Source organism: Pleuronectes platessa, chromosome 20, assembly GCF_947347685.1.
Source record: "Pleuronectes platessa chromosome 20, fPlePla1.1, whole genome shotgun sequence".
Taxonomy (NCBI): Eukaryota; Metazoa; Chordata; class Actinopteri; order Pleuronectiformes; family Pleuronectidae; genus Pleuronectes; species Pleuronectes platessa.
This window is the reverse complement of record NC_070645.1, coordinates 7,857,920-7,929,074: the sequence shown is the minus strand read 5'-3', so window position 1 is coordinate 7,929,074 and position 71,155 is coordinate 7,857,920. Positions and strand designations below refer to the sequence as shown.

At 42.3% G+C, this 71,155-nt stretch overlaps 5 protein-coding genes across 5 annotated transcripts in view; 3 read left to right on the top strand and 2 right to left on the bottom strand.

Moving 5' to 3' along the window:
* Window positions 1–5,931, top strand: part of qtrt2 (queuine tRNA-ribosyltransferase accessory subunit 2) — an 11,273-nt gene extending 5,342 nt beyond the window's left edge. Inside the window, exons 6-8 of the mRNA XM_053413004.1 lie at window positions 807–958; window positions 4,866–4,983; window positions 5,106–5,931. Of these exons, the coding sequence (XP_053268979.1) occupies window positions 807–958; window positions 4,866–4,983; window positions 5,106–5,367 (532 nt within the window). The 3' untranslated portion in view covers window positions 5,368–5,931. The remainder of the gene's footprint in view (window positions 1–806; window positions 959–4,865; window positions 4,984–5,105) is intronic.
* A 19,051-nt stretch (window positions 5,932–24,982) lies between these two features.
* drd3 (dopamine receptor D3) lies at window positions 24,983–43,652 on the bottom strand. The gene is made up of 7 exons (XM_053412639.1): window positions 43,344–43,652; window positions 36,966–37,078; window positions 33,575–33,711; window positions 31,502–31,695; window positions 28,544–28,609; window positions 27,060–27,429; window positions 24,983–25,505 (listed from the first exon to the last, which is right to left on the bottom strand). The coding sequence occupies exons 1-7, from the start codon at window positions 43,632–43,634 to the stop codon at window positions 25,309–25,311; spliced, it is 1,368 nt and encodes a 455-aa protein (XP_053268614.1). The 5' UTR covers window positions 43,635–43,652; the 3' UTR covers window positions 24,983–25,308.
* A 4,548-nt stretch (window positions 43,653–48,200) lies between these two features.
* Window positions 48,201–49,611, bottom strand: si:ch211-161h7.8 (thiosulfate:glutathione sulfurtransferase). The gene is made up of 4 exons (XM_053413050.1): window positions 49,488–49,611; window positions 48,890–49,012; window positions 48,631–48,793; window positions 48,201–48,258 (listed from the first exon to the last, which is right to left on the bottom strand). Exons 1-4 carry the CDS (start codon window positions 49,609–49,611, stop codon window positions 48,201–48,203), a joined length of 468 nt encoding a protein of 155 aa, XP_053269025.1.
* Window positions 49,612–56,450: 6,839 nt separating this feature from the next.
* Window positions 56,451–58,109, top strand: LOC128425874 (cystatin-B). The gene is made up of 3 exons (XM_053412707.1): window positions 56,451–56,601; window positions 56,714–56,815; window positions 57,822–58,109. Exons 1-3 carry the CDS (start codon window positions 56,533–56,535, stop codon window positions 57,948–57,950), a joined length of 300 nt encoding a protein of 99 aa, XP_053268682.1. The 5' UTR covers window positions 56,451–56,532; the 3' UTR covers window positions 57,951–58,109.
* Window positions 58,110–62,730: 4,621 nt separating this feature from the next.
* LOC128425875 (cystatin-B-like) lies at window positions 62,731–64,364 on the top strand. Its single transcript, XM_053412708.1, has 3 exons — window positions 62,731–62,871; window positions 62,981–63,082; window positions 64,069–64,364. The coding sequence occupies exons 1-3, from the start codon at window positions 62,806–62,808 to the stop codon at window positions 64,195–64,197; spliced, it is 297 nt and encodes a 98-aa protein (XP_053268683.1). The 5' UTR covers window positions 62,731–62,805; the 3' UTR covers window positions 64,198–64,364.
* The last annotated feature ends 6,791 nt before the right edge of the window (window positions 64,365–71,155 follow it).

Below are 71,155 nucleotides of genomic sequence, written 5' to 3'. Positions count from 1 at the left end.
CTGGTAAAACTGGAGTTGCTGCTTTCTTCTATTTTATATAAATTGAATCAGAGCTGAAACAATTACTCAACATTAAAAATTAACATCTTTGGACTATTGGACGAAACAGACAAATAAAATAATTCATCTTGGGCTCTGGGAACTTGTGATAGACTCTAATAACTCTGTCATTTGTCTGTCATTTTAGATAAACAAAATAAATAAAAATACTACAGAGAAAGGATTGATTAATCCAATGAGGTTATTTCTAGTTGCAGGCCCATGTATTAGTTGTGATTGCTAAAGCAGAAACTTTGAGATGATTTTGAATTCTGTGAAAGCTGTTTGCCCAATTGTAGATGGCTTCTTCTGAAGATATTGCAAACAGTCTGAGAAAATAAAGTCTCAAGGACAAACTCACCATAGGAGTCTCTGCTTCCCCCAAGTAAATCCCCTTTTCTGAGCCTCGGCCTTGGAGACGGCTCCACATGAGCAGTCCTGTCGCTGGCGGACGTCTGGTCATGGCTCAGACTAGTTTGAGGGAGAAGGGATGTGAGGAGCGACAGTTTGTTTGAAGGAGCTGGATGCACTTTGTGAAAAAGCTCCTCAAATACCATGGGGCACCATCCCCGCTGGTCGCTCTAGAAACGCTGCTTCCATTTGGAAAGTGACGTGGGGTCATTCTAAAGTGCTGTTATAAAGAACAGAAATAGAGAAACGATGACTTGTGTAACAATACTATGTTGTGGACATTTGTGTGTGTGTGTGTGTGTTACATTTATGTTTATGATTTATTTGGCTTAGTGTTGTTTGTGTCCTTGACTCAGACTGCTGCAGGGTGTCGGACGACCTGACGAGGTGCTGGCCTGTGTGGAGGCCGGCGTGGACCTGTTCGAGAGCTTTTTCCCGTTCCAGGTGACGGAGCGTGGCTGCGCTCTTTGCTTCAGCTTCGACATCTCCCCGGACCCGGAGAGCGCAGGTAGAGCACCCCCTGCAGGTGTGGTGAATAGCTGTGCTGAGGAGTAGTCCTAGTTATCTTTTTTAATTTCAAGCTATTTACGAGGTAAATCGATATGTCAGACAAAAGTGAATAATACTTTTAATTAGCAGTTTTGTTTTAGTTACAGCTATGGTTCTGTTAATGTATATGTGGTCACTCAGCAGGAAACCTGATTAATAATAAAAACACATCGTTTAGATGCTCAAACATGCTCAGACATATTAGAAACATGAGGCGATGTTGCTCTGTCTGGTTAACTGCTGCTAATGTTCCTGTTTGAGTTGCATTAACCTCGCTCCCCCATTATAGATTAAAATACAATTCATGCATGTCGAGATTTATTCTGGAAGAACAGCTTCCCTTTTCCTCTCAGGCACTAACCTATGTAAATGTCATTGTATTTTTTCACATGCTTTTTTAATTCCAGATTTTAAATGGGGCAAAGGGGCTCAAATGAGACATTTGGAAATTTGGCCGCACTTCAGTGCTTATTTTCAGGTTTGCTCCTGTCAAACCAAGCGACCTTTCAGTTACTGCAACCTTGCCCAAAGCCACAGACTGACTTTGTTAAGAGTGCGATGAAGGAAAAAGGTGGAAATCTGGCATTCCTCTTACGACCTTGAATATGAGCATCACTGTGTCCTTTGGGCGGCTGGGTAAGGGGTCTCTCTCATTTTGGGACTGATATCCCTTCATAACTTGACATATGTCTTGAATTTAATTCATTATGTTCTAAAAAGGTCTTAAAATCTACTTGTTGAAACCTGCAGAAACCCTGCCTACCATAATAATTTCCTTTTTATTGTTTCTGATTGAAATTAGTTATGGACAAAGCGATGAGAGAATGTTTTTTTTTTTATGTATATATACTGAAATGTCATGAGCACATGCGAATGAATACTACAAAGCTGGGAAGAGGCACCACTTTGATATTTTAATGGTGCAGAGCATTGGCGCTCTTTTAAATACTCAGTAATTACTCTGGTGGATTAATTTCTATATGAGGAGCGATTGATGTTGAGTTGAAAACACTTATAAAGTCAATTTTCCTGCTTACTATATAAATGTAAAGAGGCATTCATCTCTCAGAACAGCGTCTTCTCTCCTTTTAATCAGACTCAAATGGTTCAGTTTGAAGACTGTGTGTAAAGCTGGGTGTGCAAAAAGGCTAAGTGACTGCAGTGTGAGTTTCTGAATAATTAATAGGAAACATGCGTGTGTGTCTGTATGGTGGTCGTGTTGCTCGGCCCATGAGGGTATTTATTTTGCGGTTAAAAAAATCAGGCCTAGAACCAGCAACCCGTGAAAATCTGTGCCTTTGTTTGTTTGTGTGTAGTGGGTCGTGTTTACTATGTAGCCCGGGTCAGATGAATAATTGGCTGGGGAGATATTCAGCTGATGAAATGAAATCAATGGTGTATCACATTGCAGCTGCTTTTTAAGGCAACAATTAGGTCCAGGCCCTTCACCGGGATCGCTGTCCCAAGTGGACGTCTACAGAAGTGTTATGACAAGAGCTGTGGGAACCGCAGCGCCTCGGCTCGCTGCCGCAGACTTCTGTGCTTCATTAAAAAGTTGTGTTAAACTGCTCTGACAGACGGAGTGAAGTTTGGTATCCGGCAGCATCAAGTGTCAGACAGCACTAATCGATTCTGCACAGGTAGCGTAATGGAGTTCAGTGGAGGTGAGAGCAGCAATGGTGTCAAACCTGCAGAGAAACTCTAATTCCCCTCTCAGCCAATTATGAGGCACCGGTTGGGGTGCAAAGGAGGATGGGTGTTGGGAGGGGGTTGACACCTTCACTTCCCAGTTAACGTCCTTCATGCTAATCTCTTCCTTTCCTTCCTTCCTTTCCTCCCTCCTTCCCCAATTATTCCTCTGTGGCACTCTTTCATTCTGCATTTTTGATGTGTACTCCTTTCTCCTTTAGTGTGTTTATCCAAACAACTCTGTAACTGGACATTTAGTCAACAGACAAAGAGTTTGTGATAGTACTTTCCCTAAACAAAAAAGAAAAACATAATGATGTAGAAATGCAGAATTTGCAGCATTTGTAAGAACTAGAAAAACGTGTAAAACCATAAATAAAAAAACTGCAGGGAGGGAGTGTGCTCGCCTCATCTAACAGATTCTGGTCGCTTTTCTGTATCGCTTTCCAACGACTTCTTTTTTAATTTTACCTTGTTGTCAATATGGTTTAATGCAATATATTATAGTTTGTGTCTTGTCTGTATCCCATAGTGCAGGGGTCTTCAACGTTTTTCTGGCCAAGGACCCCCAAACCGGTGGAGAGATGGAGCAGGGACCCCCTACTATATATATTGTATACAATTGTGTTTTATATTAAACTAGGGCCATATATAAGCATAGCTACCCTGTTATTATGCTTTCAATACTAAGCTATTCAAATATTACACAGGTTCATATATTCATGTTTTTAATTGAAACATGTGCACGGTACAGGATGGCCATGCCACTGCTATTTAGAAACATAACTCTTGCATACAAAACTGAGCTATTAAAGTAATTCACAGATTCATGTTTTAATTTTAAACATTCATGTAGAAGAGACAGTGAATCCTCAAGCCATCTATGGCTGCCACACATACTCCCACATTAGTGAGATGTCGGACCCTGATGGGTAGCACACAACTTATCTAACCTTGGACGGATGGAGGTTGTCAGGCAGAGGGACTTATCAGCCTCACAATATGTCCGATGCGTGTTAATGTGTATTTAAACACATTTAAATTTGTGGGAAAAAAATTGGTTTGAAAATAAATCAAAAATTATAAAAAATATAAAAAATTGTCTAATCAAACAAACATTTCGCGACCCCCCCTGCAGTACCTCCGCGGACCCCCTAGGGGTCGCGGACCCCCTGTTGAAGACCTCTGCCATAGTGTAAAAGGGTTGTCAGCGACATGGTGCAGTGCTTTGTTCCTGACTGCAATCAGAGCTTCTCCAAATATGGTTACTTCTAGTTTCCGCCAAAAAACTAACTCAAGGTTTCCAAACGTCAGATCACAAACCAGTTGGTTGGTTAACACCTGGTTTTATCACCTATTGGTTCAATTAGGAAAATATTTTCTTTGTGAGTTTTCCTTTAGTCCTTCATGTCCAAACATTGATAGGGATTAATAATCTTTGTAAAAGATGCTATCATTCGTTTCATAGCGTTAACTCTTCAAACTTAAAACCCTTTTCTTCTCAGCTTCAGTTTCTGTATTCGTTGCCATTGCTCTTCAGCAAAAGTAACTTTTCGCCCCTTGACATTCTCTTAACTTCGGTCAAGCCTCATTTCGTCTGTTTTGTTCTGATGATTGTCTGCCCCCTCCTCGGGCTCCACGCAGCACCCCCTTTGTTATCAATTTTTGTAATGCTTTGTTTATACTCCTTTCTGCTCCCTGCTTCACCAACTCCAGCTTCCACTAATCCAATTTGCTCTATTGTTGCCATTTAATCTCTGTGTTTAATAATTCACATCACTGCCGACCACTGTCTTCCTCTCCGGTGTCCATCCTCTGTCTCTTTCTTCATCTTCCTGGCGTCCCTCGTGTCTGCAGCTGCCCCTCGATAAAAGACGGCTCTTCATCAGCTCTGTCACTTTTCTCTCTACTCATCAGTTTAAGTGAAGTCAACTAGCAGCGAACACCCATCTGTGTAAGACAGGCATCAGTCGTCAGAACATCAGTCATTATATTATCATAGTGGAGAGAATGTAGGTCGCAGCTGCGGTTGAAAGGGGTTTAATAAACTGTACGTGTTGGCGGTCGAGTTTCGCTGACGGAGAGTAACAGTTCTGCACAGAGGGAGTTTATGAGGGTGAGGTTATGGTGTGAAGGGTTTGTGGACGGATTAATGACACGTTTGCATGTTGTTGCAGTGCTGCAGCTGGACGATGAGGAGAGGGACGCTGCAGAGAAGACGCAACTGAACGGAGATCTTAATCCTGACGATCAAACACAAATGACGTCCTTTGAGATAAATCTCAATGACAAAAGGTTTGTGGCTGTTTTTTCTACGCCTGTAAAGGGTTTTATGAGCAGTGGCGCTTTCAGAATCTTTATTTGTTCCTTTATGTGCCTGTTAAATTGATTTAGACTCACTTTGAACTTCTATCCAGGTACCAGGATGACTTCAGGCCCCTGGTGGAGGGGTGTGGCTGCTACTGCTGCAAGAACCACCAGAGGGCGTACCTGCACCACCTGCTGGTGACCAATGAGCTGCTGGCCGGAGTCCTGCTCATGATCCACAACACAGCCCACTATCACGGCTTCTTTGGTGCCCTAAGAGAGGCTATGGCCAGTGATAAAGTGGACCTTCTGAAGAGAAGGGTACTTAGGGAGAGGGATGAGCAGACGGAGCGAAAAGAGCAAGACGGATAAATCTGAAAGATAAGAGACGGATTGATCTCACTCCTCTTGAGGATCGCTGGCCTGAGCTGCCAGAGGCAATCAAAGCTCTATCTGGCTCTTTCCAGTACAGTGAGAGGATGTGGGGCTGTGATGCTGCAGAGACCTTGCCGAGCCCATTCCTTATGTTACCAAAGTTAAGAATGTTCAAAAGAGAAGGGGGGGAGGATTAAAAGAAAGCGAAGCTGATAAAGGCACGTGTTGATGTCAGTCAGTGCCTTGGGACGAGCGCTCCTGTTAAAGTCCTGTATTGATCTGAGCAGATATGGTTAGGTGCCTGAAGAGGGATAGGAGCTTGACAAGAGGTCAAGAGGAATTTGCATAAAGAAATGTGAGGATGGATGGAGACAGACTATCAACCCTGACTGATTCCCCGTGTGCTTCCTCCCTTGGCCCGATCTCAGGTCAGCAAATGACTAACATCCCCTGGACTCATTGACACTGCAGCATAAACCAGAGGGAGAGCCGACGACTGACAAAAAAGATTCTGCTTTTCTGCTGATCCACATTAAAAAGTCTCTCCTATTAAGGAAGGAATCTTTTTGTCCTCTCATATGTTATCGATCTGTTTTCTTCAAGCTTTTGTCATTCTCACTCAATTTTCACATCAGTTGGATACGTCAAATAGCTCCTCGCACGCCATGTCGTCCTAACCAGCATGATGAGACTGTGTGTGGTATTAAACCAGTCAACACCACTCTCTACACACTGATGGAGGTTTGTCTCAGGCGGGTTAAGGGGAGGTTAAGTGAAGGTTTCAGCTGACAGCTCCAACCATTCCTGCTGCTGGGAAAGGATAAAGATCAGATAAAGATACAGGCCTCTGCTGCCTCCCATGCAGTGATGGAGGGCGGCTCTTTGAAGGTGAGGGGACGTAATTGACTGCCAGACCATGCAGATGTCTGTGGGGGACAAGGGGACAGAGCGGGAGAGAGGAGAGTGTGACAGATTTATGGAGCAGCCGTGAGGATTTTTGTTGCACCTGTGGGTTACCTTAACCACTTCCAGCATTATACAAAAGTATGCTGGAGGATTTACCGCTGTCGATAGGTGGGCACTGCGCATAAATGTTTAAGAAATACAGGCATAAAATAAGCAGAGTTGAAAAGTTGGAAATTTATGAATGCCTGTGGGGGAAATGGGGGGAGGCTAAAACAAGCAGTGACCTCTAGAGTTCATTTATTTTAAGGTTTAATGGGATGACCGGGGACAGAAACTAGTGTGGAAAAGGTTGTGAAGTATATCCTCAGATTAGCTGGTAAAAATAAAGAAGCTGAAAGTGAAAGGCTGTTGCTTTCTTTCCCTGGATAATTGCTGTCGATGTTTTATTCACAACATGCTTCTGTCGAGACGCAACAGTTTCCCAAATAATGTGAATCTCAACACACGTGTATAGAAAAGCATCTGGCACAAATCAACCCATCCTGTTCTAATAGTACCCAGGTCCCTTCGAAGCTGCCAATGACAGCTGCTAGTATGTGTAGAGCTCTGGACTCCAGCCTGTTATTTATTATCAGGCGTTTGACCTTCCACTGTATGATAAAGTGGAACGTAAGGGATCGCAGTAATTATGAGATACAGAGAACTAGAACATAATGTAAGCTCTCGGAAGATGGAGAAGGTGGTGGAGTTTGAGCCCGAGAGGTTGTAGATCGTAGGAAATAATGGTGTAAAGAAATGTTAATATGTAATTAAACAGCAGAGTATCGGGGACAGACTATATAATAATAATAATGATGCAAGTAATTTATACAGCTCCTTTCAGAACATAGTTACAAGGTGGTTTAATTGTTAAAAATTAAACCCCCCCTCATGCCCGACAGTCCCCTAAAGAAACCATGTTTAAATTCACTAGATCCAGATTTTAATTAGGATTTGCACCGATCATAAATATAAGTTCCTTTAACATGTCTGATTTGTTTTTATAAAGATCCATTCATTCCTTTTCTGAGAAATCGCCGAAAAGTAAAAAAAATGTAATAATCGTGAATAAAGTTACAAAGAATGAAGTCAGCTCCTCTGGTCCATCACATCCAGTTAGTGATGGCTCTGGCAGCTGCTGGAGCGTTGCATCCTGGGAGCGTGGGTGTAACATCGATATTTAGCCAATTCAAGCTTATTTGAGTTTCCTAAACACAGCCAGCGCCTCAGAGCTTGTGTGGTTTCTCCTTTTGAGCAGAAACAGCGTTTGGCACAATCTCCTCAGAGTCACATTGTGTTTATGTTATCAGAAGAGAAAGAATTTCCTTGTTAGTAAAACTGATTCTATAATTGCAATTTCAGCCACACAAGGCATTTTCTATAGCGACGATAGTAGATAGTATATTCTACAAAGTTTGACTATAGTTATTCTTATTTCTAGACATTTCAACTTTATTCAGAAATTGCTAAATATAATTTTTTGGTAATTTTCAGAGTTAAAGATTCTAACATTTTAATTTTATAAGAAGCTGTTACTTTAGACAGACTGATATTTATATAACTTTGCTGAGTCATGATAAGAGCTGAGGCCACAGGTCTGACAGTATATTTATGTATTTTACTATATTTTAATGTACTTTTATGTACTTTAATGAATTGAATCTACTTTAATCTGTTTTGAAATAGCCTGATAGGTTTAGCTCTTGTGTGAAATAATGACGCCTGGATTTGATTGATTAGCTGGAGACTATTGGAGCCTCATAAAACTTGTCTCAAACTAGTGTGCGGTGAATATTTAACACATTGACTGAACATCAACCTTCACGCGAAGTTGTGTCCAACTGGGAAATGTAAATTAGTGTTTATTTTAACACTCTGCTGAGAACAATATCTGGCTGTGTGTTTGTCTCTGCTGCTGCTGCTGCTGCTGCTGAGAAACTAAAACACCGTCTGCTTATCATTGTCTTTTATTTATCTCTCTATTTTTTTTTACAGACAGTCGCCTGTCTGGAGGCAGCACAGCGAGGGAAGGTTTGAGTTATGAGTCATAAAAACTAAAACACCATAAATGAAAGTTTGGTTGTTGTTGCTCCTCTTCTTCTTCTCCCTCCTCCTCCTCCTCCTCCTCCACCTCTTCTACGTCATCTTCCCCCTCTCCCCCCCTCCTCCTCTTCTTGCTCTTCTCCTTCCTCCCCCTCATTTTCATCTTCAATAAATTGTAAATATTAATTCTGTGTTACTTTCCCACTGTGACTGCAATAGTGATAAGTTTAGTAATAATAAACAATATGAACGTATGGGGGCCACTGTGCAGCTTTACACTGGCAATGACACACTATCACAGAGACAAGGCTTTTGATTCCTGCATGAAAGGATTTTATTTAAAGTGCTGCTGAACATTACACAGTTATAATCTGAAAACTGTTCAGTTTACACTTTCATTTCAGGGATTAATCTGCTGATTAGTTTAAAGCGGCGCTAATTTTCGAAAATGTGTCCAAAACACAGAGACTAAATATGACTTTACGGGTCAATTTCCATGTGGGAGTTTGATATTTGTCAGAGAGACTGGTGCTGAGGGTTTTGCTCTTTCTCTGCTGCAGCCTGACTGACATTCGACTCGATTTCCATGTGAGATGAGCTCTGAATGTCAGCAGGTGGCCCTCAGAGCTCATTTCCACCAATTATCCAGATGGAATGTGTGATGCAGGTCGGAGCGCTACAACTTTCTCCTCTGTCTTTCCCTCCCAGGACAAGTTTGCTGGGTCTCGCATTTGAGTCGCATGTCACGTGGCGGCAGGGTTGTTTTTCCGCCATCGTGGCCAGCGCGACATTAAATAAGCTCAGCTGCTCCCTGGCAGAAAGTGGAGGAGGCAGCAGCAGGGCGAGGTGCAGCAGGTGGTGAGGTGAAGGAGATGATAGCCGGAGAGGGGTTCTCATCGGTGAGCGATTGTGTTATCAGCGCACAGCGTCCACAGTCTTTTACAGGAACAAGAAAGGGGTCGGTGTTTATCATTTTGAGAGGCAAGTGTCCAACGATAAGTTTGGAAGCTTAAATCATTGACTCGACAAGGTGTTGCAGACGCAGCCATTGATGGATTACTGAGCAGGGAACCATCTCTCTCTCTGCTCGGGGTGATTAACTTCTTGCAAATTCACAGAGACGCAGGATGAGACACAAATCAGCTGCTGAGAGGAACTAAACACCCACAAAAGCCATTTTCATACATCGGCTGTGTAGAATCAGAAAAGATGGAGAAGCTTCACCTGGATGTTTTTCCTGCTCTGCTCACACATCGGCACACTTCTCCTCTGTCCCCATGGTAACCCTTGACCCCCCCTCCAGGCTATAAACGATCTTAACAGGAGGCCAAACGTCTTATTAGCACCCAGATGTATTTCGGGATTCATTTATACACATAAATCATCAGCTGACAATGTTCTAAATCAGCGGGGACCTTCTGCCACCGTCAGACGCCCCGACTAAATATTTTATCAGGGCTGCGACTATATGCACACCATAATGTATAAGTGTAGGTTAAAGTACCTCGCTTAAATATAGAGAGAAGGTCATAATACATTAATGCTACAGACCTACTGGTTAACACGGAGTATCCCTCTATTTAACGGGATCTGACACGAAACCAGTAAAAGAAAAGTTTGCCACTTGGGAAAGTATTTAAGAATTTATCTTAGAGTCAAGTCTTTTTTTCTTATTCATAGGGAACAGAAATCCTGTGTACTTTCTTTGGGCACTTTTTTTTTGTCAAAGTAACATGAAGTATCTTTCTCTGGATTCGTACTAGATGCATTTTGCACCAATTTGTGTTGAAAGGAGTGTTTGATTAGTTTAACCAAAAATATGTGCAACACAACTAAACCTCTAACGCGATCTCATATTCAGGCTCAGTGCAGCAAAAGGTAATTCAGTGAAAGAAATAGGAGAAAGTCAAAAGTGTGAGAATAATAATCAAATGATTAGTTTTCTGGCTCGTTTGTCAGTGCATGTTTTTGTCACAAGGTTTGCAGACACACACACACACACACACACACACACACACACACACACACAGCAAATTCCATCAAATCGAGGAGGAGGGCAAACGACCTGCAGTTATGATTTGAGTGTGACTGTTATGTTAGGTCGACCTAAACCCACAATCCACTGGAGGAAGCGTTTCATTTTACTTGCCTCTGACTCAGCAGAAACCCTCTCCACAGTAAAAGAAAAAATTAATTTGAATTTTTAGCAGCATTGGAAAAAAAATGGCCATATATGTGTCTTCTATCGATCGGAAGCCGAACAATACGCCCACGGGCACGAGGGTGAAAAGCATTTTTCATGTTTGGCACCTTTAAATTGTGGGTGTGATGATTGGTCTGTACAGTGATTCAGTCCCTAAAAGCCTGATTACTGTGAAACGTGCTAACAGCTGCTACCACCAAGCGATGGTGAAACCCTGAGAAGACTTAATTCGTCTGCTTTCCCGGTGATTTGGACAATCTGCTCTAAATGTTCAGTTAATTAAGGGATTTACTCAGAGGCACCAAATGTTACTGAAGGTCGGACGAGCTTGTTCTCGACTGGTTCCCTGCGTTTCGCTGAAGCGGGCTCTCCATTATTTTATTCATTGCTCCGCTGCACCAGAGGTCACGGGAAGTTCAACGAAAGGTCGGCCGCGCTCCGTTTAGGAGGACAGTGCACGGATGAAAAGGCCGCGAAGGATTTGACCTTTACCGATGTGTGTTAGCACGGGGGCAAACTGAGGAGGGAACACCACTTTCGGCGCAATTTCTGGTCTGAGAAATGGAAGGAGGGAGAGATGCACGGAGGGGATAAGAGAGTGTGTTAGGTAAAGCTGCTTGTAACATTTCGATGATTGGCTGTGGTTGAAGTGTCTACAGCTAAAGGTTCCTCCAAGGATGCCTCCCTGCAGTTCTGATTGAAAGAAAGCGGTTTTAAAAGCCCATGTTAGCTCATGAATGAGGTTTCCTTAAGGATCCTGCAGGGTGATTTATAATGCACCTTCCACCCACTTGTATTCCATTGACTATCAGCACTTTACGCTATCAGCACTTTATCTATTAAAAGCCTTTGTCACACACTGGCGTTGCCGTGACTCCTCAAAGTGTAAACAGATGTTACCTTTTGTCGTCTTCGCACATTCTCGAGTGCACCGGCGAAACGGCGACGTGGCGACAATCAGGCGGAAGTCAATGGAATTTGATTGTAATGACAGCGTGGGGGGGGGTTCTGTTCTCGAGAGCGTGACTCACCATCTTCACGGTTGCAGGCAGAGCCTTGATTAAAAAGTGATGGCGCTCTCAGAAGGGTTGGTTTGATCCACGCGCTGACCGTGCAGCATTAGCGGAGGTTTGTCTGACTCCGAGGCTCGAAGGGCGAGGATTGGCCTATGTGCGGCCATTATTATTTTGAAGTGCAGTGTTTCCTGAAAGAACATGGAACACGGTGTTCTCTCTGATTTGCAGGAAGAGGAGGGGAAAGAGTTATGGGATTGCGGATTATTAACCAGCAACCATCGATGGAGCAGGAGGCTGGAGTAGAAAGTGAACTTTTTCAGAGGAGGAACGATGAGCGTGGAGAGAAATCTGATGGTCTGGTTTTCTCTGTTCGCGCCTTCTCAGCTAATGGCAGAGAATTACAAGTTCAATCTTTCAAAGGGACATCAAACGCAGATTCGCTTGTCGAGCCATAATTCACATCTGTTGTGCAGCTTGGAGCAGACTCAAAACGAATGGTGATGTGTTTTTAAGCAGCTTCTCCTTTTAAAGATCCCCCCACGGGCACAATTTAGAGAATATAAAAGTAGCCGGCATTGAGCAATATTTTGTTTGTAATGGATTTTCAAAGAATAAAAGTCCAACAAAAAACTGAGAAATTCCTGAAAGCCTCTGCTCCCTCACCAAGAACTCCATCCATGAATATGCAAATGTAAGCTGCCTCGGGGCTCATGCTCCGGCTCCACCTCTGGTCTGCTGCACTGATCTCAACCTGAGAACCAGCAGCCACACGAGCTGATTCTCATTTGTGTTGTCCTGTTTTCAAGCTCATTGAAATGACTGGATCCCAGAGAGTCGGTGTTACCGGGCGCTACAGCTCATCCACTGTAAAAGAAAACACAACTTTGTTAATGCCACAGTGTGGAATTGCACTTGTTACAGCAGCAGACAAGTTAGATTGAAAATAAAAAACAGCCATATAAAAATAAGAAGTCAAATAACAAACTATTTTTCATATTATTTTGTACTTGAATAAAATGCGGTGGCACGAGGCGATGCCAGGAGATGTTGAAATAGATGTATCAATATATGTGCATGTATATTCTGTTTATGCCAAAATAGGCAGGTATGGTATACAAAAAGAATATGAGTGTAAATGTATGTGTGATTATAAATTCAGCTTTTAAAAACTGCTGGAATTGATGAACTCTGACATGTTTTATTTTCTTCCTTCTTTAGAACACAGCACATACAACATACAGCCGAGGGTGACAAGGACACACAAAGTTTAGCTGAAAACACACATACTGGGAACCGACATTCAGGGTTTTGATTGCTTTCCTATTGCTGGAGTCATCCTTCAAGTGCGGCCGACAACAGCATCCGTCAAGAACCGAGAAACCAAGGTTCCAGCTATTGGATCCTTCTCGGCCCAACCAATCCCAACCTAAACCATCTATAGGTGGCAGAGCTGCAGTAAATGTAGTGGCCGTGCAATAGCAAGAGCAGAACAATGGTGACACAAATAGGAAATCTGCCAACAACATTCTGCCGTCAGAATGAATCTACGAGTGAATCAAATCAGATCTTTTCCTGCTCAGCGTGTTCTTCTGATAAAGAAGTGAAAGGAAAATTGTGGCTGAGGTCGTTCAGTCTCAAATGGCGATTTCACACGAGCGTTTTAGACCATGACTTACAAATGATGCTCCTACATGCACATCTCAAACCAACCCCAACCCTCAAGCTGACTGCCCCCCCCCCCAGCCCAGGAAAGAAGCACAAACATCAATCTGTATGAAGTCAAGTATTCAAGAGAAGCACCGTCCTTGTGGATTGGAGGCTTCATTAAGAATTTCCTGGGGATGCTCCTGTTTTTCTTGGCTCAGAAACCAGCAGTGGGTATCGGTGCTGCCACTGGGAAGGAAACTCTGACATTAATTGAGTTTGAGGGCAATTTCCTCTTGACCTGATTAGATTGGAGACACATGTCCTGGTGGCTCAGGTGTGGACACTATGGAATCAGCCTATAGGACGTCTGTCACCTGTCAGTCCCTTCACCCCAAACCCACTCAACCCAACTGGGAATTGATGAATTTAGAAAATGTGAGGAGGAAAAAATATGCTGTTCACCTCACTCCACTCAGATTGAATGAAAACATGATCCAGCAGTTTAGCTCTGATCCTGAATGTTCAACACAGAAGATATCACTGAACAGTATTTCCAGAGCTGTGATTGGCCTCGCTCTGAGGTGGAGAGGCAATAAAGAACCGATGTGATTGACTATCTAGTAATTCTGTTTTTTAATATTTGCAGGCTCCAACCTTCTGAAGCAGTGAGATGTGGGAGGAAGGAGGAGGACAACAGCTCACATGTTTAAACTAAACAACTGGTGAAATCAACAACACAACACACATACAGCTGCTTATATGTTTCTTATTCAGTCAGTGTTATCTAAAAGTCCTACTCCAACCTAACTTATGGCCAGGAGCCATTCAATCTTTAAATAATTATTTTATTATCAAAATGATACTGTGCATTCACTTGAATAAATGTGTGGTAGTAAAGTTTCAGTTCTAGTCTTAAACCAAACCTCTAAAATCACAAAGCTGTTGGCATAAAACGAGTGGCATCAAGTGGGAGGTTCCGACGGTGGTGTTGTTACCGTCTCCTGCATGTAGTGGATTATGTCCTTTACAGGGATTCTCACATTGTTGTCATGTCTGTGGACGTAATCAGCCATTCTCAGGAGCTCCTGCTTTTCCTGTCCTGCTGCGACGCCCCTGCGTTCTGGCCCTGAGACAAACAGTGTTGTCAACCTCTGGTATACGTTCTGCATGGGACCAGACTCCTCTTTACTCCAGGCCTGAGGGAGTGTGGGTTTCTGTGAATGATGGAGCCTACACACTCATCCGAACTCTGGCATCGCTCCAGCGTTTGGCTGACGTTGATGAAAAGTCTGTCACACGTAGATACACAAATCTCTGCTGGTGTCCACCTCTCCACGCCACAAGTCCTGAGCTCGGTTTCCCACCCGCCCACTTGGGATTTTCAGTGGAGATGAACGTGTACAAATTGAAACAGAGATTTTTACATCTTCTTTGTCAAGTACACATACAAAGTCATTTGAAATGCATAAGATGGGGCCACAGTATACCCATTTCCAATCAGCGGTACACCACCTGCTTCACGTATCATTACACCACTGAGGTGATGTCTGTGACAGTATATAATTTTCTTCATGCATGTGCACGTGGTGATTCAAGAAACATTTCTACTGCTGTGGCTTAAGTTGTTTGTGTTCATGGTTCTTTGAAGTTTTTTAATAAGAAATGTCTTGTTTGTAGTTTTTGTTTACGTGTATGTTGTTCAGAGAAGTAGAACACACACATCAGGTCTAGTTAATGATTTGGCTGTATGAATCCACTTATAATATGAGAGCTTTTTTAATTGAAGAAAAGGCTGTAGTTATTCAAGCATGACACATAAGATAAAAAATAAGATGTGTTTAAAATATGCACTAAATTTCCTCATCAACACAACGAGAAAAAACAAAGAGAAAAAGGCTCAAAGTACAGGAGCTGGAAAATAACATTATTATTTGTACCTGCTGGTCCCTGAAGCCACATGCCTCTTACATACTGGGGCACGGCCTCAGCCTGTGTGGCTGTCACCACATCTTATATCTTTACCGGGGAGCCTGAATTAGCATTACATCTCTTTACTCAGATGAGTAAATGCATTCTTATATTTTCAATCAAAAGCACCGATGGGAACACCACAGGACACCGATCCAATCTGAGTCTAATCAAAGCAGGTGCAGTTTTCAGATGTAATGCACAAAATCCTTCGCATTCAAGTCCTCTGCTTTTTCTGAGAGATTTCTTTGCATCGTTATTACCTCCTACCGAGGAGATGATGTTTTCACACCTTTACCGTTTGCTGCTTGTTCGGTTGGTTGGTGTGTTTGTTCCGACGTTCATTTATTGACCAGAAGAATCCCAGTGACTGCTGTCCCCCTTTAATGAGGTTTAGTGTGGTTCAACAACAAATAAAAACACAAGGGCAGTTTCAAATGAAATACAAAGCTGTCTTTTAAGAAGTAACTCAAACCCCCAGTTATCTCATTATCCCACAGCAAAAGAGGAAAAAAACATTTTAGATTTAAAGATAAATTGATAATTTGCAAAAAGCTTTCAAGGCCTTTCTTTCTCGAAATTTGCGATAAATGAAAATAACATAAAATAACAAACAAACACACAACTTATAAATGCTTTAGAAAAACTTGGAAACTCCAGCTTTATTGTGCAAATTTGTTCACTGGAACATAAATGAAAAGTCCAGGATGTATTTTTCAAGGATTTTATTTATAAACGGAAGCTATTTTTCTCTTTGTTGTCAGCAGTTGATATTGATTGTGACGATTGGAACACAGCTCTTGCCACTTGAGATGCTTTGTCTGTCTTACATCCTGTCAGTATTTATTTCTATGCACCGCTAACTTACATAAGACTAAATATACAACAACAAAAATAAGTTTAACCTATTTGGATTAAACAGCCACCGACGTCGGGGTATGAAAATGTAAAAACTCCCGCATTAGATCTTTGCAGGCACTTGAAATCTATTTTTCCGAGCGGCTGTTGAGTCTGCAGTGAATCACAGTCGTGTTTCCTCTGTGACTTTGCATCTCGGCGTTGTTGTGGGTGCTGTTTATGTTTGAGGCAGCTGGGTCGGGTTGTTGTTGCTGGAAATGTTGAGGTCAGACACAGAGATGGCTGCAGGGCCAAAAGAACAGCTGGGCGAGTCAGAGCACCGCCTGCAGCCGAAGAAAGGCCAGGCACCCCTGTGTCTGACTACTGAGTGCACTTAGTATGTAAGGGAGTGCACATGTGCTCGTGCCACGCTTCATGCATGAATATTTGTCTTCATTTGTACATGGCTAGGCACAGTTGTGATTTTTATTTGCATGCAACCTCTGCTCTGTGAGTCGCCTGTGATCCACAAGTGGGATCCGGCTGTGGGAATAAGACAGTCACTGGTTCAAGGAAACCTCCTGCACAAGCATTAGGTAGCCCACCAATTAAGCATCCTGTGGAAGCACAGTAATTTCCTGCTTTAGCTGACATATCAACAGCATAGGAGGAGATGAGGGTCGGGGGAAGAACAGCTCCGGGGAAGCGGAAAAAAATCTGAACATTTTAAGCGCAGAGATGAGAGAAAAATGAAAGGAAGAGAGAAACTATCTCTGTCTGTGACACAGGGGCAGGGAATCTGTTAGCATTTAGTGATTGAGTTCACTATTGCACTGTTTGGATGGCCTCTTAGTAATTGTAAAGTACACACGCACACACACTCTCAATCTGGCCGACTGGGCGGGCGTTCCGGGAGGAGTTGCGAGGAATGAAAGTCATCTATTTGGGCTCATCGATTAAACATTTTCCCCGGGGTCTTTCAATCTGCGGATTTAATTAATAAGTTTCACCGGAGTAACAGGCAGCAGGGGCCTGCACCCGGGGAGAGTGGATTATCCAAGAGAGGAAAGGTGTGCGACAGACAAGAAGGGAAATTACACAGAGACGGCGCCACAGGGAACAGAAAGTGAAGGATTCTGCGTCTGGAGAAACGTTGATGGATCAGAGCTGGAAAAGGGAACATGAGTGTTTCAAATGCACACGCTGATATGCTAAACGACATGATTGACAGCTGAAACATCTTTTTATAATCAGCTATGTTGTCTATGTGTTTCCAGTCCCAATTACGGTGTCTGTAGCTTTATATTAAAGATGTGAGAGTGATTTTATGCAGTAACAGAGGGATTAAGTGTGGATCCCTTTGAGTCAAAGCTTGATTCCATCCGCATGCAGGCAGCAGCAACATACGGCTTCAAAATAGTCAATACGGCCAGTCAGTGACGACAACCTGTGCGTCCTCACCCAACAATCAATACACAAGAGCCTGACACACGCACACATGTTGGACTGGGAGGGGGAACGAGCTTGGAAATGGAACCGGTCAAACGTGATGACACAAAAGAAGGAGACAAATGAGGGGAAAACTAAAGATTGAGGGTGAAATCGGTTTTGCGTGGCCTCTCAGACTCTGCAGCTTGGTGCCGGAGTCACATGCGCAAAGTATCACACCCGGTAGAGAGTGGAAACAAAAGCATGGGGTAAATTGAAAGTGAGGATCCATCAGGAAAAAGAGATGGAGTGTTTGTGTGTGTGTGTGTGTGTGTGTGTGCCTATGTACTGATTAAGGCAACCGGTTGCATCCCGGCTCTTGGGAGGGTGATAAAAAAACTCGTAAACAGACTCGTGGATAGCTTTCCAGGTCAGCAAGAATGAGGAATGATATTTTTTTTTATTTTATTTTTTTTTTTAGTGCTTCTGCCTACCGGTAGGGTATTTCTTGTCAAAGCATCAGCAGCCTGCTTGAAATGGACGGCGAGCACGAGGACAGAGTGTGTAATTAGAGAGCCATTACAGCAGTCTGGGTCTAAATGTCATGTAATTATACAAATGCTGCATGCACTCTGGTATCTATAGGAAGAATCATTAATTACAAAGGACGTGACCATCATCTTTTCAGTTTCTCTGCAGATGAACACGTGTGAATATGCATTTTTCTCAAAAGACACTCACACAGCATGTTGCTCCCCCTCCTTCCTGCCGGGAAGGTCTCACTTTAATGGCTCAACAGATTGACAGGTTAAGGGGAGCCCAGGTGCTGAAGGTGTGACCGTGCATAGAAAGGATTACTTATGCATACCAACTGTATGCCTCTATTTAGGGACCCCAGCTTATCTGCAGCTATTAGTGCAATTTGCAGGATCCAATATGTCTCCATTATAAAATAATCATTCATAATTGCCATCATTTTCTCCAGAATAAATCTTTTTCTCCTGGGAAATACAGACCTCGTACAGTGAGGGAAGTTCCCTGTGGTTCGCTCTCTCCCAGTGAAGAGGGGAGAATGGATTATTCTAACATGAATCCTGATAGGTGAGGTGGTTCAACCTCTATCTTTTTCTCTCTCCTCCGTCTGCTCATTAATTCCAAAAGTAGCTCCCTGGTCGAGACCCGGCTTGCCAATAATAATCACACGGCCGCATTGTGATGGTAATTCTCGGGGCAGTAGGGTTCGCCCTTTAATCTATTCCTTAGGAAATAATCTAAGGAAACATCGGAACGTGGCCGGCTATGCAAACCTTTGAGTGTGTTTGTGTGATAGCGTGTGCACAAGGGTTGTGCACTGGATCACATGTGATTGGGTGCCTGTAATCATGCAAACTGTGGGAAGGTTTGACAGGGGCTTATCAGGTGATCACTTGGTGCAGGACACTTAATTGACTGTTCACACTACACTTATAATTGCAGTTGGAGTACTCATGTCGCATCTTGACTTTTTTTTGCATTTTCTCTCTTCTTATTTATATAAAACCACATCTTCTATTAAAAAAAGAACGAGCTCAATCAATGATTTTTAAAAGTGTCTCACTGAAGTAATTTACTTTGAAAAGCTCATTAAAATGTCCCGTTTATTTACCAACACACTGCATCACCATATAAAGCTAATTGTATTTAATCACGGTAAATAATTACATCAAACCCTCAGTGCTACTTCTACATCTTAGTATTCGAGGCCTCCATCACTCACGCTAATTCCTTCTGAACGGGCTGAGATAAACAAGACGGGGGAAACATGAAGGAGTTGTGAGGAGGTGCAGGGCAGGGCCACACTTTTTAAAAGGTTCACTTGCAAAAGAGCGTTGAGGTTGGGCCTGGGCGAGGACATGTGGAAATTAGCATGTTATCAGAGCGGGCCACGTGTGCTGGTCAAGATAAAAAAAAACACTTGTTTGGTTTTAACACTGGATCCATGAGCTGGTCAATTCCTGCAGAATGATTCTGAAACCCTGGAGTCTGCAACGTGGTCTCATGAAACGGTTCGTAAGATATCGTACTAAAAGTTATGTCAAAATTTTCGTAGAGAAACATACGAATTTTTTGCTACATTTTCGGACCTCCGCAGCGCTCTGATAAAGCAAGATGGCGGAGATTACTGTATTCCTGGTGGAAAACGCTATATTTTAGCAATGTTTCTTAATAAAAATGTGTTTTGATGATATCTATGTCGAGATATGTGTGTTTCAGTTTCAATATTTTCATTCATGGTTAAAAAAAAAAAGACTGCTAATATGTTTTCTAAACCCTATTTTCACAACCCTAATCTAAACCAGGAAGAACCATACAGAGAACTACAAATGTATCTGTAAATGGATGTATCCCAATTTGTAGAATCAGTTGGTCGTTAATTATATGGCTGGAGTCTCAACCTGTCTGTCGTACAAATGGAGAAAATGAATGAAAATTTGTTTTGGACAAAAAGAGGTTAAAACACTGGTGAGGTCAAACACACAGAAAAAGAATCTTAATACAGAGATCACTATTTTCCCCTTCCCCAGAAGACAGCTGGATTTAGCTGATTAAGTCTGAATCAAACCTTTGAACCTCCCCATTACTGGAATTTATGAGCTTTACTAATATGTCAATATAAATGAGTAAGTGTTGGGTACTCACTTGATCAGTTTGTTTTGATCCTCGCTGAGTGGCTGACATGTTTACAGAGCTTAAAACATGTTTAAAGGGCTTTAAAGAGCCCCTGGGGCACATGTTATCACCGCGGGAAGCTCTATACACACACACACACACACACACACACACACACACACACACACACACACACACACACACACACACACACACACAGCCTTGGATGTGCTACGCAAACAAACCCAGAACGATAGTCTTTTTGTCACTTAGCAGGGGCATTGCGTTGACTCACATTTGTTCCTTGAGATTTATTCTCTAATAGGAAGAATTAGGCATTCTGGGAAAACACTCATTTGATTGAGAACATTAAGAAGATCGATACCACTCTTACGTCTGCAAGGTGTAGCATAGCACAGCTGTTATTATAAATTAGCTTCGGTTAAAATAGAATTTTCAAGAGGGATACGGAAGAGAGTTAAGGCCAGCCATAAAAAATACATCAGCGAGAGGCCAGCGGAGGGCCGAGAGTTTCCAAACAACAACAACAACAAACACGATGACGGTGGAGGAGGCTGTGATGATGATGCTCTTAGGAAAGTGCCTTGGTGATCTGGCCTGAACTATTGGCTACACCCCCCCCCCCATGATTTCCTGTGGTACTGCTTGGTTTTAGCTGTTTCGCCGATCCCCCACAATGCCCCTGTTTTTGAACCCTCAACCCTAAACCCAGGGGAACTGTCGCATGTGCATGAGCGGCAGGGAGCGACAGAGAGGGGAGGATGATTATCGTGCTGCTTTGACACATCGGTGGGAGGAATGAAGCGGGAGGCACGGCTGGAAGGAGAGAGGGGCAGACTGATTGTCGAGGCGTGGAGACACCCCTAACTGTAATCAACATCCTTTATCCATCATCACTAACCGACCGGCAAACAACTCAAGCTGCCGGTCACATCTGCTCGTCCGCCCACAGAAATGCACAAAGCCTCTCATAACCGTTAAGACAAAAGGAAGAAGCAGGAGGTGACTTGTTAATCGTGCAGAGACGGGAACTCGGGGGATTTCAGACGTCAACTTGAATCTGTGTTTTGCTTCAGCAGATATTTTAGAAAATATCAGTCTGCATTATGAGACCTTGTCTACACTGCGACGCACATAGACATTTTTTTAACAGACATTTTCGCCACAGTTTAAATAACTTTTCCATCCACATGACCTTCGTTATACAAAAAACAATGCATGCTCAAACGAGCATCGATGATCTGTCAGATATTAGAACGCTGTGGTGGAGGTAATATTGGGGGAGCAAGTTGGTAATGTGTTGCAGTGATGATAAATTTGCTGCCAACTTGTAATCAGACCTCGCAAACAATCACAGAGAAACCCGAATACAGCCGCCATTGTTGTGGTTCCTGTGTGTGCTCATTACACAGAGTGGGCGGGTCTACTCAATGTAAGCCGTGACGCTGTGTGCTTTTGATAATCAACACTTTGGAAGCCTGCGTCCTCTTCCTTCTGAGACCCGCTGTTAAACACGCAAACGCGGCATCACATCCGTCTCTCCCTTCCTCTGATGTGTCACATGCAATGAGCAGCACAGCTGAACCTCCCCTCTGACTTCCACTCAGGGATGGCCGCCTTCACTTTTAGGACCCGCCTGCTCTCTCCGACCTGTTTACACCACGCTCCCTCGTGCCCGCCACATGAATGCACACAGACACACAGGAGGTATACTCACCTGTTTGTGCTTGCGGAGACATGCACACATCAGGCTCATGCATCTCACGCAGTAAATTGTATAATCCCCTGAAGCCTGTGTATGTTTTCTCCAGGCATATATGCAATGTCGCTCCACAGTATCTACTCTGACAGTAAGTACAGTAAATACAAAGATGCTTGGGGTGAAGAGAGAGGTAAATCCAGTTAATCAGTTTGAATTGCGTTTTATCCTGACATTAATATTCAGGGATACGACTGCTTCGGGAGGACAGGGGCCACTTACACTTCTGCTCCTGCTCCACCAGCGGCAGGAGTCTGTAGAGAGTCGTGTCTGTCTGTCCGTCCCTTCTGGCTCAGAGCGTCTGCAGGACTGCTGAATAGACGGGTGGCGCTCTAACTGTATTCCCATGATTCCCCATGGCTTCAGAGAGATACATTCATAACCCACTGACTCCATTCGTAGTTCCAGAATGAGTCAAGTTGTATGATATTTTATCGAGATAATGACTTTATTCATTTCTAGCCCGGTTGAAATTCTCTGCTTGTGCCTCTTTGTATTTCATTTGGTTTCTTTTGGAAAGTCCCTTGTGTTCCATGCTCGGCAAAGTGCCAGACAAACTGTACCATTATTTCAAGATCAGACTTCTTTCGATCATTGCCGCCTGAAAACCAACAACACAAGTAGCCAACAAGTTTTTCCATCTAATTGATCTAGACTGAACTTTTCTCTAATTGTTTTGTCAAGTTTGTCGGGATAACTAGACTATACCCTCATCTCTCTAGGCTAATTACACCGACTGGGATCGAGTGCTGTAACACTAACTCAATTTCTCTACAATTGAGATTTTAGAGACATTGATTAAACTGCTTAGGCTACTTTTTACACATTAGGCTTCTCTCGACTCTCTAGGTTATTAAAACAATTTATTGGAATTAATTGAAAGACAATGTTCAATTTTACACGTTTCGGTATTTTCCTTTAAAATGCTATCCCTATAATACAATATCACCAAATGTTGAAATTATTAGAACAAAAAAACACCCTTAAATTCTTCAATATATTATTTAGAATGAAAAAATAAATGGGGGGGAAATAAAACGAACAGGAAATGTTCTGTCAGGCATATACAAATATCCCATACTGAGAATAAAAGTAAAATAGAGTATAGAGGATGAAAATAATAGTATTTTTCCATATACAAGGGCATGATTCCTTGTTTGAAAAAAATAACAAAAACTTAGCTGATGCCGAAGCAAAAAAGCAGAATTGTCGATTTATTCCAAATAGTTCACAGGGATGAGTCGTGTGACTGAAGTCTAACATGTGAGCAACAGAGCCTAATCAGTTAATTAAGCAAGAGTTAATGCTGCAACAGCTGCTTCTATCTCGCTCTGCCGTATGCAAACACAGAGAATCACATGTTGTTGTTTGTTTTATGACAAAATGTCAACCCGAGACACACAAGACGTGCTTTGATGTAAAAACAGAGTGCCATGAAATTGGATGAGCACATGGTCTTTACTAATTAACCCGTAACCTTTCATCTGGCGGCTTTTAGGGAGAGGCGTAATATTTCTGGCCTCACTGCTTGTGAGGATGAATGGAAAATGTCCATAGCATGTTCAATGCATGGAGCTGCTTCTTATTGGATGCACTGAGCACTGCAGCCTCTGGGGTTCCACAGTGTCTCCAGGCCTTTGGGGCGTCGGATTTGTAGGCAGTTCATTTACAGTAAGAGGCGAATGAGTGGTTTGATTATTGTCTCTGAATGAATGGGTGTAATCGAGAGGCACATGTATTACATGCTTTGTAATATTTATAACCCACGAGGACGCTTTAATTAAATAAATGAATATTCAAATTATAGAACATCATCTTCATTTAGATTTGTAACCGGATTATACCCCATGTAAATATAGGTTTCTCTATATCTCTACATTGTATTGATTTGGTTATTGTGAGGGTTCAGAAAACATAAGCTAATCACATGGTTTATTGAGGTATACCTCATGATTACCGTCTACTGGAGATTCCTCTCCAATCCTAATGTGCGTCAATAAATCAAGGCACGCACACACACATGTACACACCTGGTGCCTCATCATCACAAGCACACTCAGTGGAACAAAGCTGAGTCGACGCAATGGCACAAAGTGTCAGGGGAGCAGGTGCTTATGCCTCGGTGAGAAATAAGACAGCTTGAGATGTGGGCTGAGAAACACCGACCCCCTCTCGTCCTGCAGCTATCCATGGTCCACCTTCTTTTTTATCCTCCCACACACCTCCCATTGATCTTTACTCATTCCACTTTGGCTTCACTCCATCCTCAAATCTTCCTTTATCTCGTTCTGTGTTTTTCACTCAGATTCATTCTCCGTCTGTGTCAAAGTTACTTCTCCATTTCTGCCCCCGAAATTGCCCAATATCCTTCCCAGGGCACTTTCACCCTCCAGTATCTGATGGCGTCTTTCATTGCAAGCAACATTCAGACGCACACATGAATATGCGAGCTTTGTATCATTGTGTAGACATAGATAATTACAAGGTGGGAAGATGGTTCATCTTTTTCTTTTTATTTACAACACACTGCAGTAACTCTGGACCTGCTCTCCACATGGTTTACAATCTTGCTCGTTGTGTTAAGATCACAAAGCTCCTGCCTCAGAGGAGCCGGCAGGCAGCTGAATAATGGGGAAGTTTGACCCATTAAAAGAAACACATATTTTTTCACTGTGCATAACATCAAAATGTCTCTTTTTAAAAATCCACATGGCAAACAATGCCTCCACGTCAAGATATATGACAATCAGAATGATGTGACTCCTGGCAGGGACCACTTCGATCCTTCAAGCACAATTCAAGTGGATGGCTCTTGAATTTTGATTTCTGCATGCACAGGTGAATAACTGATAGTGAAGATAATGGAGTAGGCTGGAGGAGGTATAACATCAGTTAATCCACACAGTGTGTTGGCAGCCGGCCTCAGGACGAGGTGGACTGCAGGTTTGAGATCAATCCATCAGCCTTGAAGCGCCTCTGTGGTTTCCAAACTTTCATTGATCGAAAAGTCCTGAACCGGGGAACTGTGCCAACGAGCCGGACACACACTGTACAAGACATATCCACGAGAAACACCTTGTGCTATCAATAAGACCTTATGCATGGGACGGAGTCTTATTTAAAGAGGAATACTGGTCAAATGAAGTCCCAGCCATGTTGAGAAAGATAAGCTTGAGTCTTTGTTTGAGTCAGAAAATCATAAATCCTCCTTTGTTTACATTTATTATTGCGTGACACGGTGTCAATTAATTTCCATTCATCGCCTCGCTGCCTCTGAATAACTCCTGTTGGGCACTAAGTGAGTCTGCCTTCCTTGACCATGAGCAGTCCGTGGTCGTGGATTACAAAACGCACCGGGCCAGAGTTCTAGCAGGAGTCCGCAGCCTCATTTCCATTTTAATTTTCCTCTCCTGCCTCCTTCCTCAGCAGCTGAGGATCTTGATGAAGGCCCGTCTGAACTCGATGTTAAAGGTGGTGTAGATAATGGGGTTGAGGGCGCTGTTGACGTAACCCAGCCAAGTGAAAGCACCGTAAAGTGCAGGAGGCACGTAGCATGTCCTGCAGTGGGTATTCAGGATGTGAGTCACAAAGAAAGGCAGCCAGCAGATGAGGAACACGCCTGGTGTGGAGAAAAGGATGAGAGGGAATTGAGGGTTGCAGGTGTTTGGAAAGGTCGGATATAAATGAAGTGGAGCAAAGTGGTGAGGAGCCAGAGAAAACGTGAATGTGAAATGTGGGGGAGAGTGTTTGCAGTGTACATTAAAAGGAGAGGAAGAGTTTAGAAATGTAAAGAAGATGGAGATTAGAAGAGAATGAGGGAGAAAAAAAGAGAAAATTCATATCAATCACGATCACAATTCATGTTTGCTAAATATAACTTCGCCCCTATATGCACAGCAGGTCTGTCAAGCTTTATATGTGTTTATCTTCAAGATTGAAACTTTGTATGTGGGACGATATTTACTGGATTACTATGTGAGGGTTTCAATCAAAAAGGCCTTAATTGTGAAGAATGGATTGAAAGTGTGTCTGCTCACGAGTCTCAAACATGAGCCTACAGTCTTTTGAGTCTCTTGTGTTTCCACATTTTACAATTTCAAATTCAGAGTGAAGACCTAGTTACTGACGCCTACATCCTGACTACAGCAACCCCTGCAGATAGGTGATATCTGAATCCTGATCAAATACTGCAGAGAGACTGAGATTAAATTAAATGAAAACCATCATTAGCTCATAATATGCAAATCTTAAAGTGATAATTAGCTAACTACATAATCATTGTGTTGGGTTTTGAGCTGACATTAAAAAAATCCCTGTGCAAACTGAACACATCCATTTTCTTGCTTAATATAGTTGTCTCCATGGAAATCGGGCTTGTAATGAGACATTTAATTTGTATGTAATGTAATCAAAGAGAAAACTATTTCTAGAGGGAAATCTGTCCTTTTTATAAACTAAGTCACGCTTGTTAGAAAAGCTAAGAGGAATCAAAACAGGTTTAGCAAAGGTCCAGTTACAACGCTTCCTCAATTCCCTGCACTATTCAGTGGTATTAAGCACATTTATTAAACAGGAGCTGTTATGTAATAACAACTATAAATCCTGCAACTTTTAAATTCAAAGAGTTTAATTCGGGTCATCACAGGTCAACAATGACCATCTGGATGTAAAACAGATGGGAAGAAGGCTGTGTCGAGATCATCTTGTGTGTGTGTGTTTTTTTTTGTGTGTGTCTTTGCAGCCTTGTTATCACCGACACCAGTGTGATGTCATCAGGCACCACTGATTCCGTTTTTGTGTCAGCAGGATCTATGCTGTGCCAGGGCTAACTGGACCAGGCTTCCAGCAACCTGGCTGATAATTGGAGCGTGTGGAAGCTGTGTCAGGAGCTCCCGTGTGTGTGTGGACACACACTGTGAACCTGAAGCCAGCCAGGACTTTTTTTGACATTTCCGCTTGTTTTTTTCCCTGCAAATAATGCAGCAAATTCACATGAAGTAGGCAAATGGACTGGTATACCAACAGAGTCAGACGAGATAAGGGAGGGTGAGGGAGAACATATGGTATAAAAACCAGAAAGCAATTTGTCTGTATGTAACATCACTAAAATGTCCTGAATTGAAAGTTGTCAAAGTTAAATTTAATTTCCTCTCTCCACACAGCCTCTACTCACCAAGCACAATGGCCAGCATCTGCGTGGCCTTTTTCTCCCGCGCGTGCATGCTCCTGAATCGTGAATTGTTGGTGTGCAGGTGAGGGAGCTGCCGCAGTGCCGTGTGCGTTCGCCCATTGGAGAGATCCTTCACCTCGCACCTCATCCGGACCGAGGCCTGTTCGTCCTGGTGGTTTTCCTCCGCCTCCCGCTCCCCCCGCTCCAGATCCAGCTCTGTGCGGCCGCAGGAGGCGTGGCTGATGCTGCAGTAGTTCTGCGTGTCCACCGGGGGCAGCCCTGAGTTCTCCACCGGTCCCGTCTTCGGGTGGTTGCGCCACAGACATCGTGAGAGCAGGTTGGGCTTGGAGGGAGCCAACGGCTCTACAGTCTGCTGTCGGCACAAAATGAACATGATTATCAGGAGATGCATTAATGCACATGTCTACTTACATTAGTTAGACATTTGTTTTATTGTACTAAAATGTTATGTCATTAGCTGCACTAATCTCTATATATGTAAGTATGTTATCAATCAATCAAATGACTTTCAGCACATTGTTCTGGTTGTCTGTGCTGCAGCTTTAATATTTTGTGACCAGCTAAAAGGTTATATACACATATTGGATCAATTAGCTGCTAAAGAGATTAAGATTTTTTCTAGAAGTTGGTCAGCAAATCAATTATTACAGCTTTAAGTGTACGTCTTCTACAGTGGAATCTATTCAATGATTACTTTCGTTTTATTCTGCTTTGACTTTATGTGGAATTGTTGGAAGCAGAGTGGTACTTCATCATCTTTTTTAAATCACAGCTGGACAGTTAGTGTTCAGCACAAATCCAAAAATGTGCCTATAGTATTCGTGCATTACCCTTTAATGCAATAATTCATTTTCTATTGCTTTTTCCATTGATCTATTGCAGCAGCACATACTTTCTTCACTTTTCTTAATTCAGCAGCTACAGCTTCGATGAGCCATTTTCCTTTGGTGAAGGAGAAACAAATCACTTCCATGCATTTCCAGTGCGGCCACAAACAGGAATTTTCATTTTCATAATACTTTTCTTTCTGACACACTCATTTCATCACGCGCTTTCCTCCGGGGGGAAATTACATTGTTATTCTCTCGGCCTTTGAGCAGTCTGGGCATTATGCAGGTGCAGAACTCTAAATCAGACCTTGCTCAGCTGATGAGTGACCAGGTGACGCAAGGCAACAAGCCGAGCTTCAGAATCCCGCTTCTTGGCTCCTTCTCAGGCCCCTGGGCTGCGACCACACAGCGGAACAAGCAATTCAAGTGTGCATGAGCATACACACAGACAGACCCACATGAAAAGCTAAAAACAGAACCGCTTTGCCTCCCACCGTGTCACAATACGCCAACACAGTCAGCATGAGAGTTCGGCAGGAATTAGGCTACAGTGCGTTCATCAAAACTAGAGCGCTGACAAATCTATCCATGAATCTCTCAGTTGACTTGGAATCTGTAATTTAAAATGATACCTACCACTTTAATCCTTATAGGTGACAGGTCTTGCCTCGCCTTGGGAGTCTCTTCTTGTAGACAGGTCTCCTGGGGAATCAGATGGCAGTAAAAGATAGACAATATATTCCAGAGAAAACCTCAAACCCACCCCTCCCCTTCATCCCCACACTCCTACCCCAACAGTCTACAGGTAGGCAATCGTTGTGCCATTTATTTGGAGCCTCATTGCTTCATCTCCATTCAGCTCAGAGGATCCTTTAAACAAATCTGGCAGAGTGTCCCTGACACGGACAAAATACATCAAGTGAATTAAGATTAATGTCTGATATGTTTCCATTCGCTCTCACGGTTGAGCCACTGTGCGACTAAATTAAACCTCAGTGCAAAAATAAAAACCGTCGCCTTTGAAACGTGGAAAAGACGGAACTACTCCTTCCTTGTTTCAAATGTTCTTCCAGCAGACTGAGATCGAGTCACATTATGTTATTTCAAAACAAGCTGAACTCTCTCAGCCCGAACAGCTCCAGGACTTGGAATCTTACGATGGATGTCTCAACTCATGGATGAGATCCCACAGCCAATTATCTGTAACCTGCTGTTAAAACAGAGCACTTGACTGTGCATCAGGGTGAGACAAAGAGGGAAAATGGGGTGGAAAGAATTCGACCACATTATGCCAAAAAAAATATGAGGTGCCTGAGCTACTTTAATGCATTATCTATTTACGTCTTTTCTTACACCATATTTTTGAGAATAAGGTAGATACAGCTGACTGGATGGATCCTTGCCTGTGCTTATTAAGATAGAGCCATCATTGGATGATAGATGTTAATGGGACAAACATTAGAGTGATGGATGTGATCAAAGAAATGACAGCGTGTGAGAGGAAGTGGCAGATTCTCACTAAAGAACCAACTATCTAATGAACATTCCAACATTTGCACAATTTGCTGATAGAAGAAAATTAAAGAACATTGCTTTTCTAAGGACAATCTATAAAGCTTCTTAAAACAATGACAACTTTTTTAAATGTCTTTTTAACTTCTGAGGAATAAACTTTCTTTAGCCATGCTAGCATCACTCAATCCTAAGCTTTACTTTCTGCTTGTGCTAAGGTGAATGTTAAAATGCTACGATGCTAACTCCAACCCCCGACTGCGAACAGGGTTATATATTCACAAGACCAACGTTTAAAATGAGTCGTTACTGTGTTTACAGTGTAACTGGGTAACTTCATTGCTGACGTTTTCAGAAATCGCAAAAGCCATATAACTTAATTTTTCATTGGATGACGAAAGTTATTAATATTAGTCATATAGTTCTTTTTACTTCTACTTAAGTTTTACAATATATGTGAAAATAATTGCTGATTTTCCCACAAGTGTTATCTTTGCTCGCTGTTAGCCTTTATTGCACCACATTACCCAACTGCTAGCTCGCTAATTCTTGTGTGTGTACTGTACTGTACTGTGGGAGGAAGTTTCCTCCATCTTTATATACAGTCGTTCGTTATCGGGGCTGAGCATCGGCCGGATGAATGGATACTTTATTGATCCCGAGGGAAATTTATGGAAAACATAACTGTATTCTGCTAGGCTGCTGACTTACTATATATACAGATGCTAATTAGTGAATGTTTCCCTGCTAAGATAAGATGGGTACTTCATCATCCCGGTGAACACAGACACTCACAGCCTGTAAGCTTTGCCATTGTAAGGATGTTAGCAGGGTGACATTACCATGGTATCACCTTTCTTTCCTCCTGCTTTTTCCCCCTCAGAAACAGATATTGTATAAATTATCTCTAAGGCGTCACAGAACACACTCCTCCTGATGATTTGGACTATTTTTAACATGACATGTCGGTTTAATTAGCAACATCTTCAGATTTATACACTGACAGTCGTGTCGTCTTTAAAACCGAGCCGCATATTTACATTCTACATTTGGGCTGTGTTCGTCTGAATGGCTTATTGCTCTCAGCCTCCATTTATAGAAGTCTGATTCACTATCACACTGCTTCTCCCTCCTGTTCGGGCAAACTAATATTCCTGAGGTTCCTTTGACATCTCCTCCGATAAAAAGTGACTTATTATCGCGCTTATTAAAATTCAGCGTCTTGGCGAGGCCCTTTTTACCCAGTGTCTGTTCTTATACCAGCTACGTGTCACATTTTGTGCTGTGACGTTAACTCCGGCTCCGGGGCAGGTGATAGCGCTCGCACATTTTGAGTGTGACTAACAAAAAAGGTCTAATATAAAGTTGAGCTGTAATTCGTCACTAATTACCAGTCTCCATAATATCTGTGAATGAGGTGGAGAGACTATCTGTAGAAGTTAAGAATATAAGATTCTAGAAAACCTTGCATTTAAGGAGACTAAGCCAATTAGGAGCTAAAAAAAAAACATAGCAGTTATTTCAAGCTTGAGTTTTCATCAGTTTCTTATAATGGGGTTTGTAACGGAGGATAATGGCTTTTTTCTCAACACCGCTCTCGCAAAACTGCATAAAAATAATCTGCTTCTAAATATGTTTCCTGTGATTTCTAAATTGCTTCAACTTAATAGATATCAATTTTCAATTAAGAGTTAGTTTTCGTACATAAAACAACAGTACCATTACTCCCCTCGGTGTTCCAGGGTGCTTCCAGTGTAACAATCTACTCTTGTATATGTTCAGTCCTTAGGGATCTATGTGCTACCATTACTAAAGCACCCTTTATAGAGTTCTGTTTTCTGTTCAGTTGTTTTATTATGTTTTGTTCTTCTTTGTAACATTGTTTAGAGGTCAAACTGTCAAATGAAGAGACGATGAAGAGATGAACAGCTGCCACGACCAGGCAACTTATCAATGCCTAATAACTTATAAAGAAATTACTTGCAAATTATTTATTGACCGTTTAAGGGTATTAATAGGAACATGTAAATATGTATGGGTTATTAGAAAGTCTTATCATAAATCAGAAAAGGTGTCTCTCACAGCAGATGGCGGGGTGGAACCCGGCTGGATCTTTCTGCTGGCTTGGCCGAATGCGATCCTCTTCCGCCTCCTCCTGAGGAAGACGTAGATGCGGATGTAGACCAGCAGGGTGACGATGAAGGGCAGGTAGAAGGACACCACTGAGGAGTAGATCACAAAGTCGGGGTTGGAGATGGAGCAAACCATGGGGTCATCTGAGAGAAAAGAAAACAAACAAACAAACATTACGCCGAATAACCTCCAAATTACAGTTGAATGAAAGAGAATCCTCCGATCCAGGCGCGTGTTCTCCATCTTAACAATGACCTTGGTAACTTGTCCTCTTTTCGAATTCTGTGTAGGTTCACATCTATACGGTGCTGCACACTCACAGCCATGACTGTGAGAAGGACGTGTGATTGATTTGACCATAATTGCACCATGAATTCAAGATAAGGGACTATTTGACATAATAATAATAGACTGTAGCACAATTTTTCAATCACAATTCATGAGTTAAATATCTATTAGCTGATGGCGCTGTAAATGGAGGCGAGATGGGCTCTAGGAAATATATGGTGCATGTCAGGGGCATGAACCAACTGAAAAATGATTTGCCGCCGCCTGGATGTCTCGCTGGATCAATACCACACACCTCACATACCACACTACACACTGAGAAGGTATCTGGGACAGACAGAAACAGTCCCTACCCACTCTATAAACCTTCCCTTGTTAGATTCGCACATTTTTAGGGGATTAAACAACATTTTAGTTATTTTATGTTGTTTTTTCCCCTCATTTCATATACAGGATGTAAAAGCATCCTGTCCCTATGCGACCTAATGTGAACCCAGGGGTTGCGACCCCCCCCCCCCCCCCCCCCCCCCCCCCGCGCAGCTGACGCGTGGTTGCATACTGACAAAACAGCGGGATCCCTCTCATCACCAGCCATTGTTTTGCACTGGTCGTGAGTAGACTTAACCAAATGCCAGTATCTGTGAATCCCTTTACATTGTTTCTGACTAATGCTCTTAATTGTGTGCAAGCAGTGATGCATCTGTGCTGCTGGCTATTGAAATGAAAATAGCTACTGGTGATGTCTCTCTCTGTCCACTATTTTTGTTGAGTCGTGGATTATCCCTGGTCCCGCATCACAATGAAAAGAATCAGAGGACGGCATGATTTCCTTTTTGCAGAACAGGAATGAAAACAACCCTCAGACGACAAAATCTCTCCATCCGCTGTGAGTTCATTTGATAAGATGTTGTTCCATAAAGATAAAAAAAATAAAATAATCTGTTACTAAAGAGCCACAGCCTGAGATGGAGGTCTTCAAAGTAACGTGTATGTACTTCCAAAAGCGAGATTGACAAAATATGTAGAAATTTAAGGAGCAGAGGCCAACATATCCCAACTTTTAAGCGTCAGAATTTCATCACACTTTGAGAACACTGAAGCGTAAATATCCTGTATTACAACTCAATCGTAGCTGTGTCCCGATTCAGCGGCTGCATTTGAAGACTGCCTGTGTAAAAGCGGCGTGCAGGCCGTCCCATTTTGAAGGCTCCTCCAAATGCAGCTAAAAAGCAACGATGGCTCCATTGGGTGGATTCATCGCAGTGGTGCAACATCTGATGTTTACTCTTTTCAAAAGTAAGTATCGAGCTACAGCTCAACCGAACAGCTAACACATGTTAAAAAACCAAAGGGGACATTAAAACTTCATCGCCCTGTCCAACTACAGCTCCGTTGCTAGGCAACAGCGGTAAGGACGGGTGAAGGTGTTGACGCGGATCACGGGAATCCCCCGTAGACCGGTTTCATTACGGTTCAGCCTTCGTGTGCTGTGTAGGCCCTTTCCGTCCGAAGAGCTGACGTTAAATATTTCAACTGGGAAGTTCTATGCATTATTTGAACGTGGTTTAAAGTGTCTATTTGTCGTCGAACTTATTTTTCAACAGTTTGATGCCAAGTGAACCGACATGCAAACAACTTGTGTGTAGCTTTCTGAATTAGCTGAATTGATTTGTATTGACTGTCTTGTATTAATAATGATCTTGTCGGGTTGTGATTGCCAGAGTCTGAGCTGACCTGTGGTGTTGAAGCCAAACAGCAGGGGACAGGACACAGCGAAGGCCAGGACCCACACAGTGGAAATCATCACAGAGACTCTCTTCTTGGAGCGATGGGTAGTGTTGTACAGGACGGGCATCACCACAGCTGTGTACCTGCACGCAAACACACACACACACACACACACACACACACACACACACACACACACACACACACACACAGACACACACTCCAATTAGTGTCAGTCCAGTTGTGAAAATGTGTGCAGGAGATCAGTGGTGACATTTGAATGAGGAGAAAAGTGCTGATATGATACTGTAGCGTACAGTAAAAGTGAAGTATAATTAGAGGGAGGAAGAGAGCGTCCCTGAAAGGAATTGAGCTTTGGGGATTGCCAAGAAATACACCGCTGTGAGACAGTGAATAATACGAAGACCAACAATGGAGGAGCAAACCAGGCATTTCTATTCAGAAATAATATGGTTATCCAGCAATAAAACGAGTGGAGCTCTGATTTAACAGTTAATCAGCACACCACACCAAAAGTGTATAATGAGCCTGTGAAAAAAAAAAAGGAGGGTTCAGCTTTGGCTCAGAAGTTGCAGCAATTACACTGGACCCCGACCCAAAATGGATGTGCTGTGGTGTTGTTCAGTGCCAAATAACTGCCATGACTGTTTATCCTCATCGGACTAATTACTGTGGTTCTTCTCAGGCCAAAACGCAGGGCGAAACCCGGAGCCAAACACACACAGGCGGCGACTAAAAATACTCTTCCCTCGCTTCGTAACTCCATCTTCACCCTGCCGCCATTCTGCTGTCTGCTTAAATAAACCCTGAGAGGAAAAAGCGGAGCGGTGAAAAAGAATGTGTTGCGCGTGGTTTATTGATCAAGCATTGTTTTGAGTCGTCTGAGGGATGAAAACAAGGTTCCTCGGCTTGGTCGCTACTCAAAACAGGACCTGCGCTGCGAGAACTACGCCCGAACTTCATCTGTGATGTTCTTACACTGCCCTTCATTTAAATCTGCGACAAATCTTTGCTGCAGCGTGTGCACTGAACTTATAAATAAACAAGGCAGAGACAAAGGTAATGCCGGTGTTGTACACGATAAAAGACACAAAATGCCCCCGGTGCTTTGCATTCATTAAGCACCACACAAAGCCGGTGATACTGTAGCCGCGTTGTTGACTCGTCTAATAATCAATCTCAGGGAACCACAGGGGTTCTGCATAACTTCATCCCTCAGAAGCAAATTATGGGCTGTGCACAAAAGCACTGCAGGACAAACATATGAGTCAGGAGGTGCGTTAACAAATGCAATTAATGGTACAACAGAATATGCTGAAAGAGTATATGAAGGGCAGATAATCAGTCCCCACACAGCCATATTGTTGCTGCGAGGTCATACATTGAGCGGCTGAGTGAAATATCACTGTCATGTCTTTCAGAAAACATCCCCTGCAGGAGTTTGAAAAGTTCTGAAGAAGAGGAGTACTGATTTTTACAAACCAGCGAAGAGCAACAAAAACAACTGAATCAGAGGATGGGAATTTTTTTTCTAAACTGTTGTACTGTGTGTGGTCTGTTCGTGGTCTGATCCACCGGCTCATCCAGCATAAACACTGAAATCGAAATGTGTTTTATAACAGTGTGAGTGATGAGCGTGAAAAGCTTATAGTTCATTCTCAGGCTTGGCTGCATTCACCTGGGGGGGTTAAAAAACGGCATTGTGTATCTAACAAGACACACTCAGGTTCCCATTAAAGGAACGTGTCCTGCTGATATTCAGGTTCTTATATCTAATTTGGGTTATCGCTTGAAACGGTACACCTGCCCTAATCACTTTCCTAAGACTGTCAATTGCTGCAGCTCCTCTTTTCAGCCTCTGTCTGAAACACTTGGTTATAGCTCCTGTCTCTTTAATGCCCCCCTCTCGATAAAGTCCAGTCTTCTCTGATTGGCCAGCTGAACTACTCTGTTGTGATTGGCCAACCACGTCCACCAGCGTGTGTAGTAAATGTCAGTGTCCGCTCTTGCTCCACCTGGCTTTGTTAGGGACAGACGCTGCTATGGCTGAAGTATCGGCCGGACAACTGACGAGGTGTTTCAGCAGCTTCAGGATCAGTGTTGTCTGTCCGGGAGAGAGGAGCTCTTTCAAACTGAAAAACCATCATGTTCTCAAAGACCCAGAATCTGGCCGGTGCTCCTGCTCTCTTTACGGCTGCATCTTTAACGTGGTTTAATTTGTTTGGGGTCATTTTCATTTAGCACAGTTCTATTTGGGAAACTGTTCCACGTGAGCACAATACAAAACGGGAATAATTAGGTTTTAACACTGACGGTGGCACTCTAGTTGACAGGTGCACATTAGGCATTAATAGAGGCCCACTGCAGTGGTACAAATAGCTTTACAAATGTGCAATTAAATCACCAAAAGCCAACAGATGCTGAGTAGAACTGGGACTGTGGGCAGCTGCACGCTTTGCCTGGATGGGAATCCAGCTTTACACATGGTAACATCTTCTGGAAGCACACAACAGAAAGTCTTATTAACTGCAGACGGAGACAAGTACTCCTCCTCCGTGCACGCTCCTCAAATACAAACATAATCCTGACGTCTCTGGTTCTCATCGTTTATTCTTCCTCTCTGGATCTGAACTGTGGGTTGTAAGTTCAAAGACCCTGCAGAGCTATTAAATATTAAATGTGACACAACAGGAAAAACTAAGCCAATAAATAATGTATGGTGAAGAGGCACATCTACAGTCAAGGTTTGAACTGATGCTGTTGCTCCCTCGTTAATGCAAACATGATGCAAGGCAATTAGATGTTAACACACTCAAGTCTATTTAAACCCTTGACATTGAATCTTCTTATAGGTCCTCACTTAGACACACGTGTATCATGAGGATATGATGGGAGAAGCCCCTTATGGAGAGTGATTGGAAAATATTGTCTCAGCAGAGAAGATATTGTGTTGAAATATCTATGAGACGAGGTGAAGAGAAGAGGACGAAATGGAAATCTCACAAGGATGTTATTTACATCAGGGATGATACACGATTACAACACGCCACACACACACACACACAAACACACACAGAGCGAGAGCTTGTGTCTCAATGACGTCGGAGGACTATAATTGACTTGCATTGATAACCAACTCAAACCCTTATTATACCCTTGACTTTAACCTAACAAACCCAAAGCCTAAATCTAACCTAACCCTTACACATGTCTTCACCTTAAAATGTAATGATTTACATTATGAGGACTTGTTTTTTGTCCCCATAAGGAACATAACTCCCCATAATTTTTACTGTGTCAACAGCTTTGGGTCCCCACAACATATGTAATCATTGGACCACACACACACACACACACACTCACATGGCACACTCACCTGTCAATGCTGATCGCACACAGGTTGAGGATACTGGCGGTGCACATCATCACATCCAGCGTGACAAAGATGTTACAGTAGAGCCGGCTGAAAAGCCAGGCACCGCCGACCACCTGCACAGGACACACGGGCAGATTAACGACGCACACGTTTCTCTTCCCCATCTTAACCGTGAAGTGTGAAGCACCTCGCCAGCGCACACATCAATGCACTCATGTGGCAGGGAAGCAGGGAAGCAGGAGAAATGTGCACACGAGAAATGGTTTGGCTGATTTTACATTAAAAATAAATATCCTGCCATGTTCTCCTTCATATACCCAACTCAGCGTTCATGCTAATAGGGGTATTAATGAGACTAATTTATGCATGATTAAGCACATATGTTGAAGTGGTCACGCGTAAACTGTGATGATAGCACCATGATGGACGACATACTTGATGTTGTAAGCATGTAATGAGAGTGGAAGTTAGAGACCATGTCAAACACAGGGACTGAAGGTCATCCCATTAACCCCCCAGCTAAACCAGCAACAGCCAAATGCCCAACATTTCCAACTCCATTCACCCCCCCCCCCCCCCCCCCCCCCGAAGAGCCCAGCTCAGACCGACAGGCTTTCTCTTAGGCTTCATAATGCCTCGTAATAACTGTCTGACTAAGATGAATGGGATCCAAGCTCCAGCGCCTGTCAACTGAGTCTCTTAAATGTGGAATGGGAATATATGCCTACCTACACACACAGAGAGAGAGAGAGACTGCAGGCACACACACACAGACACGCACACACACACACACACACACACAATCACACACACACACAATCACACACACAAACACACACACACACACCTCAAAATAACTGTATTCTATATACCCATATTTGGTCATTCTGATTTGGCTTTTGGTCACTTTTTACACTTAAAAACGTGTTTACTTATCTTGGTCGGTGCCAAAACATCTGTTGTGAAACTCTCCCCTGTTTCTTTCGAAAAAGCTAGCTGTGTAAGACCCAGCTGACGTTATCGGAAAATTGTTTAAGATATATTTTTTGCCTTTATTTGGTGGTGTCAGTGGAGAGAAACTGGAAAGGTGGGGAACAGAGGATGGGGATGACCTGCAGTAAATGATTCGACCAGTTGGGAACAACTATATGACATGAGGCCTAAACCTGAGCTCTTGTTTCACCTGAGATTTGGGTGTTCAGCGGGTACAGACGGTGGAATGACCAAACCAAGTTACATAATAGGAGCTGCAGGAACCAGCATGTACAGTATTTGGAGCTAAATCCAAACCGTGTCCCAACTCCTCACCACATGGTGTTTCTACTCAGGAGTTCACAGGAGAAGAGACGAGGATCATTACAATCAAAGGAGTGTGTTTATCTCTTTGGTCCCACACACACACACTATTGATCCATGATTCACTACAAAAAAAGGAAAACAAAGAAGCTGCTCACAGCTGGAAAATAAATAAAGAATACATTTCAGGTGGTTTGAAAAGATCTTAGAATATAAAACCCCATCAGAAGTGTTTTTTCAAAAGAACTAGTTGATTGACATCTTCTGGTGCACCACATGCAGACTTTCCTGTTGTTACAAAATGCTCAAATTGATGCTATTTTGTATTGTAGCTGCAACTAATACACTATGACAGTAGGTACAGTATACATGTTGCACTGCACCAGTTTGAATTGTGGAACTGGGACACAGCGTAGGGATAATAATCAGGAAATCTCAGCCTGTGCATCAATCTGAACTCTTCTCTTCTTGATCTCTCCCTCTCAGATGATGGAAGCTCAGTACTGAATCACTGCGGCACCTCTTTAATCTTTTAGTATACAGAGCAGTATATGCTGCATGTACACAACACTCGTTTGAACAAGGCACACGTTTGAGTACAAATTTGAATGTTGTGTGCAGGGTGTGGTAATACGACGGTGACTCTTATCGACGGTGTTTGAAGAAAAAATTCAATGAAATTCCCAGCAAGAGAAAGACATTTAAAACAATTGGACGAATGTCCAGTTTGATGTGGGTTGGATTGAGCGATTTTACACTTTCAGTTTAAATAATGTGAAGCAACAAGAAGCATGCTTTTGAAGCGGGTGGTGACAAACGCTGTGGCTGGAGCCGGCTCCTCATTAACACCCTGATACAATGATTGATTATAATTTAATGAGCTATTACAACCTGCTAACACTGATGCAAGATTCTCTCTCTGGGACAGACAAGGTCGATCCCTCGGCCGTGCAGCACCTTCAACCTGTGTTATCATCAAGTGCCAAGTTTAGAATCGCTTAAAATCAAACGCACCTTTGTTTACAGATGATCAAGCCTCTTCGGCAATTGAAAACTTTCTACTGGCGACAAAAATTACAAGGCGGCATGTTTAGTTTTCATATGACCTCCCTCCTATACGGTGACATAATCATAGCCGATGAAATAAGGCCCTGGAATTAATCTAAAAATCAAATCTTGTGCAAAATGTCTAATCATGAAATTCAAAACAACGTTAATTCTAGGCTAGCCAAATTGCAACCAAACATGCCTGACACTTGTGACAGATGTTCCCTGCCTCCGTGTTGAATCAATCATATATTTTGGTCGTGTCTGAGAATGGAAAACTTATTTCACAATCATTTCACAAATATTACAACCGGTAATCCAATCATCCCCCCGCAGATTTTCATATTTGTTTTACACCTGAAGCCGGAAAAAACATTTTGGTAAAGAGAGCAAATCTAATTTACCACTCTAGCAGCCTGTGCATGGCATCTTTTACTTTGGATAAATGGCTTCTCCCATCATCAACTTCACGGCCGGGAGATAGAATTTATTTTTGAAAGTTTTACAGTTGCTGACAGCTCCCAATCATTTATACAAAGAGTCCAATTTGCTTTTATACAAACCTGGTGACACGATTTCAATATAAATCTTAAATTTGTAGCTTGTTTGTTTGTCTGTCTGACTTTCGCCAGCATTACTCAAAACTTACTGAGCATATTTCCATGAAGTTTTGTGGAGGGGTGGAGCATGACCTGAGAAAGAGCCCATTTATTCCTCGAGCTAGGATTAGAACTTCAAAAAGGCTAAATGGGGGGGGGGGGGGGGGGGGGAGTTGTTCTGTGATTGAAGGACAATAACAAGTCGGGGGGCTAATGTGTATTTATGAGACAATTTGAATTAAAATTATCTCTCTGGGGGATTTAATTTAATGCATTAATAAAATAGTGATAAAATCTTGTCATGAACAAAAAGCCATGAATGGAGCAGTCAGCATTCAACATCATTGTGGACAGGACTCAGTCACTGCTGCCAATGCAACCACTTCCCTCAGATATAAGTCACAGATCACCTGCACCATGCAGAGATCAGTTGGCTTGCTCAAGGGCATACGCAGTACCTGCTGAGGGTGGGAAGAGCAATACTCATTTTTTCCTGCCAGAACACATTGGCAGAGGCAAACCCACAACCCCCGCGGTCACAACAGGCTAATCTGCCGTCCTTCAGATTAGAGCTCACAGGGTGATGGTGCTTGCACTGCCAGTCCTGGGAGTTAAATGGCTTTGCCTCTGACTCTGATCTAGTGTGTTTCTTCCTGACCTTTGCATTCTTTTTAAATTAATGACCATTGTACTTTGGTGTCATACTACCTTTCAATGACCCTTTCCTAATGGGATTGTAAATCTGACTTTGAAAACTCAAGTGAAGAGTTCCACTCTAAAATGAGAAATGGAGCACACGGGCTAACAGCATGACTGCTTGCAGGGAAGTTGAACTCCTGACTGAATCCCGCCGAGGTGCCTGGGTTACTTCATTTACCTTTCATAGGATATAATCTTCTTTAATTTGTCCGACTCTGCTCTCTGAGTGTGTTCATTTCTTTAGTTGACCTGTGGTTGGAACCTCTGCCCGCTGTGATAAGTGATGCTTTCTGCTGATAGTGTGCAAACTCGGAGCAGCAGGGTGGCTGATTAAACACGACTCGACCTCAAGCAGCTGATTTTAAGATCCGGTGAGAAAGGCACTTGGACTCCTCATGCTTCAAGTGCCGCTTTCACACATAAAAATCACAACAGGGGATTGATCGGGTCAGATGTATTTACAAAAATAGGATAATCTCCCTAACTTTCAGGTGAGGGCTGGTGCCTGGGTAGAGGCAGGACATCAACAGCGTCGGCCTATTTGAACAAAAGCTCTTCCATCTCGTTATCTTTCCGAGGAGACGTCTGTGTCAGGTTCCTCTATGTGTATGGCACCTCATTTTCATCCTGACACATTTGTATCACAGTTTTTACATCCGTCACGTGTTAGGGTTAGAAACATGATCAACAAGCCGTCTTGTCGGCTTATTATTAATTACCTGGATGTTTTTTCTGCTGTTATCTCACACGGGGCTGGAAGGATAACTGACTCTGACATTTGCGTTGTCACTACAGTGCTGCTTGGACTTCAATTTTTCTGCCGTAACGAACTACGATAACTAACTAACCAAGCGAACCTGACAGGCTTTCTGTTTTTGGGCCTTAACTCTCCCCGAGCCCAATTTTTTTCCCTGATTACACGTGCAGCATACAAATAAATAGATAGCCCAGCCAACGTGACCAAACCCAAAAGTCTGATTTGTGTTTGTCTTGTACTCATGCACAGTCCCTCAGGTAAGGTCTGAGAGCAGCAAATGGATGCATTTGATTCTACAAACAGGGCACCTCTTCTGTGGATGCCCGAGGGTCAGGAGCACTGGTACAGTTAATACAGCTACTGAATGGAAAATTGACACTAAGAGGGAGTTAGAGAAAATTAACAATTAGCATAGAAACCATGTCACAGTTATCCACGAAGTGCAAATACAAATTAACAAGAAACATATTAACCAATTTGCCTTAAAGGTATAAAAAATGAAACTCACATGTTTGCAGTCGCTTCCCTCTAATTTGAAGCTCAAACAATTATCTCCAGCAGATGAAGTCCTAATTTGTTCATATTCAATATATCCTTCAGCAATTATGTATACTCTGCATGAATAGTGAAGCCCTGGCCTGGCTAAACTACCTTTCATCATCATTACTGTCATCCTATCACCCACATAGTTGTCACTACATAATAAGCTCCAAATGACCTTCGTCCTTTTCTTGCCTGACTCCAGCTTCTTTTTTCATTTCAAAAGTCCACTTTGTCTCCCAGGCAGCGCGCAGCCCTTTCTCCTCTCGTCTCCTCTCTATTGTGAGCTCCTCATTCACTGCCAAGCATCTTGTTTTTAATCACCTCCTCATCCCCTGTAACTCTTATACAACCACTCAGCTTTTCTTGCCGCTGTTTTTCCTTCGATATTCTCCATCAGTTCCTCCCAACTACCGTATGCAGGTGCCAGGGGCTTTCAAAAACTGAAAATCAATATCAAAATCCTTATTTGATCAAATGATATCCAAATGTATGTGTTTTGGTTGAGGGGAATAATAGGATTACAAACTGGATTAACTCTTTTAACCCCCCCAGTTAAGCCGACTCTATGGAAGACCACAGGTGCCATGGAAATATATCTAAGAAATCTATGAATAAATTAAGAAATCAATTAAAAGATAAATCATTAGAATTCATGAACGGAATTCAAATCAATCAATAAATATTTCAAATTAAAAAGGTTTTAACAAAAACAACAGAAAACCGTCAATAAACGAATCATTAATATGAACACAATTAATGGACTTCTAAAGTGCACTTAAAAGGGAGAAATAAATAACTGGATCCCCTCATTTACATATCTGAAATAATTTTAATTAGTTTGTGATAAGCTATTTATTAACAGCTGAACTTAATAGTTAAAGGTAATTGGTGAGCTGATTACAATTGAGGGTTCTAAAAGGAGCAGCTGAACCGTTGAGCTAAAATACTGAGAGTGATAATGAGGCTACGTGTTAGAAATAGTGAGCAAGAGTTGAAAGATAACGTAATTAAATAGTGAGTAGGTAACAGTTGAAAGTTCTATAATGGATCTGGTGAGTTAAAAGAATGTATGGCTAAAGTACGTAGCTCCCAAATAATAGCCAGGCTACGTTATAATAGTTAGCGGTAAAAGTGATGTGTTACAGCTCAAATAGTTAGCTAAAGGGATAAATGGTTGGAACTGCTCAAATAAATTATGTTTTGGTGGATTTATGCCAGGTGGTAGAGTGGAAAGTTGCCCAAGAACAATCTAATCTGAACCGTTTAAAAACAATAATTTTCACGTTAATACCTTTGTATATGTTTAAAGGACACATTCGGATCAAGAGGGGTCATGCAAGTGGGAGGGTGTCGGGATGTGCGGGCACGTCAGGCAAAGAACGTGTGAGAAGTTCTTCAGATCCTTGCTGAGACGTCGTGAACATAGACACTCCTCACCTCCAGGTACACGGCCCAGGGCATCACCAGCAGCGCCACCAGCAGGTCAGCCACGGCCAGGCTGACCACCAGGTAGTTGGTGGTGGTCTGAAGGGAGCGCTCCCTCACCACGGCCAGACACACCAGCACGTTCCCGAACACGATGGCCAGGATGAGCAGGGAATACAGCATGGCGTAGTAGTTATGCTCCCCATTGTCCTGCTCGGTTCCCTCCGAGCTCTGGTTCCGCTCGTCCCATCCGAGGCGCTCCGACTCGTTCCAGAGCCGCTCAGCACTACTAAACATCTCCATGGAGACGCCCCTGTGACATGGGAGGTGATATGTTTGGCAGACCTATCAAAGGAAAAGAGCAGGCGTCATATAACTTCCTCTTTTTTTGGGGATTCACATGCAGACACAGACATCATTTCTCATTAGTCAGTTGGACGTGCAGCATATTGGCTGTCAGATGAGAGTGGCCGAGGCCTTCTGGGAAACTGGCTCCTAGCAACTATAGTCAGATGAACTGATAAATAAAATGGTTGAGATGCCTCCCGGCAGTGATGCTCCTTGCCTGTGGATCACTTCTGTCGGCTGTACCCTGGCACGAGTGTTTCCCCTCTGAATGGAAAGCGGAAGCACATATTGATGCCTCCTCGTGATACTTATGGAGTCAATCAAGTCCATATGAGACTCAGCAGATATCCATGCTCTTAACGGCAAACTTTCATCAACATTGCAATCAATTAATGATGGTTCCAGTCAGCCTTTAAAATGTAGCCCCCTTTCCTTCCCGTAAATGGTTTCAGACACGTCTAACCAAGACACAAACTACTACGCAGAGATGGCAACTTTAATGAGGGGCTGGCTGCGTGCCGCTGAGCATTGTCAGTGAGGTTAGCTCATTGGGGAGGGGGTAATAACTCCGTGCTGCCACCCTGAGAGGTCCGCTTGGCTCCGGTCCCGGCCTCTGCTCCTTGCACTCCATCCTTCCCTCATTCATTCCCAATCCTCCCTACAGAGTCCAGATAACAGTGCTGAGGCAATGCTCAATCCCTGGGTCTAGATGGTAAATAAACGGGATCCATCTTATCCAAGCTCCTCTCTCTGTGTGACAGAAAAAGTCTGAGAAACCAGGGACATTTTTAGACTTGGCTCGAACCCAGGAGCCTTGTAAAGATGTCCTTAGTCTATAATTCCGCTCTTTCCCCGCAATGGCTGCAGTATCATGTTATTGAGAATCTGGAGAAGCAAAGATACACCAGACGCCGATCACCTTGATCAGCCCTGAGTTTGGCACAACATTAAATGCGACAGATCAAGAGGAAGATGACTCATTAAACATGTAAGCATTACCACATCCATGCACACCCACAACATATATGCACACACTCCTATTTAGTCTGATGTCTCTTGTTTGGTGATACAAGGTTTCATGGAGCTGCAGTTAATGGTCTGCTAGAACTGAAGGACTAATACAAATTGTTTCCCCCTTCACTCGATTGTTGCCTGGACCTGTGTCTCCTATTAACCTCCAGCAGTCACTGCTAATGTGAAGTTCTCTGACCTTCAAGTGGGCATCACTAACTGCCTGCACGTGCACACACTTGCTTAGTGTGTGCGCTCCTTTAATTCAGGGAAAGGAGAGTGTTTCACTGTATTTAACCACAAAGAGACCTAAAGAGAATTCAAGAATAGTAATTGTGGATCATTTAATTTGAGGTTACGCTCACATGAGGTGATTGGTTTTCCTCCATGTTAATTTTAAGTCTGGAAATCATTAACAGCTGCCAGGGAATCAAACCTTTATCGCAAAATTAAATTAAAACTGATAATCGGAGCACGTTATCATGCTTCACAATCATGCTTCGACAGATTGGGTTCAAATATCGTCCAGTAGCCAAACGCTGAGGAGTAATAACACATAAAACGCATTTTTTGGGGGCCTATGTGATGACCGAACAGAGCGCACGCAGGATGGCACAACTAGGAAACCAATCAGCACTGACAAATTCAACAAACAAACAGTGGAGCAAATGCAAATAAAAACCTACTTTCGACCGTGCGTAAAGGCAGAACAAAAACACCAGATACCTGTTTCTGTTTCCCAGTGGAGGATTCATCAGATGCCACAGAGGAAAAGCATCATCCGCGCAGAGTTAAAAGTTGTCCGGTCACCGCGTCCGGAGCTGCGAGGCGAGCGGAAGGAGCGGGAGGAGCGCTCGGTCGGTGCCATAGCGCACGGGGGAATGTGGATGTGTGAGTCTCGCAGATGGATCTCGGCTTCGATAGAGGTGAACGCTAAACACGCGCACTGCTCAGTGGCTCCGTGACAGCCGCTAACACACGCGCCTCGAGCTTTTTACACTTTGATTGTGCCGCCTGCGCTCACCGGTGGCGCGCGTATGCGATCGAGAGGAGACGTCAGGTGGCGCCTTCCTTCGCGTAAAACTGATGCAGTGGCGAATTAATGTCACCAATCCTTACAACCACAGAGAGATTCATCACTTCATCATGAATACGATATTTTTTCCCCACTCGTTCAGTTAGGAGTTATTATAGCTGCATGGATTGCACTGAAATCATGCCCCATGGCTGTATTCCTCAGTATGACCCTGAACCAGTCTGGGTCGGGCTTGGCTGGACGTGACATTCGCATTAAAAATAGTCTAATCTTGACCTAATAAAACCAGTAAATTAGGCCACTCCGGGTCAATGCTTGAAAGGAATGTATAGATGTGTCCAACATGGCTCCACAAACCCCCTTCCTCCACATAGGAAGTGACAAAAATAAATCTCAGTGCAGATGAAAAAAATTCTTATAGGGTGTCCACACTCGCACCAAGCCTGCTCTGTTCTGCTGTCCTCCACATGACATTTTAAGGTAAGAGGAATAAGACCTGCAGGGGTTCCTCCAGCACATGACCCAACCAATGAGACCGAACCAATGAACCAAGGGAAGGTGTTCTTTCTTTCTTCCTTCCAACTTACACAAGTAGTCCTGTTATGTTGTGTAAGACTTTTCTCTGGCACCCAATTGTATGCACAGTGGAGGATTATTTAATTACTTCAACATGGCTCTTGTTTCCAAATATCTTTTAGATATGGCAGCAAACGCAAAAGCTACATTGTAGATATGATAACAACGCTGGAGATTAATGAACTGCTCTTTGTAACCACAACAGCTGACAACCTGAACCGTTCTTTTTTCAGCATGAACCCGCAGTCAGGTTGAGTTTCAGCTCATCTCAAAGTGGCCACACTGTCCTTGGTGCTCACTGGAAATTTGACTCATCCTTCATCTCAATGGCGGCACTCTGGAAAATGTCTCCTGTGCCGGGCAGAGCTGGAGAGAATCCTAATTCATCGCACTGTAAAACTGGCAGGAATCCGTGGATCTGTAACTTGACAGGACTGAGGCTGTGCTGCTGAATTCTGACTTGGGATGATGTTGCAGCACAAAAACTGCTCCTCCACTCATTCAACAACTAAAGACTGATTTCCCTTCACCTCCATTTATGCACACTCTGCAACATTCAGAGAATCAATCTCAGTCTCTCCTACATGAATGGAAGCATCTGGAGGTGTATAATGCTTTTTTATGCTCTGAAATTGCTGTTGCCTTACTGGCGTGGTGATTTATAATGTATGAGAAGAAGAGAAAGGGGAATGTGTTCTGGATTAAAAGCATGTCCAAGCTCCTTATCCGTCCTCCCATGACCTCCAGACCGAGATCATAAACAGAGCATATAGCCCTTCAGCCACCCCCGAGCACAAACACACACATAGACACACACACACACAAACACACACACCTTCTATACAGTTGATGCTTTGCAAATAGACCCTCGGGAGGATATATGGGAAGGTGGAGGAGGGAGTGGCAGTACCCTCTGACTGAGTGATGTGCAGACCTTGTGTCAATCCAGGTCTTGACAGCTGCTCACAGATCTGTTTCTTAAAAGGACCTGTAACTGTCTGGAGTAATACCAGTGTGAAGGTCAGGCCTGAGAGCGCATCACTACAGTAACGATAAAGGAAACGTGTGGTGGAAACATGAAGAGGAACATTTGTCTTTGTGTTGGTTGGAATTTTGCCGCCATCTTCTGGTCCAGGAATCAAACTGCTTCTGTGGCACATTCCCGACTAAAGGAGTTATATGAAATCAAAGTATACACAAAAATACTTGTTCGCTCGTTAGAAATTTAAGACAGAAGACACAAGGTTAAACAGAAAAATTAATGTTTATGTAATGTCATAATACAGCTGTGTTTTTAAAAATTCACTCAATATAGTGTTATATTTGAGCTAAACCTTTAATTTTCTTGTTTTATGAATGTATGACTAACCCTTTTTGCCTTTTCTTGATATGGCTTTATTTTTGCAACTGAATTGTATTTTTTGCAAACTAATGCAATGAAATTAAAAATAGATAATACATCTCAATGTTGGCTGCTACACAACAACAGTCACCTTGATGATATAACTGTAAAAGCTGCCATAACAAGTGTGTAATGTGTATCTGTAACAAAGTTCACAGGCAGGACACAAGGACACGATGGATGTTCGTCATCATTTATTCTAAAAGTAAAACAACACAACTTAACAAACCCGACTGTAAACTTTGAATCAGTCAATAAACTGTAACAAGTCAATGAAGTAAAATCCTCTTTTCTTATTTAATCTTTAATTAACAGTCAATATGAAGAGAAATTAATAACTAATAAAGTGACAGTCAATGTGAATGCAAACAGAAACTCATACAGTAAATATGATATGAACAGTGAACCGAAACTCTCATGTGTCATCTTTTGTGTTTATTGTAGCTGCATTTTCAATAATGGCGTTTGTGTGATTACAAAGAGCAGAATTTAGAGTTCACTTTTCTTCCTTCTTCTCGGCCCACTCACTGTAGCCTCCTTCATAATGCCTCGCCCTGAGAAGAAGAAACACATTCCCAATTTGAATTAGTTTGTCTGGAATTTAATTCCCAGTTAAACAGCAAATACAGTTCAATTTAAACTGGTCTTTCATAGGATCATAGTAACAAAAACTAATTGTATGATACTGCATATTTCATGTTATTTCCATGCATATACACAGTATGCATGTCATGTAGATTAGTAATAAAGCATTCATGAATTATAAAATGTAAAACAAAGGTCTGTATGTATTTTTTGCAATTTTAAATAGAGTAGTTTATTTCTAGATAAATATACTAACTAATTAATTAATTAATGAGTTTGATTCTACAATGTATTAATGTAACTTTTGCTGCCGTGCTCCTCCACAGACTCTGCTGTTTTACCTGTTAAACCCCAGCTGCCGGCTGATGTCCAGTGCTTTGGTGCTCCTTTTCCCTCTTCTGCAATGAAATACGATGTTGTCGTCATCTTTCCCAGGAGCCTTCACTTTAAATTTGTCCTTAAAGCCCTCTGGGGACAGCTTCAGGGACTCTTCCAGGTTTGACACTGATATGCACACACACGCGCAAAGAACATAGCAGTTAGAAAAGGACCCATGGAAAACCGTCGTTATCCTACTTTGGCTCGCGTGTTATCTCTCACATGGGATGTTGACGGCATCTGGGATGTGTCCGGCCTGGTGCTCATCAGGATTCCTCACATCGAACAGCTGAATGTCACGGACGCACAACATGGTCTTCAGCTGCGAGTAAGTCACCACTGAAGCTGGAAACAGGACAGACAAAAACAGCATCCACCTTTTTCAAGTTTAAAAAGTTTTTTACTGAAACGTGGAACCACCGCAACTCACCGTCCATTGGTTGAAACCTGTTTATTTCACTTCTGCAGCAGGTGTGAGGGTAAACTGAAGCTTTCACTCAACTCAGCCCCTGACAGACCATTGTTCTCCGTTACAAATCAAAATGCCAGAGTTTACCAGACTCTCTGTTTTTGACAGTCACATGGAAAACTCTGGATAAAGCGCCTGCTGTCCATTCACTGTGAGGACACTGGCAGAAGATGCTCAACCTGTTGCTTTAATTAGGCAACAGAACATTTGAAATCAAATCTAAAACAATATCTATATATATTAGCATATTCCAAACTTAAAACTGACACATAGAACTACAGGGTCAGTATTGGATAGTTAAAGTTGTTTCTGTTGGACATAGCTGACGGCCTGCACATTTTTTTTTATTACCTTTGTTGAAAGCTTCTCCACATTTCATACTTGAGGTTACAAAAGTCCGTAAACCCGAACCAAAGGTGGGACCGGACCTGCAGTTCACTCCTGCAACGACCTGGCAGAAACTTCGAGACAGCATCAGGACCACAGGTGCACAGTTCAGACAACAGACAGTCTTTATACCTCAGGAGTGTTGACATTGGAGGAGATCACCGGCTCACAGGCTCACGCACACAGGGCTTCAGATCAAATAATGCATTTGTCATCGTCTTCAGCTGGTAAACAGTAAAACGTTAGGAAATGCATCATTACCTCACAACAACAGAAAACGTTTCACACATTATCATAGGGACACAGAACGTTCGTATAGGAACTGGGTCTGATTAACCACATATAGATTATAGAATTTAGAATCGCCCTCCAGGGAAAGATAAAGTTGTTTTGAATTTGAATATAATCCGATTCGTCATGTTCTTGTGAAGTGTGCTCAAGGGCTGTTTCAACATTTTTCATATATCCCAAGATCAATATAACTCATTCGGTGTGTGTGTGTGTGTGTGTGTGTGAATAGTACGATAAGTGTGTTATTCCCAGTTTGTTTTCGAATCGAAGATATCTGTACCTGAAGGGACAATAAAATGTACAAACAACTGACAACTCTCCTAAATACATTAAAACGACAAACATACAGACATCAGAAACTAAAACTACACAAAATACAAGAAAAAAGCACAAAAAAACTTTTTTTTTTTAATTTTTATTACGAGAACATTTATCAGTCAAAAAATGAGGCAAATGAACCTTTCCTCGTAGTTTCGTTCTTTATGTAAACAATATCAAACACATTCCTCAAAGTAGTAATGGAGATATTCTTTCGTCGACAGTCTTTATTGAAAGAAAAATTTTCAGTATTATTGTCAATCATTTTTCTGAATGTTCTCCTTATGATCAGAACGCTTTCCCCCTGTCACTTTGTTGAATGTGGGTCTTTTTCTATGAGACCGGGATCGCACCTCTGATCTCCTGGTTAGAGGACAACCCACTCTACGCTGAGCCACAAACGACTCTCAAACTTGAAACCACATTATTTCCCTATTCCGGTCCATTGCACATTCAGTTGCTGGCAAGGGTCAAACACCTGCCAGAGAAATAATCTCTATTTTTGCATTTGACGAGTGCTTGCGGATTTCTGAAAGACAATATTAACAAACTGGGAGTTTTGTTTAATAGCTTAAAGCCAGTTTGAGAATCCAGATCCCCAGTTGATTCATGCATTTCAGATAAACGTCAACTGGGAGTGTAGCACTGCAGCATCTTCTCAAATCACCCTGAAGGCTTTGGCTTGTAGAATCTTTCAACCAAGTTTCTCATAAAAGAAAAAAATCTTACTGTCACTCCGATGATTTAACTCTTTCCAGCTACAGAAGCATCGGCAAATATTATTCGATTTGATCAAAGTTTCTAATCCCACAGTTTTTGGAAATTTTTTACATCTTCACAAACTGTTTTAATCTGATGAGTAATATTATATGTTAGCCGGATTTTTGAAGAACCCCAATTCAAGCATTCAGCGCTCTCTTGTTATGTAACTTAACTCCATACAATATCTCCCGAGGTCTTAACATGACTTTGTTCATGGTAAAAAAAAAAGCTCCTGACACATGTGCTTCCTAATTTCTCATTACTTGTCTCCGTCTAGACTCCATTCCTTTGACCTATTTTGAATAAATAATAAAAAGATAATTGTTTTTCCCCATCAGTAACCAGTCTCTGTGTGAGTTTCCTCCTTTTTTCACCATCATTACACACTTTCATCCCTTTGGCAGACTCCCAGTCTCCAGAATTGTATTGGTCAGTGGAGACAGCTCTCCCATCGCCACCCACAACCCGCAGATGAAGGAATATTGCATATAGCTTAACTCATCGCTCCCCAGGGGGAGTTCTTGCCCATCTGATGGCATAATTCAACCATTGTGAGCGAATATATTCAGCCTCATTATCAGTGCTGAACTCTCGTCTTACTCTGTGCTCATTAAAAAATTGTTTCGCCGGCCCTCGAGGTTTGCAGCGATAACCTGCAAAGTTTTCACCCACAGATTTCTGACTCTCTGAATACAGCCACCTTTCAAAGCTGTCACTGCTGGTGCCTCACATCCCTGCGGCACATTGATGAATTACTGAGATTCATCTGTCTTTGGTGTCTGGTTCCATGAAAACCATTTATGTTCCCATGGGACTGTGCAGACTTAGCTGATGGTATTGTTTTCTACATGCCAGCGATTTGAAACCAAATACTGTGTATAAAGATGAAGCTTCCATCTTTTGCCTCTGAAGTTATCTGTAGCCAGAGTCAGTGCGGTTAATGAACAGGGGATGGAGCAGGGGCGGCTCCTTGTACAGTTGACATAGGCGGTTGCCTAGGGCGCAAAATGTCGAGAGGGCGGCACAAGAGACTGATTTATCATTTCAAAAGAGAGATTCGCCATCTCGACTGTATTCAGAGAATCTTTTCAAATGGAACCGCGCTGTTTGACTCATTACGGTAAAAACAGCTTTGTAACTTTACTTTCACAATTCGATCTTCAAACACATTTCAATTTAGTTTGTTTTATTTGTATTCATTTATCACCCAACAATTTGCAGGCACTTTTCAAAAGCACAACTGAATTCAACACTGTCTTGTCTTCCTGGGGATAACGGTGCATATTTTCAAATGATAGCAGTCTTACAAAGTAGTTCAGTTTACAGTTTACAAAAAATATATATATATATATTTAAATTAAATTAAATTAAATCAAATTAAATTAAATTAATTAAATTAAAAAAATTAAATTAAATTAATATAAATTAAATAGAAAAAGAAAAAAAAATGCGTGCGCACATCCTGCGCAGAACCGAACTACGCACATCCTACCATGAAGAAGAGAGAGGGTGGGAATCGAACCCGGCACCTTCTGTCCTCTTTACCGACTAGGCCACACCGCCTGCTGATTCACGTGAGGAACTAAGCACAACAAGAAGATGGACAAATTACTGTGTGTGTGTGTGTCCGTGTCCTTTTGATACACACTTCAGAGAAAATAGTTTCTACTTTTCTACATATATTTGACAGCCTTACTTAAAAGTTACTTTTATATTTTTTGATTTTAGATACTGGAAGATTTAACATGCTTTAAAAACCTATTCATATAGAATAACCCAGTAGTTGTCAACCTCGTCCTCTGACGCCTTTCAAGAATCACAGTCTGCTGAGATGTCCTGAGGCTGCCCCCTGCTCGCTGCTGGGTTCCTCTGCACTCCAGCTGTTGTCCTGAACGAGCTTTGCAACTGAAAGAATACTGCATAGTCACATGCAGTATGCGTTGAGAGCACAGCATCCTGGTTTAAATGTTATTATCAACACATCTCCTTTGGTACTCTGTGTGCAACAAGCATACTGTGTCAGGGTGAACATTCAAATTAATTACACTGCATACAGTACAAGCGGCACAAAAGTTTTGTACTAACAGGAGAAAACTTCCTTCAAAGTCGTACACAACACAATATGGTTGTACACAGTTGTAGCGATGGTGGATACTTGTGTATTCAAAACAAATGAGCTGTTAAAAGACCAACCTCGTACATAACTAACTGTCAAGTAGATAAACTGCAGGTCTATAAGAAGAATGTAGATAAACCATTAATATTAGAAGAAGAGAATTTCCTTCTTTAGCGATGTGCAATATTGAATTAGCTTGAACCCCTAAAGAATGTTTTTATTAAAGTATGAAATGGTCTCAATCTCCTTATTCGCCTTCCCTCAAGGTTTCTCCTCCCTCTCCCTCTCTCCCTCTCCCTCTTTCAGCAGCAAAATGAAAGGCTGGAGGTGGGATCACATCAGATCCCATGCATCAATCCAAGTCGCAAACAGAACCAATCCCGTTGGGTGTCGGAGTACGGCCATGGCGAGTTGACCGGCATATGCCTTTCCACTCGACGCCGCTGGATGCACAAAAAGAGAAGAACAAACCTTAACAACAACAACCTCACAACAGTTCCTCCAAGCAGCATGGTGCATGGAAAGAGAAATATAAATACCTACTCATTTTGGCAGCATAGTAGGGACATTTGCTGATGTCAGCACCTGTGGCTCCGTGGACAGCAAGCCAGCATTTAAACATCCTCCTGGATGGCTCCCTGTGTGAACAGTCAGGCGGCGGCTCGCACAGAATTTGCGCTTCTGCCTCAGGTGTGTCCCTGACGTACATGCTGCGGTTATAGACTGTGGTTAGAGTCAAAGATGAATCAAAAAAAGATTAAATTATCAGGTGCACAATTCAGAAAGCACCACTAAGTAGAGGAGGAGACAGCGTTTCTGGTAAGTCTGTAAGAAGAGGAGAAGTATCTAAGGGAAAACTGAAAGCATTCATGCTAGGTGAATACGCTACATCAGGTGTCGTGTTGGACTGCCAATCAACGACAGCCTGAAATGATCTGACAAATGGTCCTAGATCCGTCACTGGTCGTCCTTTGATCTGGAGGGCGAGGTGCGACGGCTGGGATTCAGAGCGCAGAATAGTGGCTTATGCTGGTCGGTAAGCGAAACAGCAGCTGCACTCTTGGAATCGGACCAGAAGAGGTTAGACACCAGGGAATCATGTCACATGTGAAGTACAAGGCAATGCCTCTAAGTGCATGAAATCGGAAAAAGAAGAAGTGACTAAAAGCCGTGACCTGGAGAGCAACTCAGTAGTGACATCCATAGGGAGGTGCCCCTGATACACAAACAATGGCTCATGCGCCATTTGGGACATCTGAAAAGATGGTGGGGTTGAATGTTGTGTATCCGTCACCCCATCAGCAGAGGATACCAAATTGAGTCCTAAGGCAATCATCAAGTCGAAATGTCGGGAACAAGAAGTTTAGAATTCCTCTTCTCAGTCCAAAAAGTTTTACTGTTCAGACCTGCTGCTTCCCGCAAGTCTGTTGGCCAAAATGTTCATGTGAAGGTTTTTGTCGTAAGTAGAAAACAAGATATTCCCTCACAGTTCACAGGGTTTGTCTTTCATTTTGATGCTTAGAAACTTTATGATCAGATGAAGTCCCACATTGAACAGAAAGCAGAGAGGAGCTTTGAGGTTTTTACAGCCAAGACATACAGGATGCAGAATGTGGCCGGGACCAAGTACTTCATTACAATTGTATATTACAAAGACTCTATCTAAAAGTCCTGTCCACACAAGATGATACACGTGACCTTTAAGGACATCTAGGTTCTCCTACAAACCAGACTGATGACAAGAAAATATTCTTAATCTCTTGCAAAAATGAATTTGAAGCTTTTATAAGCAGAAGGATCGCAGAGCTCTGCAATTCACCCGAAATGATTGTGACTTTCAGCCCTTGTTTTGCATCATCGGGCTTAAATGTCCTGGTTCACTGTTGTCGCTCTTGTGATGGAAATCTGAAAATACAAGAGGCTGGAACGCCAAATTAGTCTATGTGTATTTTAATAGGGGCTTTCTGCAGAAAGGATCAACACAGAGATACACAGGGATCTCAGAGTGAAGATGGAGAACATTCAAATGCAAGGGTATTATATAGGAGAGCTAAGGCTGTTTGTCCTAACCAGTTCAGACTGGTTTTACAGGTTTCAGTTCACCAACACCTCAGGTAATAAATGTCTTGGACAGGTATGCAAAAAGTTACTCTTCAACTACAAAACAAGTTTCAACCACACTTAGGTATTTTCCACTACACTCTCATGCCAAGTTTCGTTTTACATCTCAAATTTATTTTTGTGAGTGAATGCTTCAATGAGGTGCCAGCCAATATTACACAACGGCAAGTAATAAAGAGAAAACCAAGAATTAAACTGTCAGCATTAATTTCGGCTGCCTGCTTTGTTCAGCGAAAAATCTGATGTTTTTCCTCAGGAAATGCAAGATACCAAAAATTTAAAAACATCAGACACATGTTCATGTGTATACGTGCTAAATATCATACTCACAGTCAAAATTGAACTATTTTGAATTAATAAACGATAATTGAATTAATCTGATTTGTTCGGCATCTTTCAACATGTTGCTTTTCTTTCTGTGCTGATTTATGATTTGTAAAATAGCTGCAGGAACACACACCTGCTCCAGAAAGTGTTCACACACATATGGCGACGCCTGCAAGCTAGTTCTGGCAGGCAACTCGAGCTGCGCTGCGCCAATCACGTGACATACATCATGTGACATACATCATGTGATATACCTCAATCTCCACAACCATCTATAATACACACCCACCTTATCAGGTGGTCTATTTAACCAGAGAGACATTTCCCATCAACCCCTCTTGCTCGCACTGCTGCTGCAGTATGGCTACCTGTTGCTACAGTCCCTCCACCACCCCAGCATCCACCTGTAGGCCCAGCATCCACCTGTAGGCTCCAACGGGGGGTTACAAGTATTTGCTCATCACTCCCATCATTACTGTGTAATCATATGGGGGAGTGATTAAGTTGGAGCCTAGACGCTAAACACTAAATCTGTTGTAATAAATAATATTACATGATCCAACGTGAGTTGTCTGACAGAACTTCAGGTTTTGCACATTTCGGAGGATCTAGGGGAAGCACTGCTGCTCAACACTCAGATGGTTTCTGGAGATCATTACAAAATGACTATGATTAATGATTTCTCAAGGTTGAACAACCTTTTTTCCAATGAACAAATGTGGGTGTATCAGAGGTGTTGCCTTATCTTGCTTTCCATGGAACTGATAAGAAATGATTTACTAATCAAATAGAATGCTGTAGTATCTCCAAATAATGACCTATTACAAACCAAATTTTGTTATTTTCTTTAATAAATAGTTGGTATCTCAAAAGCATTACTCAAAAATAATGAGCTTGTAGATCAAATTGATGACAAATTTAATTGCGTACCATCAACCCCTCTCCCCTGAAGGTGGATGGTATGCTCCAAAACATCATGTGATCCCTGACTGAAGGTGACTTCCTTGTTAAAAAGAATAAAAGAAGCTTCTCGTGTGTTTATCGTGATTTTAGCTGCGATCAAGAGTCGTGAAGATGCCTCTCTTAGGTGGATATTCTGAGGTTGTCAAAGCAGATGGAGAAATCCAGAAGATCTGTGACGCTGTAAGTAGAGAAACCATTGTTCCTCTCTGTTCTCTAGGATCTATTCACATATGAAAAGGGTTTGTGTTTCATTGTGTTTTTGTTGTTGTTGTTGTCACTTCTTGGTGTGTAGATGAAGCACGAGGCTGAAGCAAAGAATGGAAAGAACTACATCCTCTTCACAGCCAAGTTGTACAGGAAGCAGGTTGTGGCCGGGACCAACTACTTGATTAAGGTAGAAGAAGAAGAACTAGTCCTGGAGGATGAGACACACACATCATAGAAAATATCATCTTTAAAGGGGAAGTTCACCCAAAAATGAACATTCACTCTTTGTACACTCACAACTATGATGATCCAATGCAATCGAAGTAATTGGTGACTACTTCTTCAAACGTTAAAGAAAACTATAGAAAACATAAAAGCCTCCATGCTGCTCCTGTGGTCTCATGTATAGTGTCTGTAAGGTCAGACCTTTTAAAGTCAGTAGCCCAATTGGATTTGGCTTCAACACTGTTTACTTACTGATATGTGTGTGTATTTAGTGTTGAGGTCATCAAGATAAAGGTTTAATGCTCCACTGAGGTGCCATTGTTATAGAAGAAGATAACACAATGAGATTTCGATAATAGAGAACCAGTCAAACCTACAGTGAGGAGAAACTTCAGAGAGAGCAGCAAGTGCAGCAGATGTCGTGTTTACAGAGCACATCAAAAGAACAATACTTAAAATGACCAACATCCATAAATGACGTGGGAAATGTGGATGAAGGCTTTATTATTTTTTCATGTCTTCATTTGAGAATCTTAGTTTCTTCTTTTTGAGGTGATTTGATGATTTGGTTTCAATGCGTGTATGAAAATCACAGGCTATATGAAAATCATGATCGATTCTCCCCAAGTGTGTTTCCATTGCACTTTATTTCATTTTTTTTATTGATACACAAACTTCCTCTTTAGTTAAGTCTCAAAACTACTGTGATATTATTACTTTATTGGGTTTCGAGTTCAAAGAGTTTTTGATGCACAAAAATTGAAAACACATGAGAGCAGATGGATGGAAACATACTTTCTGACTCATGAAGCATCAATTTCAAATGCAGCAGGCTGCTGTTTACAGGGAGACATTCAACGACTTGATAGTGCACTTAGTGGAACCAGGTGTTTTTCTCAGAGGAGCAAAACGAAGATGAACTCGCATTCATCTGGTGAACACAAACTCTAACTCTTGTTTCCTTTCAGGTTCATGTGGGAGAAGAAGAATATGATCATCTCATCGTTTACCAAAAACTGCCATGTGATGGAGGAACCCTTCAGCTGACTGGCATACAGGAAAACAAAAGACTGGACGACCCCCTTGTGCCTTTCTAAAGGGACCACAAACCAAACAAAGCATCCTATCAGTGCCTACAGGCTGTTCAATCAACTTATCGCACATTAACCCCGCTCTGTATCAATCAATGTTACCCTACATCTAATTGTATACTGTCTTAGTAGTGTAGCTCATGATGTAACGAGGATGTCAACAAATTTGTGTATGCCGTGAATTAATAAAATATAATTGAATAAATCTGATTTGTTCTTAATTTTTTTGTGCGGGCGGATGGGGGGTGGGGGGGTTAGGACGATTCCAAGGGCCCAGCACAAACAGGGGCACTCAGAGAACACTTATTGTTATTATTATAAATTAATTCATGTAATTAAAGTATTCATTAACAAGTTATAAATGAAATATACTTGGGGTTTATTTCTCCAGGATAGCCTTTATATTTCACCCTCTCTCTGTTCAATGCGTGGTTCATTCTTGCTTGATTTCCAGTCAGCAGGACAGAAGGTGAACTGTCCCTGGAGACACTGGCAGCATGGGTCTTAGAGCTCTTGGTGTTTTTCAGTATCCACAATAAGTTTTGTATCATCGACCCTTGATGAGTGGTCCGAAATGGGAAGAGAGAGAGAGAGAGAGAGAGAGAGAGAGAGAGAGAGAGAGAGAGAGAGAGAGAGAGAGAGAGAGAAAGAGAGCGTGAGAGAGAGAGTGAGAGAGAGAGAGAGAGAGAGAGAGAGAGAGAGAGAGAGAGAGAGAGAGAGAGAGAGAGACTACTGCCCAACACCTGAAGTTCTTTACATTCATTTTTATCAAGTCAAGAAGGCAGCTTTATCCTGACGGACATGCAGCAAGAGAAGAAGGCAGAGGATCGATCCACTTCTTCTAGAGCAGGGGTATCCAACCTTTCTTCATCTCTGAGCTACTTTGAAAAAATTTAAGGGGCCGAAAGCTACTTGCATCACATCGCTTACATTTATTCACAAAGCACTCATCATCTGAATGAAGCTACTCTTTGTATGTGTGTGAAATTGCATAACATTTATTAAATATCACAAAGCTTATCAAAAATCTTCACATCAAGGTCCAAGAACAAAGACTATTTTTCACGAATTTTGGCCCACGTAGCAAGTTACTTAATTTATTTCTTTAACTTTTCGTTACACGTGTAAAATAAGTACATTCACCCTTTTTTACAGAGATGACTGGCACTGCATGGACTCTTAAAGAGTCATTTAAGTGTTTATTTGTCAGTATAGTTCAGAGTTTAGATTTCATGACATTCATGTCAGAATAAGCAGATTCACAAAGGTGTTTAGAGCCAAATAACGCAGACATTTTCACTGCGGCTTGGTGAATATTCTTAGAGTTTTCTACAAGGCTCCAGAAATGTTGTTAAGTGTTGCTGAGACTTAAGCTGAACATTATTTTGGAGATTTATAACCTCCATCTCCAACTCCATAGGATTGACACTGAACAGTTCAGTCATCTTCTCTGAAAGCTCTGTGATGTCTACCTCCATGAAGGGGTTTGCAATGATTGCCACACAGGGTTCCAGCTTATCAAAACCATTGAACCTATCCTCAACTCCTGCCTTAGCCTGGAAAAGAGGTCACAATACTTATGTACATCCAACACATTATCTACCCTTGCATGGCTTTCCAAATTGTTTTCCACTAATGGGAAGTGTGCCAGTCTTCTATTTTTCAGTTGCTGGAGGTCAAATGACAGTTTTGCTTTCAAAGCCTTCACAGCACTGATCTTTTCAGAGATGGTTTTGTCTTTGCCTTGTTACTGAGTTCAGGTGAAAACGTTTCTCTGTCATATCTTTCAGAAAAGCAAGATCAAGCAGCCACTCAGCATCAGACAAGAGGGCAGTGTCCTCCTCTCTGGATTCCATGATGGCCTTGATTTCTTTCAGCAAGGATAAAAAGCGTTGCAGTGTTATACCTCTGCTCAGCCACCTGATCTCTGTGTGGAGGAGGACATCATCATACTCAGCAGACAGTTCTTGAAGAAATAGTTTGAAGCCCTTTGTTGTTCTGCCTTCTCTCGAATGGAGTTGATAATTTTAACAACAGGTGTCATGACATAATCAAATCTCATGACTTTGGCACATATAGCCTGTTGGTGATGATGCAGTGATAGTTCACAATATTAGGAAAGTCCGGGTCTGCCTTGCACTGTGCAATAAATCCTGAGTGGCGTCCTGTCATAGCTGGGGATCCGTCTGTTGTAATAGACACCAGCTTTCAACCGGCACATTTTTTGCACAAAGTAATTTTTTCAAAACGTTGTAGATATCGATTCCTCTAGTTGTGGATTTCAGAGGAAGCAATGTCAAAAACTCCTCTCTGGTGGAAAAAAGACATCGAAGTCCATCCTAACAAACACAGCCAACTGGGCTGTATCAGTCGAGTCCACCGACTCGTCACACTGAATTGAAAACCATTTGCACCTTGTGATGTCCCCCCCCCCCTCCAGCTGCCCCCATTTCATCTGCAGAAAGCGCGGACACTCTCTCCACTGTGTTAGCACCAAGCTGAACATCAGTGATAGCGGAAAGGATATCAGTCTTACTGTTATGGTCCTTAAATAACGTCTCGGCCTCTGCGGTCATCGCATCCTTCACCATCCCAACATCAGTGAACGGCTTTTTGTGCTCCGTCAGGATGCGCGTTTTTTTAAACGATTTCTCCGTTGCCTCTTTGGTTTTCTTCGTCGGTTGGGTGAAAAGACATTGCTGTTTTTTCAGTGTTGCTTTTAGCTGGTTCACCTGTTCAGTCCGTAGCGAGCTGCTTGCAGGAAAATCAGTGCAAAGTTCCCGTGGACATGAGTGTGGTGGCGCTCCACGTTACTTCTTTTCCCTACTGAAACGCTGACCCTGCAGATAAGGCACACACACTTGTCCTTCACATTTGTAAAAAAATTACTCGCTTTCCCGCTCCGCTTGGAAATAGTACGTTTTCTGCTTTTTCTTGGCCGAAGCTCTTCGTTGTCCATCTAAAATCCGATTCAACAGGCTCGCTTATAGCACCACTTCACTTTAGCTCAACTTGCCTACAATGTAACTAGTCCAACATGTAGGTGCAAGTTTGATGCTATGCTGCTGTGACTCGCTGGGTTCAGACGTTCACACGACAATCATCTTTTTATTGATTTTTTGATTTATTTTATTATTTTTAAGCCCATCTTATTATTTTTTATTGGAGGGGGTGGCATATCAATGTGCTTGATTAAATTGAAGTGGGAAGAGGTGTTTTTATTGTTGTTGTTTTTTTTAACACAGTCAGTGAACCTACTGGCGAGCTACAGAAAACCGGCTCCTGAGCGACGTGTTGGAGACCCCTGCTCTAGAAGGACCACAAATAGAACTCATCAGTTCATATCACATTTCACCAGCGGCTCGGTATGTTAACAATGTTAACCAATTCCAACATAAAACAACATGTATACGTGCTGGAAATCATACTGACAGTGAAAATTGAACTATTTTGAATTAATAAACGATAATTGAATGAATCTGATTTGTTCGGCATCTTTCAACGTGTTGCTTTTCTTTCTGTGCTGATTTATGATTTGTAAAATAGCTGCAGGAACACACACCTGCTCCAGAAAGTGTTCACACACCTTCAGGTTTTGCACATTTTTCCACCCCTTTATTTTCACCACTGTGACACGTCTCAGTTGTCTTCCTAAAACAAAAGACCTGCAGGAACAGACGCTATAGTGGGAGTACTTGGATCCTTTAGTTCCTTAAATTAAAAAAATATGAGAATGTGAGTTTGGTTCTCCCAAACATGTCATCTGAGGTCAATCGGAGGATCTAGGGGAAGCACTGCTGCTCAACACCCAGATGGTTTCTGGAGAGCATAACAAAATGACTATGATTAATGATTTCTCAAGGTTGAACTACTTTTTTTCCAATGAACACATGTGGGTGTATCAGAGGTGTTGCCTTATCTTGCTTTCCATGGAACTGATAAGAAATGATTTACGAATCAAATATAATGATGTAGTATCTCCAAATAATGACGTGTTACAAATCAATAACAAGTTCATTTCTTAAATAAATAATTGCTAGCTCAAAACCATTACTCACCTAACCTACTGTTTGAGATGAACATTTGTTTCCTCATTTTGAGTTGATTTGATTTTTTGGTTTCAATGCATCACAGGCTTTATGAAAATCATCATCGATTCTCCCTAAGTGTGTATCCAGTGCACCTTTTTGCATTTAGTTATTGATACACAAGTCAAAAAAAAGAGCTAATTCTAAAACCTACTGTGATATTTATACTTTATTTGGTTACCATTGCAAAGGATTTTTGATGCACAACTTGAAAACACATAAGAGCAGATGGATGGAAACATACTTTCTCACTCATAAACTTGATGCCAGCATTATATTCTTTCATAGGACCAAAGTTGTCTAGCTTCGGCCCCAATACACCTCCATGCATTGGTAAAGTGCTTTGAATTGTCTTTTGTCTGTAAACTTGCAATGCCTTTTCAGTCTCGGTTGAACACCTGTTTTCCAATGAACATATGTGGGTGTATCAGAGGTGTTGCCTTATCTTGATTTCCATGGAACTGATAAGCAATGATTTACTAATCAAATACAATGCTGTAGTAACTCCAAATAATGACCTATTACAAACCAAATTTTGTTATTTTCTTTAATAAATAATTGGTATCTCAAAAGCATTACTCAAAATAATGAGCTTGTAGATAAAAATTATGACAAATTGAATTGCGTACCATCAACCCCTCTCCCCTGAAGGCGGATGGTATGCTCCAAAATATCATGTGATCCCTGACAGAAGGTGACTTCCTCGTTAAAAAGAATAAAAGACGCTTCTCGTGTGTTTATCGTTATTTTAGCTGCAATCAAGAGTCGTGAAGATGTCGTGCGGTGGATATTCTGAGGTTGTCAAAGCAGATGGAGAAATCCAGAAGATCTGTGACGCTGTGAGTAGAGATACCATTGTTCCTCTCTGATCTCTAGGATCGATTCACAGATGGAAAGGGTTTGTGTTTCATTGTGTTGTTGTTTTTGTTGTCACTTCTTGGTGTGTAGATGAAGCACGAGGCTGAAGCAAAGACAGGGAAGAACTACATCGTCTTCACAGCCAAGTTGTACAGGAAGCAGGTTGTGGCCGGGACCAACTACTTGATTAAGGTAGAAGAAGAAGAACTAGTCCTGGAGGATGAGACACACACATCATAGAAAATATTATCTTTAAAGGGGCAGTTCTCCCAAAAATGAACATTCACTCTTTGTACACTCACAACTATGACGATCCAATACAAATTAAGTAATTGGTGACTACTTCTTCAAACGAAACAGAAAACTACAGAAAACAGAAAAGTCTGTGGCCTCATGTATAGTGTCTGTAAGGTCAGATATTTTAAAGTCAGTAGCCCAATTGGATTTGGCTTCAACACTGTTTACTTATTGATACGCGTGTGTATTAAGTGTTGAGGTCATCATGATAAAGGTTTAATGCTCCACTGAGGTGCCATTGTTATAGAAGAAGATAACACAATGCTATTTCGATAATAGAGAACCAGTCAAACCTCCAGTGAGGAGAAACTCAGAGAGAGCAGCAAGTGCAACAGATGTCGTGTTCATATCAAAAGAACAATATTTAAAATGACCAACCTCCATAAATGACGTGGGAAATGTGGATGAATGCTTTATTCTTTTTTCATGTCTTCATTTGAGGATCTTAGTTTCTTCTTTTTGAGGTGATTTGATGATTTGGTTTCAATGCATGTGTGAAAATCACAGGCTTTATGAAAATCATGATCGATTCTCCCTAAGTTTGTTTCCATTGCACTTCGTTTCCTTTTTTTTATTGGTACACAAACTGCCTCTTTGGTTAAGTCTCAACACTGTTGTGATATTATTACTTTATTGTGTTTCGAGTTCAAAGAGTTTTTGATGCACAAAAATTGAAAACACAATGAGAGCAGTTGGACGGAAACATACTGTCTGACTCATGAAGCATTATTTTCAAATGCAGCAGGCTGCTGTTTACAGGGAGACATTCAACGTCTTGATAGTGCACTTAGTGGAACCAGGTGTTTTTCTCAGAGGAGCAAAACGAAGATGAACTTGCATTCATCTGCTGAACACAAACTCTAACTCTTGTTTCCTTTCAGGTTCATGTGGGAGAAGAAGAATATGATCATCTCATCGTTTGCCAAAAACTGCCATATAATGGAGGAACCCTTCAGCTGACTGGCATACAGGAAAACAAAAGACTGGACGACCCCCTTGTGCCTTTCTAAAGGGACCACAAACCAAACAAAGCATCCTATCAGTGCCTACAGGCTGTTCAATCAACTAATCTCACATTAACCCGGCTCTGTATCAAACAATGTTACCCTACATCCAATTGTATACTATCTAAGTAGTGTAGCTCATGATGTAACGAGGATGTCAACAAATTTTGTATGCGGTGAATTAATAAAATATAATTGAATAAATCAGATTTGTTTTTGCTTTTGTGTCTGGGCGGGCGTGGGGTAGAGGGGTGGGGGGGTTAGGACGATTCCAAGGGCTCAGCACAGACAGGGCCTCTCAGAGAACACTTACTGTTGTTATTATAAATTAGTTCATGTAATTAAAGTATTTATTAACAAGTTATGAATGAAATATAATTAGGGTTTATTTTCTCCAGGATAACCTTTTTATGTAAAGCTATTACAGTTTTTCTCAGTTGTTAACACTTTCCTTGTTTACACTCTGATGTCAATTACACATCACCTTGTTGTCAAAACACTACACACAATGTTCAGTTGTTGCACACACTTCTCAAGTAAAATCTCAAAGCATCAACCTACAACACACAAATACTCAAATCTCTAAACATTCAGGTCTGTTGAGCAATTTCACCTCATTTACACAGCCTAACAGGACACTGACATTGTAGATATGGTTCGTGAGTACAACTCTATCACACTCAGAAAAATAAAAACTAGGATCCTGGCTGACCATGCTACATTTAGAAACGTCCAGATTGTCATTGGACTGTATTCTTCATAGGAATGCCATGCTGATGAAACAAGTGTTCAGGGTCCCATTCGAATAGAACACAGCCATCAAGGACTTATGGTGAGAGTTTGTGCTTGTAAGTACCAACATTCAGCACTGACACATGCATGTATTGTACCTGTAATCCAATATTGTTCCTTTTCTACAGTGTCTCACTGTAGCCCACTGTGTTGACCTCTCTGTGTCCATACTGTGACTTGCATTCTCATGCTGATCCAGGAGCATGACACAGCTCATGTGTTGTACCAGTACATCTTTATTGATGAGGTGGGATTTAACCTGGTGAAGAGGAGGTGACGGGGCAGAAACGTCATTGGCCAGCGGGCCATTGTTGAGGTCCCCGGCCAGCGTGGTGGGAACATCACAATGTGTGCTGCAATGAATCACCATGGGATCTTGCACCGTCATGCCCACTTAGGGGCCTATGACGCTGCCCGTCTCCTCGTCTTCCTGGATGGCCTGCATGACCTGCTGGTACCACCTGACCAGACAGATGACCCACAGTGGATCAATCACGTTGTCATCCGGGACAATGTGAGCTTTCAAGTGCGGGAGTGGTTCCAGGACCACCCACATTTTTCCATTCTATACCTTCCACCTTATTCTACTTTCCTGAATCCCATTGAGGAATTATTTTCAGCTTGGAGGTGGAAGGTATATGAACGGAACCCACAGGACCGGCTCCCACTGCTCCAGGCCATTGAGGAGGCCTGTGGCGACGTGAGTGTCGAGGCCTGTCAGCATTGTGTGTGTGAGGTTTTTAGTTTTCTGTGTGCAGTTTTGAGAAAGCTGTTATTGTTTTGAAAAACGCGTGTTAACAATTGTGAAAAACTGTAATTTTTGTGAAGGGGGGGTTGAGTAGGCCGCTTTACAGTTCTGTACTGTTCTCTGTGTGTACCGAAATAAACCTTTTTATGCTGCATATTTGTGTGCTGTTTTATGTTTGACTATGAAGAAAGTAGGCCTACACTGAGACAATTTTTCAAAAGGAGAAATGGCTCATTCATTCATACGGTGTGTTCCATTTTGATGATTGTGTTTTCAATTTTGCACTTCAGTGTGCTGTAAATGGTTGGTAGTGTGCAAGCAAATGCTTAGTTGTGTGTTCCCAATGAATGGTATGTGTGTGTTATTTGAAAATATGGCTGTGTGTACCAAATGAAAACACGAGCTCCATTTTGTGAACAGGTAAGAGATTTGATGGCAAAGAGTCATCTTGCAAAGGGAGTGTCAGGTTTAGCATTTTGTGTGTGAGGTTTTCAGTTGTCTGTGTGCAGTTTTGAGAAAGCCGTTATTGTTTTGAAAAACATGTGTTAACAATTGTGAAAAACTGTAATTAGCTTTACAAATTAGTTTGCATTTGTAAATTACTTTGAATGGTCTTTTGTCGGTAAACTTGCAAGACCTGTTTCCGATGATTATAATTTAATCTTCTCAAACCCAACCAAACCAAAGAAAATCCTGCAAATCCTGCAAATTCAGGTGTTGAAACTCGTCCATTAAACCCCCACACAAAGGTAGTTAAAGTAAGCAGCTGTTGTGTGTAACCACAATGCATTGACTTTACTCATAGTCATTTGTACCTGGTGACTGATTTTCCTCTTTGTTCAGCACATGACTCTTTTTGTTGAAATAACTTTTATTTAAACTTCGTCTTTGTTAAATCTCTTATTATTTATATAAGGGTTACTTATAATTTTCTGTTATGTCATTTAGTGCATTCTGTTTATTAAATCAACTGATAAGGGGAAATGGTGATTGTGATGGAAATGTTATGTTGTGAGACTTCTGAAATAAAGAGATTAGAGAATCAAAGTCTTTTAAGCATACTTTATTCCTTGTAATCGACGGTCAGACAATCATACAGCATGCAAAGAGCATTCTGCAGAGGGAATGACAGATAAACAGTTGCAGGCATGCACCCTAACCCCACTAATAATATAAAGATGAAGTATCTCCAGATAATGACTTGTTACATAACAATAATTACTTAATTTCTTGAATAAATACTTGCTAGTTCAAAACCATTACTATAATTATGACTTTGTATATCAAAATAATGAAAAAGTAAGTTATGAAATCATTCCATTTGATACACGATGTGCGATAAGAAGATATCATCACGTAAAAAACATTAAAACAAATACAATAAGAAGAATCAATAAAAAGAAGCGAACATTGCACAAGAGCAAATACAAATAATTAAAGCTATAGGTAAGAATAAAAAGATGACATCAAATGTAAAAATGTTATTGTGAGGGAAAATTCAACAGACCAGGTGTCTCACTACTGTGGCCTTGGCAAACTGGGAGTTTGCTACAGCGGACGGACACAGCAGATGAGCACTGAGGAGGATTTCATATCTTTTTCATATTAAGTTTTATGAAGCTCCTCTTTGTATTAATTCTGGCATGTCTTCTTTTTCTCATGCTGTCTTGTGAAACGCCTCTTTGTATAAGTCCTGGCTTTTTCACCTTCGCAGCCAGTTGTTCCATCCTGAGCACCCGTGCTTGTTGTGTATCTCTGCAGAGATTACTATTATAAAGACTCAATGGCAACTCCAGTCTGATTTCATTATTTCAAATCTCAAGATGAATTTCCATCACATTATTTAAAAGAAGTCACTGCAATCTGCAAACCATCATATCAGATGGACGAAAAGTTTAACATGAAAACTTACTGAGGTTAGTAAACAAGTATTACACTAAATTAATTGAGCTGTATCTAGGTGTATAATAATAATAATAAAGTGGCAGGTACAGGGGAGGTTTGATACATTTAACAGTATACTACTACTATATCTACTAATACTACTACCATTACTACTAATACTTATTATAATAATTACAACAATACTAACATGGCTTAACCTTTAAAAACATGTTTAAATTAACTTTTTGTCTGAGGTGAACATTCCTCATTTGTCTCTTCTCGACAAATTTGTTTATGTAAAATTCACTTTTGTGTTGAAAAATGTTTTTATATATATTGTCCATCTCTTTTGCACAAAAAGTCTTTAAGTAACTGAGGACTTATCGAGTGCTTATGTCATTTTTTTTCTTGAATTTTCTCTGTTATTTAACTACGGATGATCAAATGGGTTTTCCAGGCAGTTTGGTGGTTTAGTTTTTTTTTTTGTGGGGGGTGATTGGGTGGTGCCAGCATTATATTCTTTCTTAGGACCAAAAATGTCTAGCTTCAACACTAATACACCTTCATGCATTTGTAAAGCGCTTTGAATTGTCTTTTGTCTGTAACCTTCAATACCTGTTTCGGTCGCAGCTAAACACCTGTTTTTCCAATTAACCCTTGTGTTGTCCCTGCTTCCCCATGCTGTTTGCTGTGAGCGTTTTTTGTAGCGATTTGACAAACGCTCGTCGCGATACCCTGCTTCAAACACACAGACGCACGCGCACACGTGCATACGCACAGCCCGCCACACATCAGCACGCGCACGAAGGGCAACAGAAAAGCGAACAGCCCTTGCAGATGTATTTCTCACACCCGCTCCAAGTTGCCCAACGGTGTGACGTAGGACCCCTGGGACCGCCCAGAGACCCACTCTTCGGCGTGGGTCTCTGCGACCCGAAGGCTCGCGCCGGGGGGGGTCGCCGCGCTGCCGCTCGCGTCGAGGGCCGTCTCTCCGATCGGGGTCCTCGTGACCCTGAGACTCGCAACGCTGAACTGACACGCTCCCTCCGTTTGTGTTATCGAAACCTGCTCCTGCTCGGTGATGAGAAGAAGAAGAAGAAGAAGAAGAAGAAGAAGAAGAAGAAGAAGAAGAAGAAGAAGAAGAAGATGATGATGATGAAGCACAAGACCCACAGACGCACACGCGTACACGCACAGCCCGCCACACATCAGCACGCGCAAGATGGGCAATAGAAAAGCGAACAGCCCTTGCAGATGTATCTGTCACACGGGGCCGGTCCGGGCTCCCCGTTTCGTGCGCTCGCGCTGCCGCTCGAGTTGACGGCCGTCTATCCGAATGGGGGTCTCCGCGACCCGGAGACTCGCGACGCGGGGCCGGTCCGGGCTCCCCGCTTCGTGCGCTCGCGCCTGTTGTTGCTCAGCGGCCGTTGAAAATGGAAAAACTGCGACAGAGTTGCAAAGCGTTTGACTTTTTTTTTCATCTCCCCACGACACCCTCCAAGTTGCGCGTCGGTGTGACGTAGGACCCCTGGGATGCCCGCGTCGGGGAGTCTCTTCGGCCTGGGTCTCGGCGACCCGAAGGCTCGCGCCGGGAGGCTCGCGCTGCCGCTCGAGTTGAAGGCCGTCTATCCGAATGGGGGTCTCGGTGACCCCGAGACTCGCGACGCGGGGCCTTCCTGGCTGCCAGTGTCGCGCACCCGAGCCTGTTCTTGCTCGGTGAGGAGAAGAAGGAGAAGGAGAAGGAGAAGGAGAAGAAGAAGAAGACTCTTGAGCAGTAATAATAATAAAAAAAGAAACTAATTTGTACTATTTCTCTTACAGCCGAACGACACGCGCAAAGACGTAGGGTATGTGTGTCGTGGGCCCTGTCGCTTGTCGATCGGGGTCCCAGCGACCCCGAGACTCGCGACGCGGGGCCTTCCTGGCTGCCAGTGTCGCGCACCCGAGCCTGTTCTTGCTCGGTGAGGAGAAGAAGGAGAAGGAGAAGAAGAAGAAAAAGAAGACTCTTGCGCAGTAATAATAATAATAAAAAAAGAAACTAATTTGTATTATTTCTCTTACAGCCGAACGACACGCGCATAGACGTAGGGTAGGTGTGTCGTGGGCCCTGTCGCTTGTCGGTCGGGGTCCCAGCGACCCCGAGACTCGCGACGCGGGACCTTCCTGGCTGCCAGTGTCGTGTACCCGAGCCTGTTGTTGCTCAGCGACCGTTGAAAATGAAAAAACTAAGATACAAATGGCATAGCGTTTTTTTTTGTAATCTCTGGCCGCCCACGTTGCGTACTCGAGCCTGTTCTTGCTCGGTGATACGAAGAACAAGAAAAAGAAGATGAGACGAACAAGAAGGAAACTCATTTTTATTTTATTTTTGTATAGCTGCACACGACACGCGTGAAGACGTATGGCCCCCGTCTCTTGTCGTTCGGGGTCTCCGTGACCCTGATACTCACGACGTCGGGCCCGCCCGGCCGCCCGCGTTCCGTACCTGAGCCTGATTTTGCTCGGTGATGCGAAGAAGAAGAAGAAGATAAAGAAGAAGAAGAAGAAGAAGAAGAAGAAGAAGAAGAAGAAGACGAAGACGAAGACGAAGACGACGACTCCAGCTCAGTAATAATAATAAAGAAAAAATGAATTCTTTTTTATTTTATTTTTGTATAGCTGCACAAGACACACGCAAAGACGTAGGGCACGTCTCTTGTCGTTCGGGGTCCCCGTGACCGAGTGCAAGGGCCGCGAGCATCCCCGGCTGCCAGTGTTGTGTGCTGGAGCCTGTTCTTGCTCAGTGATAATACAAATAATAACTATAAGAAGAAGAAGAAGAAGAAGAAGAAAATGCGGAGACTGTCACACGCACACAAACGCATGCTGGGTAAACTAGTCCCTGGGACAACACAAGGGTTAAAGATAGATTTTTCGACACACCGCGTGACCGTGGGGTGATGGCAAAGTTTGATTAAACGCCATCAAAACCATTCATACCGGACGCTGAAGCGCCTGGCAGCGCTAATAATATCACCCGTTGATCCAGTAGTATAAAAGCATATACTCACTTGTTGCTCCAACATTAAATCAACTGCATCCCAACGTTTGTCTATTTTAGTATTGTCTTTATACAACATGTTCCGAGGATCATACAACTCACTGTACTTCTCCACTTCAATTATTAATTTAATTCATCAATGTTGAAGAACTTCGCTGTTTGCTCCGTTAAATGTCGGGTGTCGAGGTAAATTATATATTTTCCACTCAAGAGAGACAACAAAAAGATTTTTGCATTAACTTTTCATCAGCTCCGACCAATTGAAAAAATACAGCAGAGTCACAAAAGCTGTGATTCACTTCTTGAACTCTCTCATGCAGCTCTAGCTCAAATGAAATAATGCATGAGGTGTTTTTCTCATGACTGGCACTAACTCATCTTAGCGCGCACACACAAACACACACACGCACGCACACACACACACACACACACACACACACACACACACACACACACACACAGCAACGTCATGTTCCAAATAATCTGTGACAACCACAAAA

What these genes read in the sequence shown, in the direction of transcription:
- LOC128425875 (XM_053412708.1), top strand. Translation starts at nt 62,806, where the DNA reads ATGTCGTGCGGTGGATATTCTGAGGTTGTCAAAGCAGATGGAGAAATC. An exon ending in TCCAGAAGATCTGTGACGCT is followed by an intron (nt 62,872 to 62,980) that starts GTGAGTAGAGAT and finishes CTTGGTGTGTAG; the next exon opens with ATGAAGCACGAGGCTGAAGC. An exon ending in GGACCAACTACTTGATTAAG is followed by an intron (nt 63,083 to 64,068) that starts GTAGAAGAAGAA and finishes GTTTCCTTTCAG; the next exon opens with GTTCATGTGGGAGAAGAAGA.
- drd3 (XM_053412639.1), bottom strand. Translation starts at nt 43,634, where the DNA reads ATGGAGATGTTTAGTAGTGCTGAGCGGCTCTGGAACGAGTCGGAGCGC. An exon ending in CCTGGGCCGTGTACCTGGAG is followed by an intron (nt 37,079 to 43,343) that starts GTGAGGAGTGTC and finishes TGTCCTGTGCAG; the next exon opens with GTGGTCGGCGGTGCCTGGCT. An exon ending in CACCTATAAGGATTAAAGTG is followed by an intron (nt 27,430 to 28,543) that starts GTAGGTATCATT and finishes TTGTGCCGACAG; the next exon opens with CAGACTGTAGAGCCGTTGGC.
- si:ch211-161h7.8 (XM_053413050.1), bottom strand. Translation starts at nt 49,611, where the DNA reads ATGCTGTCTCGAAGTTTCTGCCAGGTCGTTGCAGGAGTGAACTGCAGG. An exon ending in AGATGCCGTCAACATCCCAT is followed by an intron (nt 48,794 to 48,889) that starts GTGAGAGATAAC and finishes TGTGCATATCAG; the next exon opens with TGTCAAACCTGGAAGAGTCC. An exon ending in CGGCAGCTGGGGTTTAACAG is followed by an intron (nt 48,259 to 48,630) that starts GTAAAACAGCAG and finishes TCTTCTTCTCAG; the next exon opens with GGCGAGGCATTATGAAGGAG.
- LOC128425874 (XM_053412707.1), top strand. Translation starts at nt 56,533, where the DNA reads ATGCCTCTCTTAGGTGGATATTCTGAGGTTGTCAAAGCAGATGGAGAA. An exon ending in TCCAGAAGATCTGTGACGCT is followed by an intron (nt 56,602 to 56,713) that starts GTAAGTAGAGAA and finishes CTTGGTGTGTAG; the next exon opens with ATGAAGCACGAGGCTGAAGC. An exon ending in GGACCAACTACTTGATTAAG is followed by an intron (nt 56,816 to 57,821) that starts GTAGAAGAAGAA and finishes GTTTCCTTTCAG; the next exon opens with GTTCATGTGGGAGAAGAAGA.